This window comes from Eleutherodactylus coqui, chromosome 6, assembly GCF_035609145.1.
Source record: "Eleutherodactylus coqui strain aEleCoq1 chromosome 6, aEleCoq1.hap1, whole genome shotgun sequence".
NCBI lineage: Eukaryota > Metazoa > Chordata > Amphibia > Anura > Eleutherodactylidae > Eleutherodactylus > Eleutherodactylus coqui.
This window is the reverse complement of record NC_089842.1, coordinates 223,924,282-223,993,692: the sequence shown is the minus strand read 5'-3', so window position 1 is coordinate 223,993,692 and position 69,411 is coordinate 223,924,282. Positions and strand designations below refer to the sequence as shown.

General features: G+C 54.7%; 5 protein-coding genes across 12 annotated transcripts in view; 2 read left to right on the top strand and 3 right to left on the bottom strand.

The window, feature by feature from the left end:
- Positions 1 to 3,334, bottom strand: part of PBXIP1 (PBX homeobox interacting protein 1) — an 11,291-nt gene extending 7,957 nt beyond the window's left edge. The window contains exons 1-7 of one of the 4 annotated variants that reach the window (XM_066608965.1): positions 3,207 to 3,334; positions 1,871 to 1,961; positions 1,040 to 1,100; positions 895 to 962; positions 700 to 817; positions 492 to 584; positions 88 to 300 (exon numbers count right to left, since the gene is read on the bottom strand). In XM_066608965.1, coding sequence (XP_066465062.1) covers positions 88 to 300; positions 492 to 584; positions 700 to 817; positions 895 to 962; positions 1,040 to 1,100; positions 1,871 to 1,930 — 613 coding nt within the window. In that variant the 5' untranslated portion in view covers positions 1,931 to 1,961; positions 3,207 to 3,334. Of the gene's footprint in view, positions 1 to 87; positions 301 to 491; positions 585 to 699; positions 818 to 894; positions 963 to 1,039; positions 1,101 to 1,870; positions 1,962 to 3,106; positions 3,123 to 3,206 lie in introns of those variants that run through there. The other 3 variants (XM_066608964.1, XM_066608966.1, XM_066608967.1) reach the window with 3 other exon arrangements.
- An 8,235-nt stretch (positions 3,335 to 11,569) lies between these two features.
- PYGO2 (pygopus family PHD finger 2) lies at positions 11,570 to 20,863 on the bottom strand. Its single transcript, XM_066608963.1, has 3 exons — positions 20,385 to 20,863; positions 18,722 to 18,771; positions 11,570 to 12,993 (listed from the first exon to the last, which is right to left on the bottom strand). Exons 1-3 carry the CDS (start codon positions 20,848 to 20,850, stop codon positions 11,944 to 11,946), a joined length of 1,566 nt encoding a protein of 521 aa, XP_066465060.1. The 5' UTR covers positions 20,851 to 20,863; the 3' UTR covers positions 11,570 to 11,943.
- Positions 20,864 to 30,273: 9,410 nt separating this feature from the next.
- SHC1 (SHC adaptor protein 1) lies at positions 30,274 to 45,365 on the bottom strand. 4 transcript variants are annotated; one of them, XM_066608960.1, is made up of 14 exons: positions 45,221 to 45,344; positions 42,747 to 42,788; positions 41,172 to 41,333; positions 39,742 to 39,812; positions 39,603 to 39,666; positions 38,949 to 39,068; positions 38,812 to 38,865; positions 38,660 to 38,711; positions 37,760 to 37,886; positions 37,490 to 37,670; positions 37,347 to 37,407; positions 32,420 to 32,569; positions 32,097 to 32,329; positions 30,274 to 31,607 (listed from the first exon to the last, which is right to left on the bottom strand). In XM_066608960.1, exons 2-14 carry the CDS (start codon positions 42,756 to 42,758, stop codon positions 31,479 to 31,481), a joined length of 1,416 nt encoding a protein of 471 aa, XP_066465057.1. In that variant the 5' UTR covers positions 42,759 to 42,788; positions 45,221 to 45,344; the 3' UTR covers positions 30,274 to 31,478. The 4 variants fall into 4 exon arrangements, 3 of the variants coding, with proteins under 3 accessions (XP_066465057.1, XP_066465058.1, XP_066465056.1); XR_010793255.1 differs by lacking the exons at positions 42,747 to 42,788; positions 45,221 to 45,344 and having other exon boundaries at positions 30,274 to 30,502; positions 30,533 to 31,607; positions 41,172 to 42,739; XM_066608961.1 differs by lacking the exon at positions 42,747 to 42,788 and having other exon boundaries at positions 45,221 to 45,365.
- A 59-nt stretch (positions 45,366 to 45,424) lies between these two features.
- CKS1B (CDC28 protein kinase regulatory subunit 1B) lies at positions 45,425 to 54,333 on the top strand. The gene is made up of 3 exons (XM_066608962.1): positions 45,425 to 45,583; positions 51,326 to 51,453; positions 54,174 to 54,333. The coding sequence occupies exons 1-3, from the start codon at positions 45,525 to 45,527 to the stop codon at positions 54,221 to 54,223; spliced, it is 237 nt and encodes a 78-aa protein (XP_066465059.1). The 5' UTR covers positions 45,425 to 45,524; the 3' UTR covers positions 54,224 to 54,333.
- Positions 54,334 to 56,701: 2,368 nt separating this feature from the next.
- Positions 56,702 to 68,181, top strand: FLAD1 (flavin adenine dinucleotide synthetase 1). Of its 2 annotated transcripts, none has more exons than XM_066608958.1 (8): positions 56,702 to 56,793; positions 60,445 to 60,656; positions 62,320 to 63,079; positions 63,587 to 63,734; positions 63,819 to 63,917; positions 66,859 to 67,048; positions 67,119 to 67,192; positions 67,265 to 68,181. In XM_066608958.1, exons 2-8 carry the CDS (start codon positions 60,477 to 60,479, stop codon positions 67,398 to 67,400), a joined length of 1,587 nt encoding a protein of 528 aa, XP_066465055.1. In that variant the 5' UTR covers positions 56,702 to 56,793; positions 60,445 to 60,476; the 3' UTR covers positions 67,401 to 68,181. The 2 variants fall into 2 exon arrangements, with proteins under 2 accessions (XP_066465055.1, XP_066465054.1); XM_066608957.1 differs by lacking the exon at positions 56,702 to 56,793 and adding an exon at positions 58,840 to 60,273.
- Positions 68,182 to 69,411: the final 1,230 nt, after the last annotated feature.

Genomic DNA, 69,411 nt, shown 5'->3' with positions numbered 1-69,411 from the left:
ATTAGCCCATTAGGTCATTGACCAGTAAGACGAGGACCCTCGTTATATGTTAAACAGCCAGCTGGGGGCGTTCCAGTTACACCTCACCTGAAAAGACCAAAAGGCCAATGCAGATGAGGCCGAAGGCTGCGATGATCAACGTATTAAGGTTGAGGGATAATCCAGCATCTGCATCCTGTTGTGCGGCCTCTCTAACGCTGGGACCAGCACTGACTGGAGGAGCCGCTCGTCCCACGCGCTTCCTGAGACCCTCCACATCATCATCACTGCTGGAGCAGCTTACCTCCTCCAGGTCCCCCCCTATGGAAGCAAAATGATGGGGTGCATTAGAGACATGGAGGTGCAGCACACGAGTGGGGTCACACTGGATGATCAGCAAGTGTGGGGTGGAGGTCTCCCAGCAGAAGCCATGCAGTAGTAAGCCTAGTGTCAGGAGGAAGCTGCACAAGCCTTTCCTATTAATGACGGGCCACTAGAACACCACGCAGCACCTGTTCCGCTAGCCGAGTGCTGGCCCCAGGTCCTCAGGACACCCAGTGACAAGGGCTCAGGGATGAGTTGCGCTAGTTTCTGAAAACAACTCGCTTCAAGACAAGAAGAAGATAGAGTGGCGGAGTTAGAGGCGGATATTATAATAAGGAGTGCGCCTGTCCGTGCACGGATCCCAGAGAGGTGTGCTACGCCCCACACACTACTCACCCGCTGTGCTGGGACCTTTTGGGCTCTCCACCATAGGAGGTGGCTCCTGTTCCTCATCCAGCTTTTTGGGCTCCTCAGTGACTGGTAACTCCTGGTTGGCAGGGCCCTCACCGATCTCCTGGGAAGAGAACAACCTCTTATCACACTGTGACGAAATGACAGCTGCTGAAGGTTAGGCCGCTTAGTCAGTCTTACCCTGCTGAGCTTTCCATCTGGCGGTGGCGCAGCCTCCTCGCTGGCAGGGGGAGTCACTGGCTCGAAGCCTGCAATGACAGACACACAGGTGAGACTTCTGCGCAACAGGTGCTCTAGAGACGCCCCGCCCTCCACGCCTCCTCACCTGCAGCTGTGGCCTCTTCCGCTCCATCCTGCGTTGCTCCAACCGTCTCCACCGGGAAACTCTGCGCAGTAACAGATAACAGTCATCAATGACACCGAGAGCGCTCGTCAGCAGGGGAAGGACAGCAGACAGTAAGCACTGCTTAGTAACCACCCAATGGGGGTGAAGCTCCGCCCCCGAGTAACAGTGGGCAGGGGACGGTCCAGGGCAAGACCTAAATGGGGCAGTATCCTTCACAGCTTGGAGATTATGTCACCACTACTATAAATCATACATGGGGGCCTTGGACTGTACAATACAGGGTTTATATCAGTATGGGAGCGTTATAAGAGCAGTGGCTGAGATCAGAAGGAGCTCAGGACTGTAGATATAGGATATAAGTAATAATTGAACTAGGAGTGGGGGGGGGGGATGGGTCAGGGAATTCCATAAGCCCTATCACTCATCCCAGTCTGAATTGGCTGATAACAGGGAGCAGCAGATGGAGGAGACAGACTGCAGAGTTTAGCTATTCATCTCCTGTGCATATACTGGTTGCACCGGCAGGCATGTATTTACGGGCACATATCTCCTACAGCACTCAGCAGTCTTATCTGACTAAGGACTATATATAGCAGCACAAACCGCGTATACCAGATGGCCGGCGTGGGGGGTCCTGGGGGCCGGGCCCACCGCAGGGATCGCCAGAGCGTCCGCTGCGGGGCCACCGCAGGGATCGCCAGAGCGTCCGCTGCGGGGCCACCGCAGGGATCGCCAGAGCGTCCGCTCCGGGGCCACCGCAGGGCTCGCCAGAGCGTCAGCTGAGGGGCCTGGGGACACTGCACATCTTACCTCTGCGCTGGGGATCACCCAGTTATTCTCCGAGTCTCGGCTCTCCAGACTCTCCGCCATTCTTCACCCCAACGTGGAGGGTCGAGTCCTGCTGAAAACAAACAATGTGACACTCCAACCCCCACACCGTGTCCCACTGCGACAAACCCTCCCCTGTGAGAGCTATCAGGAGGTTGGCCATGATGGAGTGCGGTGAATGAGCTGGGCCTTCTGGCGGCTTCTTTACTCTTCGACTCACTTGCAAATTTATCCAAATGAGTAGAGAGCCGCCAGCTGACACTGAGAAGGGCAGCAGCTGCTGGCACAGCTGAAGGGGGGGCGACATGGTGGTACCGCAGGATCTGCCGTGTGACACCAGCATGAAGCCGCCAGGAACCCACATGAGTAGGAGAGGTGCCACCTACACCTCTATAAGGGGGTCCGGGACACACAGGGGCCACACTGCTGCCCTTCAGCTGTAACAGAGGGCATGTAAGCGGCTCACTCCTCACCCCCTGCGTGCAGCCACACGTGTGACGGTGACACCGAAGGGATAGCTGGCCAAGTAACAAGAAGCAGGCTGAGCCAGCGCCACCACACCACCAACCCAGCGCCGCCACCGAGCCAGCACCACCACACCACCAACCCAGTGCCGCCACCGAGCCAGCGCCACTACACCACCAACCCAGCGCCGCCACCGAGCCAGCGCCGCCACCAACCCAGCACCACCACACCACCAACCCATCGCCGCAACCAACCCAGCCCCACGAGCGAGCCAGCGCCGCCACCGAGCCAGTGCCACGAGCAAACCAGCGGCGCCACCGAGCCAGTGCCACGAGTGAGCCAACGCCACCAACAACCCAGCGCTATTAGTGAACCCGGGCCACCACTGACCCAGCACCACGAGCGAGCCAGCTGAGAGGTCATCACAGGACATGTATACAGCAGTGATGGCAGTGGGGGGCGCTCCTGCTCTTTGGCCTGCTGGTGGGTGGAGGACCTCTAGCCTCTCCGAAAACTTTGTGGCGCCCCTCCTGGCCCACGGTGGCGGGTTTGGTGCAGACCCAGCCATGACATCCAACAAGCTGAGGGGTTCACATACTTCTGGCCTCAGCAGCTTGTCATGAAGACACCATAAAAGGCATTGAACAGCACTGAGCGCACCGACTGCACAAGTACAATGCCAGGGATCTACAGTGAAGACTGACACCACAGTGATCACGGCTGCGGGGAAGTGCATGCTGGGACTTGTAGTACCTCAGGACTGCACTCACATATCTAGCTCCGCACGCTTGCACTGGGAGTTCTAAGCACTATACTGAGCAACATGCTGGGACTTGTTGTCCGACCCCCTCACCTCTCGGGCTCCGCTCCGCCTCCTCCCAGGCCACTTCTACTTCTCCTTCTTTTCAGTTCCTTGACTTTCACCAAACTTCTCCCTCAGACAGACACCACGTGACAGCGCCGACCAATCCTCGGAGCCAGAAGGCAGGATGCCGGTTGTCAGGGGGCAGATCAACCCCGCCCCTAGCAGCAGGACAAGCCGATGATTGACAGCGGCGGATTAACACTGTGCCTGCTGGAGGTCAGTGACAGAGACAGGTGGGAGATAGGACAGAAGAAGAACACTATTCCCAGCAGCCCGTGGGCCGCACCTGTCATTAACCCTGACCCCAGGAGGATGATGGGAGTGATACATTGTGTGTGATGAGATTAGATTGTGAGCTCCTGGGGTCAGGGATGATGGGGGTGATACATTGTGTGATGATGATATTAGATTGTGAGCTCCTGGGATCAGGGATGATGGGAGTGATACATTGTGTGATGTGGATATTAGATTGTGAGCTCCTGGGGTCAGGGATGACAGTAGTGATACATTGTGTGTGATGGGCAGATTAGATTGTGAGCTCCTGGGGTCAGGGATGATGGGAGTGATACATTGTGTGATGGGGAGATTAGATTGTGAGCTCCTAGGGGCAGGGATGATGGGGGTGATACATTATGTGTGATGGGGAGATTAGATTGTGAGCTCCTAGGGGCAGGGATGATGGGGGTGATACATTATGTGTGATGGGGAGATTAGCTTGTGAGCTCCTGGGTTCAGGGATGATGAGAGTGATGCATTCTGTGTAATGAGATTAGATTGTGAGCTCCTAGGGACAGGGATGATGGGGGTGATACATTGTGTGTGATGAGATTAGATTGTGAGCTTCTGGGATCAGGGATGATGGGGGTGATACATTGTGTGTGATGAGATTAGATTGTGAGCTCCTGGGGTCAGGGATGACAGTAGTGATACATTGTGTGTGATGGGCAGATTAGATTGTGAGCTCCTGGGGTCAAGGATGATGGGGGTGATACATTGTGTGATGAGATTAGATTATGAGCTCCTGGGTTCAGGGATGATGAGAGTGATGCATTCTGTGTAATGAGATTAGATTGTCAGCTCCTAGGGTCAGGGATGATGGGGGTGATACATTGTGTGATGAGATTAGATTATGAGCTCCTGGGTTCAGGGATGATGAGAGTGATGCATTCTGTGTGATGAGATTAGATTGTGAGCTCCTGGGGTCAGCGATGATGGAGTGATACATGGTGTGTGATAGGGATATTAGATTGTGAGCTCCTAGGGTCAGGGATGATGGGGGTGATGTATGTGATGGGCAGATTCGATTGTGTACTCCTGGGTTTAGGGATGATGAGTGATACATTGTGTGTGATGAGTAGATTAGATTGTGAGCTCCTGGGGTCAGGGATGATGAGGGATGATGCATTGTCTGATGATGAGATTAGATTGTGAGCTTCTGGGGTCAGCGATGATAGGGGTAATACATGGTGTGCAATGGGGAGATTAGATTGTGAGCTCCTGGGGTCAGGGATGATGGGAGTGATACATGGTGTGTGATGAGGAGACTAGATTGTAAACTGCTGGGGTCAGGGATGATGGGGGTGATGCACTATGTGATGATATTAGATTGTGAGCTTCTGGTGTCAGCTATGATAGGGGTGATACATGGTGTGCAATGGGGAGATTAGATTGTGAGCTACTGGGGTCAGGGATGATGCATTGTGTGTGAAGGAGAGTGATGGTTGTGGAGTATTCCTTATCGAGAGGAATAGGGGCCACTTTCTGCAGACCTGACACCTCACAAGAGGTGTGCCGTCTTCAAGGTGCACAAATCAAAGATGTGTCTGATAGGCTGTCAAGACTCTTCAGTCCTACAGAACATCACCCATTCCTACTAATACATGTAGGAACAAATGACACTGCAAACAAGGACCTTGTAACTATCTGAAGAGACTTTGAAGACCTTGGAAAGAAGGTGAAGGAACTAGGAGCACAGGTGGTCTTCTCATCTATTCTCCCAGTGGATGGCCATGGAATAAGAAGATGGAACAGGATTCTAGAGGTGAACAACTGGCTACATCGATGGTGCTGTCAGCAAAGATTTGGATTTCTAGACCATGGAGTGACTTACTTATACGATGGACTGCTTGCTAGAGACGGGTTGCACCTTACAAAAACAGGTAAGCATATATTTGATGGGCCCTTGCTTCACTCATTAGGAGAGCTGTAAACTAGAACAATATGGGAAGGGAGGTGAAAGGCCAGGTAAAAAAAATACAGCTAATTAATACATTTGAGAACCTCGCTAATAGAAGTGGAAAGGAAGAACAAAGACAAAAAATTCAGAAGGAAAGTAGAGGAGCAAGAGACACCGATCACAAACTAAAATGTTTCTACACAAATGCACAGAGCATGGGAAACAAACAAGGAAAACTGGAGCTCCTAACACAGGAAGAGAAATATGATGTCATAGGCATCATGGAAACCTGGTGGGATGATACACGTGATTGGAATACAAGGCTTGAAGGAGAAATAGACCTAAAAAAAAGGGGAGGATGTGTTGTGTTGCATGTTAGGAAAACATTCATCTCCACAGAGATTCAAGCTTCAGAGCATGGGAGTTCTGTAGAAACTGTTTGGGTAAGAATACAAGGAGAGAACAACAGAAGGGACACTATTGTAGGCATTTACTATAGGCCACCTGGACAAGCAGAAGATATGGATGAACTCTTTCTACATCAGATGGCCAAGCTCTCCAAAAAGCTTCACATAGTGATTATGGGAGATTTTACCCATCCAGACATTTGTTGGGAATCTCTCTCAGGTAAAAGTAATGGATCCAACAAATTCTTATACGCTGTTGCTGACAACTTTATCTTCCAGAAGGTTGACGAGAAAACACGGAGATCTGCTATCTTGGACCTAATTCTCACCAACAGAGAGGAAATGGTTGAAGAAGTAAGAGTGGCTGGGACCTTAGGAGGCAGTGATCATGATATCCTTGAATTTAGGATAAAAAGGGCAGGAAGACCTGAGAAAACTCAGACCTCAAGGTTGGATTTCAGAAAGGCAGATTTCAATGAACTCAGAAAGAGGGTAGGAAGAATCCAATGGCTGGATGTTCGTAAGGACAGAAATGTCCAAGAAGGTTGGGAAATATTGTGAAATGAGATTCTCAAAGCACAATCGTTAACAATCCCTAAAAGAAGGAAGAATGGGAAGCATTTAAAGAGACCAGGAAGGATGAACACAGAACTTGCACACATGTTAAAAACAAAGAAAATTATTATCAAATGGAAAGAGGGGGGAATATCTAAAGAAGAATATAATGCTGTCTGCAGAAACTGTAGGGCAAGTGTCAGAAAAGCTAAAGCTGATAATGAATTGAGGCTTACAACAGAGGCCAAAAGCAATAAAAAAAAAAAGGGTATGTCAAAAGCAAAAGAAAAGTCAAAGATGCTATTGGATGCTTACAAGATGAAAATGGTGAATTGGTTAAGAATGATGTTGGGAAGGCCGAACTTTTAAATTCCTATTTTGTATCTGTTTTCTCTCAGAAAGTAGATGGAACATCAACTGATCTTCTCTGTGCTATTAGAGGAATAAAACAAGGCAGGCTGTATATAAGCAGAGAGATGGTGAGGGAACACATATGTAGCGGCCTGGAAAAGGCACTACATTGCGCTGTTTAGCTATGGGGACCGATAATATAATAACCGGCCCTAGGGTTTAATCTGAGTCAGTTTACACAAGGGATGCTGGTAACCTAGCAACCAGTTAGGACGTTTTTATCCAGCTGCACAGGATAGGAAAAAAATGCCTAGTGACTCAGGTGAGGCAGGTAGCCTAGCAACCAGATAGGCTGTGATTGGCTGCAGACAAACTGGTCAGGTGACAGAGATGATAAATAGCCGGACAACGGTCACAGGAGAGTGAGGGGAGTGCCAGGCAGGGAAGCACCAGAAAGAGTAGTGACAAGGAGAGGAGTGTCAGAAAAAGTGAGGTGCCAAAAGAGAGAAGCGCCCAACAGGGGTAAAGAAAGTGCCAGGCAGGAGAGAGAAGTGAAAGGGGAAACAAGAGAAAAATCAGAGAAACTGTAACTGAGGAGGAGCGACAGCTTTGACTGTGACTAGAGGAAAAATAAAGGATGTAAATATGAAGAGAAGAAGATAAAGAAATAAAGAGCTATAAATACAAAGAAGGATAGAGAGAAGGAATGGAGTAATTAACCAGAACCAGCATGGGTTTGTAACAAACAAGTCATGTCAGACTAATCTAATTTCCTTCTATGACAGAATCACCGACTGGGTTGATCAGGGAAATGCGGTGGATATAGTATATCCTGACTTTAGTAAAGCATTTGACAAAGTATCTCATACCATACTTATTGACAAAATGACCAAATATGGGATTGACAAGGCAACTATTAGGTGGATTCACGACTGGCTGAGTGATCATACTCAATGAGTGGTCATAAATGGCCGCACATCCAAGTGGAAGAATGTATCAAGTGGGGAACCACAAGGCTCTACCCTAGGCCTAGTGCTGTTCAACATTTTTATAAATGATCTGGAGGAGGGAATTGATGGGAAACTGATCAAATGTGCCGACGACACAAAGCTAGGAGGAATAGCTAACACCAGGGAAGAGAGAGAGAGGATTCAGAAAGATCTAGAAAAGCTTGAACAGTGGGCGGCGACTAACAGAATGGTATTTAACAAGGAGAAATGCAAAGTCCTACATCTGGGCAAGAAAAATTAAAAAAGCACATACAGAATGGGAGGAATTGGGCTAAGCAGCAGCACATGTGAAAAAGACTTGGGTATACTAATATATCATAGACTGAACATGTGTCAACAATGTGATGCAGCAGCCAAAAAGGCAAACACAATTCTGGGATGTATTAAGAGAAGCATAGAGTCTGGATCACGTGAGGTCATTATCCCCCTCTACTCTTCCTTAGTCAGACCTCATCTGGAATACTGTGTCCAGTTCTGGGCACCCCCCTATAAAAAAGACATAGACAAACTGGGGCAAGTTCAAGGAGGAGTTATCAGGATGGTGAGCGGTCTGCAAATCATGTCCCATGATGAACGGTTAAAGGATCTGAGAATGTTTAGGCTGAGAAGAGACTTAATAGCTCTCTGCAAATATCTGAAGGGCTGTCACACTGCAGAGGGATCAGCCCTATTCTCATCTGCACAAGGAAAGACTAGAAGCAATGGGATGAAACTGAAAGGAGACAGATTAAATATTAGAAAAAAAACTTTCTGACAGCGAGGGTGATCAATGAGTGGAACAGGTTACCACAGGAGGTGGTGAGTTCTCCTTCAATGGAAGTGTTCAAACAAAGGCTGGACAAATATCTGTCTGGGATGATTTAGTGAATCCTGCACTGAGCAGGGGGTTGGACCCGATGACGCTGGAGGTCCCTTCCAACTCTACCATTCTATGATGGGGAGATTGTGAGCTCCTGGGGTCAGGGATGATACATTGTGTGTGATGTGGAGTTTACATTATCGACTCCTGGGTACATGGTGCTGTCATGGGGGTCCATATGTTACATCTGGGTATGTTGGTCGGGGTACAGATGTAGTTTGGGATCCCCGCAGCCATGTTGGGACCTTTAAACCATTCTCACACTTGACGCTTTTTACTGCAATGTTCCAATCGCAGTGCAATGCTCGCTGATTTCAGTAGCGCCTTGCAGAACTGCACTGTCTGCTCTATTTTTGTGCGTTCTTTACTGCACCTCATCACCCATCACAAAATAGAGCAGAAAGCGCTAGAAAATTGCATTAGAAACGCCGCGTTTGAGCGCTGGTCTGTGTGGCCCTAATGACATCAATGGTGGTGTTACAATCGCAGTAACAGCGGCCTTAGTTCTCCTGGGTGTCAGTGTGCTGCAGGGAAGCTCCCATCGTCCATGAATAGGGGGCCCGCAGGCAGCCGCAGACCCCTGCAGCATACTAAATACAAACTGGCGGTGGCTATTAATACACAGTGAGAACGCCAGCCCTATCTATAGCCCAGCGCAGCTGTCACGCCACGCACAGCTTAAAGGGCCAGCTCTCCTCCTGGAAGTCAAGACATTTCTCAGCATATCCAAGATCTTCTCTGCTTGGTGACATTTGCGGGCCAGGTGAGGATCACACAGCTGCAGCACTCGGCACAGTGTATCAGGGCTCCCGCTTTCTGTTTCAAGATCAGCACCTGACTTGGTTTCAGCTTCAGACTACGTATGAAAGCAAGCAGAGATCCTGAAGCTGGGGAGGAATCTTCAAGGATGAAGTTACATGTAGAGGACAACTGAAGATTGCTAGACTCCGGCCAGCGCGGATGATGGGAAATTCAGCACCAAAAACTGTGTATCTATGATTTATGGTGCGGCAGAGGGCGGGGCTATTCTGCCGCTGACCACACCCAGAACTAGTCTTGTGATTGGGCAAAATCCACGTGCAGCATTCCAACATATTTACATGCAGATTCGTAAGTGACAGGTCGCCGCTTATTGCGGATCCATGCAGAAACGGGTCATAAATTCGGCGCACGTTTACCTTTGGACAGTCCGGGCGTCGATCAGCGGCAGAAGAATCCTTGATTTCTACTGCGGTTTTTCAGGCAGATTACACCCCAATTGTATTTTTTAAGGTGCGCAAAAAAAAAGAAGCAACCAGGCCCCACTGACTTCCTGCCAAGTATGGTGAATAGGTACATCTCATGCGGACTTACACGGACCAGAGCGGGACGTGCTTTGGGGTCCGTGCAGGTAATACGGAGCCCTAAGGCCTCATGTTCACGGGGAAAATAAGAATTAAAATCCGCTGCGGATTTTAACTCTTCTCCCGCATGCGGATCCGCATCCCATAGGGAGGCATTGACCACCCGCGGGTAGATAAATACCCGCGGATGGTCAATAAAAGTGATTTTAAAAAAAATGGAGCATGAAAAAATCTGGACCATGCTCCATTTTCATGCGGGTCTCCCGCGGGCTTCTATTGAAGCCTATGGAAGCCGTCCGGATCCGCGGGAGACCTAAAATAGGAATTTAAAAGAATTTACTCACCCGCAGCGGGCCGGGAAAGTCTTCTCTTCCTCACGGCCGCATCTCCCTTGCTTCGGCTCGGCGGATGTGCCCGGCGCATGCGCGCGGCACGTCGACGACGTGCCGGCGACGTGAGGAATTCATCCGCCGGCCGAAAAAGAAGATCCGGCCGTGAGGAAGAGCAGAGCTTCCCCGCCCGCTACGGATAGGTAAATTCTTATAAATTCTTATTTTCAGCGCTGATGTCCGCGGGGCAGGAGGGACCCGCTACGGATTCTACATGTAGAATCCGTAGCGGGCCCGATTTTCCCCGTGGACATGAGGCCTAAACCTGCTGCTACGAATTCCTCACCAAAACGCACACGTTGCATATTCTGATGCGAAAATGCTGGCATGACTAAGCCATCTGCATTCTACATTGAGACGTATGGATTTTAGGTCTGCGTGTGGTGCGGCATGACTCCACCCATGTGGAAGCCCTTAGCAGGCAGATTTTGGTGTGGATTTCCAGAGCAGCAAATTGCGCTGTGTTGCGAAGCACTTCCATTTTGTATGTAAGGTCCCTGACGCAGTGTCCCCCGACAACTCCTAACGTGCCCCGACAACCTCCTGCAGGGCATGCTGGGAGTTGGTTTTGCAGTCTCACAGCTCCTGTCCCCAGAATTCATCTCCATGTAAGGTGCTCACCCCGCCTGTTGCAATATCCTCACCCCGAATCCGGACCACCAACATAGTCCAGACCCTCTTGTAGGCGGGAGGTGGATTAATGGCAAATACCGTAGCTTTAAAGCGACCCTGGAAAAATTGTGTCCTGAAAGCCAAGGGAGGAGGATCTTACCTGCAGCCCATCATCTTTTGGTTTCACCATTCTGGGAGTTCATTTTCAAGTGGCCATGATGGCTGCCATTCTCTAGCAATCTAACAGACGCTGATCATGTAAGCAGCACTGGCCAATCAGAGTGCAGCTACAGTGTATGAGTAGGCCCCACACCACCAACGCACTATAGATGCTCTGGTACTCTAAAGATGGCGGTGGCCACCGGAAAAATAGCAACGCTGGGACAAAGGGCAGGTAAGTCTTAAGGCAGAAATCAGAGGGTCGCTTTATAATGGGTGAGGCCTCCCTGTAGCAACTCTTCCTGTCCACTAGTCTCCGTACCCAGGAAGTACCCAACATACCCACTAGAGGGCATGTTGTGTGATTCATTGCAGTAGGCGGTTATCCTGATGCAGGGCAGCATGTTGGTGCACTACAACCCCCAGCGCTGCAGCTGCATTGCTGACTCCCCAATAGCAATGACCACTAGACCATAAAGACGAAACTGTGTCTGATACAAATCATACGACTGCGGGCGAGCAGATTTATTAAGTGCGTGTGAAAGAAGCGGTGCCCCGATGCAGGGCACAACGCGGGCACACGTGTCTTCTGTGGTGTCTTAATACAATGAGGTAGAATGACAGAAAACAGAGCAGCCCGTGCACAGGGAGCACATACATGCCGCAGCTGCTAGCTGAACCCCCACGTGCTGATCCGAGGGAGCGGGGGGGTCAGTTAGCGTGTGCACACGGCAGCTGCCCTTATGACACAACCCTACACTGTTGGATGCAGTCCTGGACCCCACCAATGTAACATACATGACGAGCGGAGTGCGTCTCGTTGACCTGTACAGATAAAGCCGAGTGAGTCTCCTCCCGGGGCTCTCAGCCATCATTGGCGGCCACCAGTTGCCCCATCGGCTCTCGTATGTACACGGACTGGATGTCCTTGGTTTTCAGACAATAGTCGCAGGCCCAGACGGCAGACGACTCGCGGGTCAGCAGGCTGTAGGCGCTCTCGGTCATCCCGGTGCATTCGCGGTGAAACCACTTCTGACAAGAAGCTTCGCACAAGATGGCGTCCTGGTCATCATTCACCTCGTTGCGGCAGGCTCCGCAGGGGTACACCAGGCCTGGGGGAGGCTGGTGGCCTGTGGGTTTACTTACTGGGGGGATGTTGTTGACTTCTGGCGTGCTGCTGTTCCCCCGGGGGGCGCTGTTTGGAGTAAAGTTTTGCTGGTTGCCGTTGATGGCGGACGGGGAGCCGACGTGCTGCTCCTGGCTGAAGGTGTTGCCGGGAGGGTTTAGGCTTTTGGTGTGCTCCTCCACGCCTGGCGGGAAGCTCTGGTCTGTCCCAGCAAAGGGGCTGCTGTTGGGCGGAAGGCTCGGTCGCTGCATGGCGGCCTGTCCAAACGGATGACCGGGAGAGCCAAAGCGCTGAGAGAACGCGGGGCCACCAGGGGAGTTTAGTACAGGGCCCGGACCAATGTCCCCCCGGGGTGGCTGTCCCATGGTGGGCGACATCATAGGGCCAAAGCCTCCAACCGGCCCCTGCATCATCTGTCCGGCGGGTGGGCTGAAGCTCTGGCCCATGGCCTGGTTGAAGGGCTGGTTGGAAAAGTTCATGTTCCCTGGCTGCACATAATTAGGGTTCTGGGGCATCCCGAAGCCGGGACCCATCTGATTGGGAGGGAAGGGGGGTGGCTGTCGCCTCATAGGCTGCGGGCCCCCTGGATACCCCGGAGGCACCTGGTGCGGCATGCCTCCCTGCATACGGAAGTTCCCGAATGGCACAGGGTTGTTCATAAACGGAGAGGCGGCGGCGCTGACCTTCGGGGCCCCAAAGTCATCTTCAAATGGATTCGATGCGACCAAGTGATCCACCATAGGAGTTGGGGGAGGGGCAAACTCCGAGAGGTGAGAGTAAGCGGGTCCCTGCGGAGAGAGGAAGAGACACTGAAGACTACATTCATCTACGGCTGACCCCACAACTGAGCGATAGCACCCTCTGCAGGACACTCCCAGAAGCGCACTTCACACAAGACAACGGCTCCAGCCATGTGCTGCTGAAAGGCTGATACTGGCCCCTGCCACACAAGTCAGGCCAATATCGCGCCCAGCGGGCAATACTCCCCCTGTGCAGGAACCGCAAGCAGTATTTCCGTACGGTAATACTTAGCGGGGCTCCTTGGGACCTAACAACATTGGACACTCTGTGGCATACTTGCTGCACTTCAGCTGGTATTTCCCTTCAGTTATCCTGCAAACATCTGGTGAGTTTTCTCAGAGACGATTCTACAATGGTGCAAGGCGCGTCGTCATTGGACAATTGAGCGATGATTCATCAGGTGGTGGTACCCGGCTGTGGGGGATCCGGGGAGGGACACTCTTTTTGCTGGATGTGTTGTGCCAACAGTTGGGGTTCACTCACACAGGCGTATTTGCCATGTGTATCGTTGCCAGACGCGCAGTACAGATTTTTTTTTTTCAAATCTCACCCCCAGCGCTTTTGATAGGCAATGACGCGGGTAACTTAGACCTATCCGGAATGTCAATTGCGGAAGGGTTGTGGGTCGGACGGCTTCCACTGACTTTAACCCCTTAACGACCAGCCCATAGTGTTTTTACGTCCTCCCGAAGTGGGCTTTAGTCTCTGAGGACGTAAAAACGTGTCCTGCAGAGAATAAAGCCTCTCTGGCTCTGGACGTGACAGCTCCATGCTGTCGGTGTCCGCAGGTGGCCGACAGCATGGAGCTGTCATCCCGGGCTGCGGGGACCGCCCCCCCCCCCCCCCCTGGCAATGCGATTGGCGCTATCCAATCGATAGCGTCGATCGCATAAAAGTTTTAAAAAGTTCAAAAAAAGTTAAAGATTCAGCTGCCCTGATGGATCGGACCATCAGGGCAGCTGAAATTACTCACCCTGGTCCGCCGCACTGCTCCCCGCTCTCCCGATGCTCCGGGCCCCAAAGCCGGTCTTCTGCGCATGCGCGCCAGGCGGCATTACGTCAGCCGCATGCGCAGAAGGCCTGGCGGCCCGGGAAATTTGAAATCTCCTGGCTCCCGGCTCCTGTAGGTAGCCGGGAGGCAGGAGATGTCAGCGGGGACCGCGGTGAGCGGTCCCCGGTACCGCGATCGCCGTTATCCAATGGATAACGGCGATCGCGGGAAAAGTGAAGAAAAAAGTAAAAAAAAGAAAAGCTTCACCTCCCCTCATGGATCGGATCCATGAGGGAAGGTGAAAATACTTACCCCCCTTCCTCCGTGTCCTCCGGCCGGTGTCGGGGCCCTCTGCTGGCTTCTGCGCATGCGCCGATGTGGCGCGCATGCGCAGAAGGCCGGCGAGCCCGGCAAATTCAAAATCTCCCTGCACCCAGCTGTCACAGATAGCCGAGTGCAGGGAGATATGACTGGGGACCGCTGTATGCGGTTTCCAGTCACATGATCAGCGTTATCCATCAGATAACGGTGATCATATAAAGTTAAAAAGTAAAAAAAAAAAAAGTTAAAAGTTAAAGTTTTATCTCCCCATACGGATTGTATCCGTAAGGGGGGATGAAATTACGTACCCAAGGTCCCAGATTTGCTCCCTGGTGGGATGTTGATCCGTGGACCTTACCGCAGCTTCTGCGCCAAAATGGCGGACGCATGCGCAAAAGCTGTGGATTGCCAGCATAATTTAAAATCTCTCCTGGCTACAAAACTTAGCCGATAGCCTGGAGATTTCACGGGGGGCCGCGGTAAGCGGTTCCTGGTCACGTGTTCGCCGTTATCCAATGGATAATGGCGATCACGTAAAAGTAAAAAAAAGGTGAAGGTTCATCTCCCCTCACTGATGCGATCGGTGAGGGGAGATGAAACTTTTTAACGGAGGCCTGCGTATTTGCACCCCGACGCGATCTTCTTCCGTGAACTTTCCCGGATTCTGCGCATGCGACTGCTGGCAAAACACCGGACACATGCGCAGGAGTCGGGGAGCCCAGGAAACTTAAAATCTCCTTGCTCCCAGCGACCAACGGTCGCCGAGTGCTTGGAGCAGTGACGGGTGGCCTCGCTGAGCGGTCCCCGGTCACGTGATAAATTAGCGATATAACATTAGGCCGGTCACACATGACCGGAGCGAAATTACGGGTTCTGCATGCGCTTGATCAGCGGTAATCCACGGATCAATCATATGCATTGGATTACACAATTCCCCCCAATTAGCGGGTCAGAATTACGGAATCCACTCGCAGAAACAGAACACGGCATGCTATAGTTTACCGCGGATATCCGCGACCTAGAGCCCATTGTGCTCTATGACCGCGGATATACTCGCAGCCCATATGCAAACACATTGTGTACGGGCTGCGGGTACCCGGGTCATCTCTAAGCGACGGCGCGGGAAATATAAACAAAAAACAGTGTACTGCGCATGACCGCCTGTGTGAGTAGACAGTTATGCGCAGTACATTACGTGGTCGTACGCAGGGCCACAGCCGGGCTCACAGCTGGAATTCGCTGCGGGCCTCCGCAAGCGGATTCTGCATACGGCCGTGTGAGCCCGGCGTTATTTGGATCGCTACCAGTAATCTGTAATTTACAAGAAGCCCCGGGAACGCTCGCCTTCATGCAGTTCCAGGAGCAGCTTGTTGAGCGCCTTCTCTGTGAGACCGCCGCACCGCAGCAAAATTACAAAGCCTCACAGTGCCACTTTTTACACCCCATACCCGCTGCTGAGGTCACGAAATACCCCCAAAAAAGCGAGAAGGGGGGGGGGGGGGGGGGGGGAATACCCGGTTTTCTTGCCCCATGTGCCCAGCCCAACCAGCCTCCGTAATTACCCGTCTTCGGACATAAAACGCAGTTTATATTATTACTTTTATCTAATATTTAGGGAATGCCAAAAAATGGGGGTGGGGGGGATTATTTTTAGGAAGTCGATTTTTATTCCGTACAAGTGGGCAATGGGGCCTGGAATTTATTCCGTTGTACCCTGCAATCCAACGGGCATTCCTTCTATTATAGGCCTAGCCATGTGTCCTGTAAGTAGATTAGGGCCACAATGGGTATGTTTCTGAACACGGAACAAACGGGGGGATCCATTTTGGGGTGAACGTCTTCATTCCTATTTACACTGTACAAAAAAACCTGTTTTTAAATTGACACAATTGCCAAAAAAAAAAATGAAAATCGCAATTTTTTCCTTCTGTTTTGCTTAGATTCATTCAAAAACTGTGGGGTCAAAATACGCAGTATACCCCTAGATGAATTCATTAAGTGGTCTAGTTTTCAAAATGGGGTCATTTGTGGGGGTTCTCTATCGTTTTGGCCGCTCAATGGCTCTACAAGTGGGCGATGGGGCCTGGAATTTATTCCATTGTACCCTGAAATCCAACGGGTGTTCCTTCCATTATAGGCCCAGCCATGTGTCCTATAAGTAGATTAGGGCCACAAGAGGTATGGTTCTGGACACGGGACAAACAGGGGTATCCATTTTGGGGTGAAAGTCTTCATTCCTATTAGATTCATTCAAAAACTGTGAAGTCAAAAAAGTCATTGTACCCCTAGATAAATTCGTTAAGGGGTCTACTTTTCAAAATGGGGTCACTTGTGGGGGTTCTCCATAGTTTTGGTCACTCAATGGCTCTACAAGTGGGCAATGGGGACTAAATCTCCTTCAAGCAAAATTTCTGTTCCAAAAGCCACCGGTTGCTCCTTTCATTTTGGGCCCCATTGTGCATACAGACGTAATAAAAGGGCCACAATGGGTATGTTTCTGAGTACGGGACAAACAGGGGTATTCATTCTGGGGTGCAAATCCTCATTTTCATGTGTACTATAGAAAAAAGTCCTGTCTTTAAAATGCCATATTTGCAAAAATATGAAATTTTTGTTTTTCTCTTCTAAATTGCATTGACTCCTGAAAAACAACTGTGGGGTTAAAATCCTCCTGACACCCCTCAGTGAATACGTTAAGGGGTGTAGTTTTCAAAAAGGGGTCACTTGTGGGGGTAGCTATTATTTTGACTCCTATGAACCTTTCCAATCTTGGCTTGGTGCAGGAAAACAAAGTGTTCCTCAAAATGCTGTAAAGTAATGTTAAATTTGTAGGTCTCCTAAATGGTTAAAGGGGTTGTCCCGCGGCAGCAAGTGGGTCTATACACTTCTGTATGGCCATATTAATGCACTTTGTAATATACATTGTGCATTAAATATTGGCCATACAGAAGTTATACACTTACCCCCACCGATGCTGGCTCCCCGTCTCCATGGCGCTGCCTTCTCCCTGGATTAGACGCGCTTGCGCTGAAGGGGCCGCTCTGGCGTGCATGCGCAGAAGACCTCTGCGGCCGGAGCCAGAAAGAAGAGGGCAGACTGCGCAAGCGCGTCTAATCCAGGGAGAAGGCGGCTTTGGTCGGCGCCATGGAGACGGGGACGCCAACACCGGGGGGGTAAGTGAATAACTTCTGTATGGCTCATAATTAATGCACGATGTATATTACAAAGTGCATTAATATGGCCATACAGAAGTGTGTAACACCACTTGCTATCGCGGGACAACCCCTTTAAAAAAAAAAAACAAAAAAAAACCGAAAGTTTTTCCAATGTGCGCCCAAAATAAAGTAACGGATGGAAATATATATCTTAGCAAAAATTTCTATATTATGTTTGCACATATTTGAGATATCGCAGTTGGAAATGTGAAAAAAAATGACGATTTTTTTAAAGGTTTCCCAATTTTGGTGCTTTTAATAAATAAACACAAATTCTATCGGTCTATTTTTCCGCCTAGATGAAGTACAACATGTGGCGAAAAAACTATGTCAGAATCGCTTGGATATGCAAAACCTTTCTGGTGTTTTTCCATGTTAAAGTGACACGTGTCAGATTTGCAAAATTTGGCCTGGTCATTAAGGCGCAAACAGTCTTGGTCACTAAGGGGTTAATAAAAGCCGTCCCTGCGCAATCCGCACACAATTAGAACATGCTGCGAATTTTCTTCTCCATCTTCTCCTAAAGAAGTCGGAATACGTTTGCAGGATAACTAAGAGAAATACCAGCTGAAGTGTATCAGACATTAGTAGCAACTATTCCACAGAGAGGACCTGATGTCATTAGGGCCAACGGGGCCCCACTAAGCATTACCATATGGAGATACTTGGGATTCCTGCTCAGGGGGCCTTCTGGGAGGAGAGCGTCTCCTGTAGTATCACACATACTATGAGCCCAAGCCCCCGTTATAGAGCGTGATGCCAGTAATACATGTCATGTGTGTAGAGTGGGGGAGGGTCAGTGCTGAGGGACAGATGGACTAGCCTACGGACAGCGAAGGGTCCCAACCTTCAGTAAGGGGCCACTCACTGCTCCCTTTACACCATTCTCACACAGGCGGTTATTTAAACACAGCATTTTACAGCATTTTTAATGCATCCCATCTTTGCAATGTGTGCAGAGCGTTAAAAATGCGCTCAACGCGCAAAAACAGAGCATACAGCGTTCCATTTAGCAACATTAGAAAAGATTCGCTAAAACGTTCGTCTGAGAAACCCCACTGTAATGAATGGGGGCCCATAGAGCGCTGTCATCAGGTGTTTGTAACGCCTGCTAAATGCTGTGAAAAAACGCCTGAGAGAGAGCGGCCTCACTTACCGCTGATTCTTCCAACCCCCAGCTCTCCGTACCTGAGTGTTTGACTTGCGACGTTTCTTCTCTGGGCTCTTCATTTGCATGCCTGGAAAACACAGGAAACCAATCAGGTCATCAACAAATAATCATGTGACTTCCCCTCAACGAACCGGCGACGCCACCCCGGGGGAAGCTGGGGGGGTTCCCCGGACCGGCCAACGCCACCCCGGGGGGGAATGGGACGGGGAGGCTGGCCTCCCAGGACCGGCCGACGCCACCCCGGGGGGGGGGGGGGGGGGGGGGGGGAATGGAACGGGGAGGCTGGTCTCCGAGGATCGGCCGACGCCACGGACCGGCCGACGCCACCCCGGGGGGGGACGCGATGGGGCTCCCCGGACCGGCCGATGCCACCCCGGGGGGGGGGGGGGGACGCGATGGGGCTCTCCGGACCGGCCGACGCCACCCCGGGGGGGGGACGCGATGGGGCTCCCCGGACCGGCCGACGCCACCCCGGGGGGGCGCGATGGGGCTCCCCGGACCGGCCGACGCCAACCCGGGGGGGACGCGATGGGGCTCCCCGGACCGGCCGACGCCAACCCGGGGGGGACGCGATGGGGCTCCCCGGACCGGCCGACGCCAACCCGGGGGGGACGCGATGGGGCTCCCCGGACCGGCCGACGCCAACCCGGGGGGGGGACGCGATGGGGCTCCCCGGACCGGCCGACGCCAACCCGGGGGGGGACGCGATGGGGCTCCCCGGACCGGCCGACGCCAACCCGGGGGGGGACGCGATGGGGCTCCCCGGACCGGCCGACGCCAACCCGGGGGGACGACACGCGATGGGGCTCCCCGGACCGGCCGACGCCAACCCGGGGGGGGGGGGGACACGCGATGGGGCTCCCCGGACCGGCCGACGCCAACCGGGGGGGGACGCGATGGGGCTCCCCGGACCGGCCGACGCCAACCCGGGGGGGACGCGATGGGGCTCCCCGGACCGACCGACGCCAACCCGGGGGGGACGCGATGGGGCTCCCCGGACCGGCCGACGCCAACCCGGGGGGGACGCGATGGGGCTCCCCGGACCGGCCGACGCCAACCCGGGGGGGACGCGATGGGGCTCCCCGGACCGGCCGACGCCAACCCGGGGGGGACGCGATGGGGCTCCCCGGACCGGCCGACGCCAACCCGGGGGGGACGCGATGGGGCTCCCCGGACCGGCCGACGCCAACCCGGGGGGGACGCGATGGGGCTCCCCGGACCGGCCGACGCCAACCCGGGGGGGACGCGATGGGGCTCCCCGGACCGGCCGACGCCAACCCGGGGGGGACGCGATGGGGCTCCCCGGACCGGCCGACGCCAACCCGGGGGGGACGCGATGGGGCTCCCCGGACCGGCCGACGCCAACCCGGGGGGGACGCGATGGGGCTCCCCGGACCGGCCGACGCCAACCCGGGGGGGACGCGATGGGGCTCCCCGGACCGGCCGACGCCAACCCGGGGGGGATGTGATGGGACCGACGCCACCCCGGGGGATGGAATAAGGGGGCTCACCAGACTGGCCAACGCACAACAGCAGGAGATGGGATGGGGAAGAACAGCCAACGCAACGTGGAAAGGGGGTTCTTAACTGCTCCCTCATTGAGGTGTGAGGCCGTGTGTCACTATCCATGTACCGCTGACTGTAGGACCCGCACCCCCCCATTCGCTTCCCCCGTCTCACCGGCTTTGGCTCTGCGGCCCGGGAGCGTTAGACCTTCCAGCTTGTCCTGGTCGGCGGCCATCAGAGAGAGCACGGCAGGAGGTCTAGAGGGCTGACATGTCCTCCGGGCTGCACTGCGCTCCCCGCAGGTTCCGGCCGCTGACGAGGCGCTCCCACAGATTCTCAGGCCGCTCACCCGCACAAAAACCGGAAACGCCGAGATCGCAGCGGAAGCTGCCCGGGCGATACCACAGCAGAAACAGGGAGAGGACAAAACAGTGCGCTCGTCCCCTTCTCCGCCGCCTCTGTATACATTACATAATTTACTGCCTAATCCCCCTACCATTGAATGGTACCGGCCGCGCTTCCCCCAACTTCTATATGGCGGACTGCTCCATACGGAACGCGCCGGGGGAGAACGTCGGAGTGACGTCAGGCACATTGATCGGTAGCTCCGGAGACCTACTAATCGCCTCACAGTGTGCATGAGGCTTGAGGAGCGGGCAGGCGTTTTTTTTTACAACCCAGTGTGGTATCATAATGAGCAAAAAACTGCAAACCTCACAAAGCTTGTTTTTCTAACGTTATTTTTTGGACATATAAACTGCCTTGTGTGACGTCACTCAAATACCGCGTCTAATGGCGTCCATATAACCATAATACCCCCATCTGCCCCCCACTAGAGTACAGAGACGTAATACCCCCATCTGCCGCCCCCTAGAGTACAGAGACGTAATACCCCCATCTGCCGCCCCCTAGAGTACAGAGACGTAATACCCCCATCTGCCGCCCCCTAGAGTACAGAGACGTAATACCCCCATCTGCTCGCCACTAGTTAAAAAGGCCGTAAAACCCTCATTTGCCCACCGCTAAAATACAGAGCTGTAATACCCCCCATTAGCCGGCCACTAGAGTACAAAGCTGTAATATCCCTGTCTGCCCACAACTGGAGTACAGAGCCATGATACCCGTCTGCCCAGCAGTAGAGTACAGAGCCGTAATATCCCCCACTGCCCGCGGCTACAGTGCAGAGCCGTATTTCCCACCTCGAATGCCCACCAATAAACTACAGAGCCTTAACACAACTGCCCGCCACTAGAGTAAAGAGCCGTAATACCCCCGACTGCCCACAACTAGAGTACAAAGCCGTAATACCCCCATCTGCCCTCCACTAGACTACAGAGCTGTAGGCTATTCTGCCCCCACTAGAGTACAGAGCCTTAACACCCCCATCTGCTGACCACAGCCACACCTGGACACACATCCTTATGTGTACTGACCTGGAGTCACACACACACCGCCAGCACAATCCCCACCACCTGAGCAGATCATCTGTAGTACCACAGATCTCAGGAGACAGAGGTGACAAGTACAGAGCCGTAAGCCCCTGTCTGCCCACCACCAGACTACAGAGCTGTAATACCCCCATCTGCCCGCTACTAGACCATAGAGCCGTAATACACCCGCCTGCCCGTCACTAGACTACAGAGTTGTAATACTACTGTTGGCCTGTGACTAGAGTACAGAGCCGTAATACACCCTGTCAGAGAGACGGGAGACCCCGACCGATCCTGTCTTGATCGCCGATTTGTCACAGATCGACTACTCCGAGCGCTCTTGCTGTTATGACCACTTGTCATAGCAGAGCCTTGATCGATCACTCTAGTGGAGGTTGCAGATTTTTACCCAGCTTTCCCAGGGTTCTGCACGCATGCAGAGCCCAAGCTTAAATCACCCCCTAATCCGGTCTAAACGCCTCCAGCACTTTATAATACCTCCACACACTAGCTGCCACCACCAGCTTATATCACAGGCAAGCTGGAACACAGACTATGGATTTTGAACAAAATTTTCGGAGTTATGGTCCGTTTTAAAACAGACAAGGTTTGACTAAGAAAATGCAAATTTAGGGTGCATTCACACGACCGTATTCACGCCCAGCCGATATACGGCGTCTCTCTCTGCAGGGGGAGGAGGCTGGAAGAGTCGGGAGCAGTGCTCTGAGCTCCCGCCCCCTCTCCACTATTTGCAATGAGAGGAGCCTGAACGGGGGCGGGGCTAAGTTACGCGAATTGGCTCCGCCCCCGTTCCGCCTCTCCTTATTGAAAATAGTGCAGGGGGGGCAGGAGCTCAGTGTACTGCTCCCGGCTCTTCCAGCCTCCTCCCCCTGCATACATAACAGACAGTACTTAAAATAAACGAGGAAGAAAATTACGGAAAGATACCAGATTTGGGCTGCTCAACCCAAGGTTCTGAATTGTGCGTGGTCACAAGGAGAACCGGGAAAGTCCTTACGCTACAGCATATCTCCGAAGGTCTGACAACTGGGTGTGTCTGACCGCCCAGTTTTTAAGGTTTCCCCAGAACACACCTTTCCCCGCCCCCTGTGATGTCATTCTGAGAGGGGTGCAGTGAATGCGTTCGTACCTGTGGAAAAAACATAATTCCCCATTTCGGCCATATCTCCACGGGAGATCCTCTGACCGAGAATATATGCCTGGTATATTTCGGGTCATGATTTTATCTACTCAGCAGTACCAAGCATGACCCTGAAATTATACCCAGGAACACAGATATGCCATTTGGGGGGTGTTCTGGGGCTCACACCTCCATGACTTTATATGCGTTTTAATCGGCCGTTCTGTCCAATTCCGAAAACATAATTCATATCGGCCTTTACACAAAAAGACATTTTCCCCTTAATCTGACATTCAAAGCCAGCGTGTCCGAGAAATGCCAGAGGTGTCAATCCGTGCTGGCAGGGGTGTAATTAGCATCCCCATGTCACTGGCTAACTTTATTGCAATCTAGACAAAGGACTTCAAGAGACCAAATGCATATCAGAGACCTCTGCAGCTGTGAGTAAGGAAAGAGTAATCAAAATGTTCCCAGTATCCAGAGCGGCACGTCGCTCCGGACAGTTGGGTGACACTTTATTGATATCATTATACCACAGCAGTGATTTCACATCCCGTATAATAAAACTGATATCTGGAGTGCAGTGATGTCACTGCTGTATAATGTAACTGATATCTATAGAGCGGTGATGTCACTGTAGTATAATATAACTGATATCTGGAGGGTGGTGATGTCACCTCCTATATAACTGATATCTGGAGAGTAGTGATGTAACTGCTGTCTACAATAACAGATATCTAGTGGGGCAGTGATGTCATCTGTACAAGTTAGCTGATATCTGGAGAGCGGTGATGTCACTGCTGTATAATGTAACTGATATCTATAGAGCGGTGATGTCACTGCACTATAACTGATATCTGGAGGGTGGTGATGTCACTGTGGTATAACATAACTGATACCTGGAGAGCGGTGAAGTCACCTCCTGTATAATATAATTGATGTCTAGAGATTGGAGATTTCACTGCTGTATAATATAACTGATATCTGGAGAGCAGTAATGTCACCTCCTGTATAATAAAACTGATATCTGGAGAGCAGTGATGTCACTGCTGTATAATATAACTGATATCTAGAGAGTGGGGATGTCTCTGCTGTTTAATATGGCTGATATTTGGACAGCAGTGATGTCACTTCCTGCATAATATAACTGAGTTATTGGAGAGCGGTGATGTGACCTCCTGTATAATATAACTGGAGAGGGGTGATGTCACTACAGTAAAATATAACGAATATCTGGAAAGCGGTGATGTCACTGCTGTATAATATAACTGACAACTGCAGAGCGGTGATGTCACCTTCTGTATAATAAAACTGATATCTGGAGAGCAGTGTTGTCACTGTTCTAGAATACAACTGATAGCTGGAGAGCAGTGATGTCACTTCCTGTATAATATAATTAATAGCTGAAGAGCAGTGATGTCACTGCTGTATAATTTAACCCATAGCTGTAGAGCGGTGATGTCACATCCTGTATAACTGATATGTGCGGAGCGGTGATGTCACTGATGTATAATATAACTGATAGCTGCAGAGCAGTCATATCACTGCTGTATAACTGATAGCTGGAGACAAGTGATGTCACCTCCTGTATATTATAACTGATATTTAAAGAGTGATGTCACTGCTGTATAATATAACGGATATCTGGAAAGCGGTGATGTCACTGATGTATGATATAACTGATAACTGGAGAGCGGTCATGTCACTGCTGTCCAACTAACAGCTGAAGAGCAGTGATGTCACTGCTGTATAATATATCTTATAGCTGTAGAGCGGTGATGTCACCTCCTGTATAACTGATATGTGCAGAGCGGTGATGTCACTGCTGTATAATATAGCTGATATTTGGAAAGTGGTGATGTCACCTGCTGTATAACGGATATCTGCAGAGCAGTGATGTCACTGCTGTATAATATAACTGATAGCTGGAGAGCATTGATTACACTGCTGTATAATATAACTGATAGCTGCAGAGAGGTAATGTCACTGCTCTATAATATACCTGATAGTTGGAGAGCAGTGATGTCACCTTCTGTATAACTGATATCTGCAGAGTGGTGATGTCACTGCTATATAATATAACAGATGGTGGCAGAGCGGGCATGTCACTGCTCTATAACTGATAGCTGGAGAGCAGTGATGTCAGCTCCTGTTTAAAATGATATCTGCAGAGTGGTGATGTCAATACTGTATAATATAACTGATAGCTGGAGAGCAGTAATATAACTGCTCTATAATATAGCTGAAGAGTGATGATGTCACTGCTGTATAACATAACTGATAGTGGTGGTCACCTCCTCTATAACGGATATCTGCAGAGTGGTGATGTCACTGCTATATTACAGATGGTGGCAGAGCGCGCATGTCACTGCTCTATAATTGATAGCTGGAGAGCAGTGATGTCACCTCCTGTATAAACTGATATCTGCAGAATGGTGATGTCAATACTGTATAATATAACTGATAGCTGGAGAGCAGTAATGTAACTGCTCTATAATATAGCTGAAGAGTGATGATGTCACTGCTGTGTAATATAACTGATAGTGGTGGTCACCTCCTGTATAACTGATATCTGCAGAGTGGTGATGTCACTGCTTTATAATCCAATTGATAGCTGGAGAGCGGTGATGTCACTGCTATATGCTATAACTGAAATCTGGAGAGCGATGATGTCACTGCTCTGTAATATAACTGATAGCTGGAGAGCGTTGATGTCACTGCTGCATAATATAACTGAAAGCTGAAGAGCAGTGATGTTACTGCTGTATAACTGATAACTTGAGCGGTGATGTCACCGTCTGTATAACTGATATCTGCAGAGTGGTGATGTCACTGCTGTATAATATAACTGATAGCTGCAGAGCGGTCATGTCACTGCAGTATAATGTAACTCATAGCTGGAGAGTGCTCATGTCACTGTTCTATAATATAACTGATAGCTGGAGAGTGATATCACCTCCTGTATAACGGATGTCTGCAGAGTGGTGATGTCAATACTGTATAATATAACTGATAGCTGGAGAGCAATAGTGTAACTGCTCTATAAAATAGCTGAAGAGCAGTGATGTCACTGCTGTATAACTGACAGCGGTGATGTCACCTGCTGTATAACCGATATCTGCAGAGCAGAGATATGTCACTGCTGTATAATATAACTGATAGGTGGAGAGCAGTGATGTCACTTCCTGTATAACTGATATCTGCAGAGCGGTGATGTCACCTTCTGTATAATATAACTGATATCTGGAGAGCAGTGATGTCACCTCCTGCATAATTTAACTGGTATCTGGAGATCTGTGATGTCACCTTCTTTAGAATATAACAGATGCCAGGAGAGCGGTGATGTCACTCCTGTATAATAAAAATATCTGGGGAGCAATGATTTCACTGCTGTATAATATAACTGATAGTGGTGATGTCACCTTTTGTATAATATAACTGATAGCTGCAAAGCAATCATGCCACTGCTGCATAATATAACTGATAGCTAGAGAGCAGTGGTGTCACAGTTCTATAATATAACAAAGCTGGAGAGCGGTGATGTCACCTCCTATATAACTGATATTTGCAGAACGGTCATGTCACTGCTGTATAATATAACTGATAGCTGAAGAGCGGTCATGTCATTGCTGCATAATGACCAATACCTGGGAAGCGATTAGGTCACCTCCTGTATAGTATAACTGATATATTATACAGCAGTGACATCACTGCTCTCCAGCTAATGGATGGCTGGAGACTGGCAATGTCACTTCCTGTATAATATAAATAACATCTAGAGACCGGTGAAGTCAGCTCCTGTATAATATAAATGACATATGGAGAGCGGTGCTGTCACCCCCTGTAAAATATAACCGATAGCTGGTGAGCGGATGATTTCACTGCTGTATAATTTAAGCGCTGCGGAATATATTTGGCGCTATATAAATAAAGATTATCATTATATCCCTGATATCCATTATATTCTATAGCAGTGACATCAGAAGAGCGATGAGATCACTGCTGTGTAATATAACCGATAGCTGGAGCGTGGTGAGGTCACCTCCTGTATAATATAACCCATAGCTAGAGCGCAGTGAGATCACCTCCTGTATAATATAACCCATAGCTGGAGCGCGGTGAGGTCACCTCCTGTATAATATAACCCATAGCTGGCGCGCGGTGAGGTCACCTCCTGTATAATATAACCCATAGCTGGCGCGCGGTGAGGTCACCTCCTGTATAATATAACCCATAGCTAGAGCGCGGTGAGGTCACCTCCTGTATAATATAACCCATAGCTAGAGCGCGGTGAGGTCACCTCCTGTATAATATAACCCATAGCTAGAGCGCAGTGAGATCACCTCCTGTATAATATAACCCATAGCTGGAGCGCGGTGAGGTCACCTCCTGTATAATATAACCCATAGCTAGAGCGCGGTGAGGTCACCTCCTGCATAATATTACCCATAGCTGGAGCGCGGTGAGGTCACCTCCTGCATAATATAACCCATAGCTGGAGCGCGGTGAGGTCACCTCCTGCATAATATAACCCATAGCTAGAGCGCGGTGAGGTCACCTCCTGCATAATATAACCCATAGCTAGAGCGCGGTGAGGTCACATCCTGTATAATATAACCCATAGCTAGAGCGCGGTGAGGTCACCTCCTGTATAATATAACCCATAGCTGAAGCGGTGAGGTCACCTCCTGTATAATATAACCCATAGCTGGAGCGCAGTGAGGTCACCTCCTGTATAATATAACCCATAGCTGAAGCGGTGAGGTCACCTCCTGTATAATATAACCCATAGCTGGAGCGCAGTGAGGTCACCTCCTGTATAATATAACCCATAGCTGGAGCGCGCTGAGGTCACCTCCTGTATAATATAACCCATAGCTAGAGCACGGTGAGGTCACCTCCTGTATAATATAACCCATGGCTGGAGCGCGGTGAGGTCACCTCCTGTATAATATAACCCATAGCTGGAGCGCGCTGAGGTCACCTCCTGTATAATATAACCCATAGCTGGAGCGCGCTGAGGTCACCTCCTGTATAATATAACCCATAGCTGGAGCGTGCTGAGGTCACCTCCTGCATAATATAACCCATAGCTAGAGCGCGGTGAGGTCACCTCCTGTATAATATAACCCATAGCTGGAGCGCGGTGAGGTCACCTCCTGTATAATATAACCCATAGCTGGAGCGGTGAGGTCACCTCCTGTATAATATAACCCATAGCTAGAGCGCGCTGAGGTCACCTCCTGTATAATATAACCCATAGCTGGAGCGCGGTGAGGTCACCTCCTGTATAATATAACCCATAGCTGGAGCACGGTGAGGTCACCTCCTGTATAATATAACCCATAGCTGGAGCGCGCTGAGGTCACCTCCTGTATAATATAACCCATAGCTGGAGCGCGCTGAGGTCACCTCCTGTATAATATAACCCATAGCTGGAGCGCGCTGAGGTCACCTACTGTATAATATAACCCATAGCTAGAGCGCAGTGAGGTCACCTCCTGTATAATATAACCCATAGCTAGAGCGCGGTGAGGTCACCTCCTGTATAATATAACCCATAGCTGGAGCGCGCTGAGGTCACCTCCTGTATAATATAACCCATAGCTGGAGCGCGCTGAGGTCACCTCCTGTATAATATAACCCATAGCTGGAGCGTGCTGAGGTCACCTCCTGTATAATATAACCCATAGCTGGAGCGGTGAGGTCACCTCCTGTATAATATAACCCATAGCTGGAGCGCGCTGAGGTCACCTCCTGTATAATATAACCCATAGCTGGAGCGGTGAGGTCACCTCCTGTATAATATAACCCATAGCTGGCGCGGTGAGGTCACCTCCTGTATAATATAACCCATAGCTAGAGCGCGGTGAGGTCACCTCCTGTATAATATAACCCATAGCTGGAGCGGTGAGGTCACCTCCTGTATAATATAACCCATAGCTAGAGCACGCTGAGGTCACCTCCTGTATAATATAACCCATAGCTAGAGCGCGCTGAGGTCACCTCCTGTATAATATAACCCATAGCTGGAGCGCGGTGAGGTCACCTCCTGTATAATATAACCCATAGCTGGAGCGCGGTGAGGTCACCTCCTGTATAATATAACCCATAGCTGGAGCGCGGTGAGGTCACCTCCTGTATAATATAACCCATAGCTGGAGTGCGGTGAGGTCACCTCCTGTATAATATAACCCATAGCTGGAGCGGTGAGGTCACCTCCTGTATAATATAACCCATAGCTGGAGCGCGCTGAGGTCACCTCCTGTATAATATAACCCATAGCTGGAGCGCGCTGAGGTCACCTCCTGTATAATATAACCCATAGCTAGAGCGCAGTGAGGTCACCTCCTGTATAATATAACCCATAGCTAGAGCGCGGTGAGGTCACCTCCTGTATAATATAACCCATAGCTGGAGCGCGCTGAGGTCACCTCCTGTATAATATAACCCATAGCTAGAGCGCGCTGAGGTCACCTCCTGTATAATATAACCCATAGCTGGAGCGCGGTGAGGTCACCTCCTGTATAATATAACCCATAGCTAGAGCGCGCTGAGGTCACCTCCTGTATAATATAACCCATAGCTGGAGCGCGCTGAGGTCACCTCCTGTATAATATAACCCATAGCTGGAGCGCGCTGAGGTCACCTCCTGTATAATATAACCCATAGCTGGAGCGCGGTGAGGTCACCTCCTGTATAATATAACCCATAGCTAGAGCGCACTGAGGTCACCTCCTGTATAATATAACCCATAGCTGGAGCGCAGTGAGGTCACCTCCTGTATAATATAACCCATAGCTAGAGCGCGGTGAGGTCACCTCCTGTATAATATAACCCATAGCTGGAGCGCGCTGAGGTCACCTCCTGTATAATATAACCCATAGCTAGAGCGCGCTGAGGTCACCTCCTGTATAATATAACCCATAGCTGGAGCGCGGTGAGGTCACCTCCTGTATAATATAACCCATAGCTAGAGCGCGCTGAGGTCACCTCCTGTATAATATAACCCATAGCTGGAGCGCGCTGAGGTCACCTCCTGTATAATATAACCCATAGCTGGAGCGCGCTGAGGTCACCTCCTGTATAATATAACCCATAGCTGGAGCGCGCTGAGGTCACCTCCCGTATGATTGATATCTGCAGAACGGTGATGTCACTGCTGTATAATACAACTGCTGATGTCACAGTCCTGACCGTCTGCTGCGGATGTCCGGGCTGCGGGTCCCTCCGTCACCCCTCCTGTCTGGAGCTTCGGGGAACCAGTGACAGCAGATCGTTATAGAGTGCCGTGTTCTTGTCGGGTGGCGTCTGCTCGCTCTGCAGTGACGAGTCTTTGCCGAGGGGAAGGTCAGCGGACACGACACAGCGGATACACAAATACTACTTTAATCATGAGATTCCTTTGGTATATTCAAGGCAATTTGAAAAATAATATGAAAAACAAAAAACATGTACAAGAAAGTGAGAGCGCGCGGGGGGGGGGGGGGGGGGGGGGGGGGGGGGAGATATGCCGCAGGGCGGTGGCGACTTTGGTATCAGAATATAAATGTACATGCATCGGGGGATGGGCGGTTGTATATGTCAAATGATTGTTGTGCATTTCTTGCTAGTGCGCCCAGTTCATAAAGGATCAGGCCTGGCATAGCGATGCCAGAATACAGTTCTGTCTATCATTAGAACCCTGCGGGCAGACACCAGATCCCAAGGGCCAGATCCAGCTCGGTCCATCCTCCCGATCCCAGATCCACCTCTGTCCATCCTCCCGATCCCAGGGGCCGGATCCAGCTCTGTCCATCCTCCCGATCCCAGGGGCCGGATCCAGCTCTGTCCATCCTCCCGATCTCAGGGGCCGGATCCAGCTCTGTCCATCCTCCCGATCCCAGGGGCCGGATCCAGCTCTGTCCATCCTCCCGATCCCAGGGGCCGGATCCAGCTCGGTCCGTCATCCTCGGGGAAGGGGATGGAATCCCTTATCTTGCAGGATGTGTAGCGGGTACAGTCCGTAACGACAGCAGAGTGTCTCTTCCGTCTCGCCGCGGCTAGGGAGGTTACTCAGTCCACGGGGAAGGGGCGCTATATAGTCTGGGAGGCGGGAGCCGCTTTATCCGTAGGTGAGGGGCCGACACATCTGCAGTTGTCCCTTTCTTAAGGCAAAAGGTTGATGGGGAGGTCAGAAAAGGTGCATATTCCATCGGGGGCACCAATGGGTTGCAGATGAAGGCATAGAAGCAGCAGAAATAAATAGGCACAGGGCCTGTGAGGAGGGCATCCAGCATGCACGGGGTGTGGGTCCACTCATTATTGCCTTTGGATGGGCACAGGAGGCTGGGGGCCACAGCCAGACAGAAGGGGGAGGAGCTGTTCCAGGACAGCCCGCCGCCCAAAGTATCAACCATACAAATTAAAAAAAGGCACAGTAGACTGGTAGAGGTGGGCGCACGCCGCAGGCCGCCATGTGCTTGTAAGAGCCATCTTGTGCTCAGAAGTCCTCATCACCCCTGCCCCGTCTGGAAGGGCAGCTGGTGGCAGCATTGACTACAGCTGTGTGCGCCCAGTGACCCTACAAATTCCCTGATAGGTGAGGAGTACGGCGCCCAGCGACACAGCGGAGGGAGAGGCCGCTCTGCCCTCTAAGTAGAAGGATCATTGGTCGGAGGTGGAGGAAGGGGGCCTGCAGCAGCTAAGGCGAGAGGGTCACTGTCTCCGCTCCACGGGCTGCTGGAGGCACAGCTCGCTGCCCGCAGATATGATGGGTAAGTGATTGTCCATGTGGTAGCTGATCAGATGACTCACACTCTCAAAGCGGTGATCCTTGGTCCGGACCTGGCAGAAAAACGCTAGGGTCAGCACAGGGTCAAAATGGGACACGGGAGGGCACAGGCGGTGATGAAGGAGGGGCACAGGCAGTGATGGAGGGGCACAGGCAGTGATGAAGGAGGGGCACAGGCAGTGATGAAGGAGGGGCACAGGCAGTGATGAAGGAGGGGCACAGGCAGTGATGAAGGAGGGCGCATGTGTCAATAGACAAAGATTAAGGGTTCACATGTGGCGATAGGTCATGCGGCCTGAGGGGTGCACATGCAATGACAAGCACCATGGAAAAGGGTCATGCAGCAATAGGCACCAGGCAGAGGTGGTGCAGAAGCGGGCATCAGGGATAAGGAGCGCTCCTACAGAGATGAGCAAACAGCAAGCATGAGGGGTGCAGCATGTGCCAATACCCCTACTGCCTATGAAGTGATTAGGGATGAGAGGGCGCCAGTAGCTTAGTGCCACACTGTCCTCCACAACCACCACACAAGCTCAACTTACCACGCCTTCAGGGTCCACCAGCAGCAGGTGCTTGGGCTGTCCGTTCTGCAGACCCGTCAGGACATATTGCCCAGGGGTGGTGGTACTCTCTCTCACCAGGAAGTCCCCGTTGACCCTCAGCAGACGTTCAGCTTCTTTCCTGGTCATCTTTCCGTGGTACCACGGCTCCTGCTTCAGCTGCTCTTCCATACTCACACTAGACTCCCCCGGCGGTATGGCCTCCTCAAATGGCTCTGGAGGAGACAAGGCAGGTAGGTGAACACGTATGAGGTGGGACGCCTTTAATCCAGTCAGCTCACAGGTATAACCACTACTAGACTCACTCATATCAAAGATGTCTCTCTGGCCATTGGTGGCGCCACGTGCAGGCTGGCGAGACTTGTCCAGGTTTTGCACATTTACATAGGAAGGGTCATCAAAAAGATCAGGTCGATTCAGGGGCTTGGCACCAGGCACTGGGAACCGATCCTTACCTGGAGGGATGGAGAGTCAATGAATCCTGAGATGGCAGGACCACAGGCAGCAATCACCTGCCCAACATTACCAGGGAGGGGGATGGGCGTAGTGAAAACCATGGCACACACCAATCAAAAAAAACCTGTTACACAAGGAGGCAGCAGGGGGCAGGATGAACTAATCATAACGAGTCCAAACCAATTGCCAGCATGATGGAGGAGCAGCAATAGGGAAAGGAAGACATGGCTCAACAGGGATGTCTGAAACAACTTCACATTACTCCAGACCGCCAGGGATGTCTCCGACACACACAGCTCCCCTAGACCGCCAGGGATGTCTCCGACACACACAGCTCCCCTAGACCGCCAGGGATGTCTCCGACACACACAGCTCCCCTAGACCGCCAGGAATGTCTCCGACACACACAGCTCCCCTACACTGCCAGGAATGTCTCCAACACACAGCTCCCCTAGACCGCCAGCAATGTCTCCAAAACACACAGCTCCCCTAGACCGCCAGGAATGTCTCCAAAACACACAGCTCCCCTAGACCGCCAGGAATGTCTCCAAAACACACAGCTCCCCTAGACCGCCAGGAATGTCTCCAAAACACACAGCTCCCCTAGACCGCCAGGAATGTCTCCAAAACACACAGCTCCCCTAGACCGCCAGGAATGTCTCCAAAACACACAGCTCCCCTAGACCGCCAGGAATGTCTCCAAAACACACAGCTCCCCTAGACCGCCAGGAATGTCTCCAAAACACACAGCTCCCCTAGACCGCCAGGAATGTCTCCAAAACACACAGCTCCCCTAGACCGCCAGGAATGTCTCCAAAACACACAGCTCCCCTAGACCACCAGGGATGTTTCCCACAACTCCCCTGGATCACCAGTGATTTCTCTAAACACACACAGTTTCTTCAGTCTGCCAGGGATGCCTCGCACACGGCGCTCCCCTAGACCGCCAGGGATGCCTCGCACACGGCGCTCCCCTAGACCGCCAGGGATGCCTCGCACACGGCGCTCCCCTAGACCGCCAGGGATGCCTCGCACACGGCGCTCCCCTAGACCGCCAGGGATGCCTCGCACACGGCGCTCCCCTAGACCGCCAGGGATGCCTCGCACACGGCGCTCCCCTAGACCGCCAGGGATGCCTCGCACACGGCGCTCCCCTAGACCGCCAGGGATGCCTCGCACACGGCGCTCCCCTAGACCGCCAGGGATGCCTCGCACACGGCGCTCCCCTAGACCGCCAGGGATGCCTCGCACACGGCGCTCCCCTAGACCGCCAGGGATGCCTCGCACACGGCGCTCCCCTAGACCGCCAGGGATGCCTCGCACACGGCGCTCCCCTAGACCGCCAGGGATGCCTCGCACACGGCGCTCCCCTAGACCGCCAGGGATGCCTCCCGCACACGGCGCTCCCCTAGACCGCCAGGGATGCCTCCCGCACACGGCGCTCCCCTAGACCGCCAGGGATGCCTCCCGCACACGGCGCTCCCCTAGACCGCCAGGGATGCCTCCCGCACACGGCGCTCCCCTAGACCGCCAGGGATGCCTCCCGCACACGGCGCTCCCCTAGACCGCCAGGGATGCCTCCCGCACACGGCGCTCCCCTAGACCGCCAGGGATGCCTCCCGCACACGGCGCTCCCCTAGACCGCCAGGGATGCCTCCCGCACACGGCGCTCCCCTAGACCGCCAGGGATGCCTCCCGCACACGGCGCTCCCCTAGACCGCCAGGGATGCCTCCCGCACACGGCGCTCCCCTAGACCGCCAGGGATGCCTCCCGCACACGGCGCTCCCCTAGACCGCCAGGGATGCCTCCCGCACACGGCGCTCCCCTAGACCGCCAGGGATGCCTCCCGCACACGGCGCTCCCCTAGACCGCCAGGGATGCCTCCCGCACACGGCGCTCCCCTAGACCGCCAGGGATGCCTCCCGCACACGGCGCTCCCCTAGACCGCCAGGGATGCCTCCCGCACACGGCGCTCCCCTAGACCGCCAGGGATTTCTCCCACACACGGCGCTCCCCTAGACCGCCAGGGATTTCTCCCACACACGGCGCTCCCCTAGACCGCCAGGGATTTCTCCCACACACGGCGCTCCCCTAGACCGCCAGGGATTTCTCCCACACACAGCTCCCCTAGACCGCCAGGGATTTCTCCCACACACAGCTCTCCACAGCGCTCCCCTAGACCGCCAGTGATGCCCCCCCCCACACAAACAGCTCTCCCCTAGACCGCCAGGGATGCCCCCCCCCACACAAAGCGCTCCCCTAGACCGCCAGGAATGCCTCACACAAACAGCGCTCCCCTAGACCGCCAGGGATTTCTCCAACACACACAGCGCTCCCCTAGACCGCCAGGGATGCCTCACACACACAGCGCTCCCCTAGACCGCCAGGGATGTCTCCAACACACACAGCGCTCCCCTAGACCGCCAGGGATGTCTCCAACACACACAGCGCTCCCCTAGACCGCCAGGGATGTCTCCAACACACACAGCTCCCCTAGACCGCCAGGGATGTCTCCAACACACACAGCTCCCCTAGACCGCCAGGGATACCACACACCCACACTAGACCACCAGGGATGTCTCCCACAACTCCTCTGGATCACCAGTGCCTCACACACACAGCGCTCCCCTAGACCGCCAGGGATGCCACACACACACTCACACACACAGCGCTCCCCTAGAACGCCAGGGATGCGCCACACACACAGCGCTCCCCTTGACCGCCAGGGATGCCACACTCACACTCACAGCGCTCCCCTAGACCGCCAGGGATGTCTCCAACACACACAGCTCCCCTAGACCGCCAGGGATGTCTCCAACACACACAGCTCCCCTAGACCGCCAGGGATGTCTCCAACACACACAGCTCCCCTAGACCGCCAGGGATGTCTCCAACACACACAGCTCCCCTAGACCGCCAGGGATGTCTCCAACACACACAGCTCCCCTAGACCGCCAGGGATGTCTCCAACACACACAGCTCCCCTAGACCGCCAGGGATGTCTCCAACACACACAGCTCCCCTAGACCGCCAGGGATGTCTCCAACACACACAGCTCCCCTAGACCGCCAGGGATGTCTCCAACACACACAGCTCCCCTAGACCGCCAGGGATGTCTCCAACACACACAGCTCCCCTAGACCGCCAGGGATGTCTCCAACACACACAGCTCCCCTAGACCGCCAGGGATGTCTCCAACACACACAGCTCCCCTAGACCGCCAGGGATGTCACACACACAGCTCCCCTAGACCGCCAGGGATGTCACACACACAGCTCCCCTAGACCGCCAGGGATGTCACACACACAGCTCCCCTAGACCGCCAGGGATGTCACACACACAGCTCCCCTAGACCGCCAGGGATGTCACACACACAGCTCCCCTAGACCGCCAGGGATGTCACACACACAGCTCCCCTAGACCGCCAGGGATGTCACACACACAGCTCCCCTAGACCGCCAGGGATGTCACACACACAGCTCCCCTAGACCGCCAGGGATGTCACACACACAGCTCCCCTAGACCGCCAGGGATGTCACACACACAGCTCCCCTAGACCGCCAGGGATGTCACACACACAGCTCCCCTAGACCGCCAGGGATGACTGACACACACACACACACACACACACACACCTCCCCTAGACCGCCAGGGATGTCTCACACAGACACAGCTCCCCTAGACCGCCAGGGATGTCTCACACACAGCTCCCCTAGACCGCCTATGCTAAATCACCAGCAACCTCTCCAATACACTCTCCACCACCAGTTATGTTTTCAGTAACCCCATCTCTAGCATAGACCATCAAGGATGTCTCCAACACACACTCTGCTCCCCTAAACAGCCTGGAATGTCTGCTATAAGCCCTACCTCTGCCGTAGACCACCAAAAAAGTCTGTAATAACCCAATCTCTAGCGTAGACCATCAAGGATGTCTCCACAACACACACACTCTGCTCCCCTAAACTGCCAGGGATGTCTGCAATAACCCCATCTCTATCGCAGCCCACCAAGGGTGTCTCTAATGCACACACTCCATATCCCTTGACTGCCAGCGATGTCTGCAATAAACTTATTTCTAGTGTAGACCATCAAGGATGTCCAACACACACTCACTGCTCCCCTAAACAGCCAGGGATGTCTCCAATACCCCATCTCTAGCGTAGACCACCAAGGATGTCCCCAATACATAACCACTATCTTAGTCCATGCTAGAGATCCCTAGTGGTCTAAGATAGTGGTTACGTATTGGAGACATCCTTGGTGGTCTATGCTAGAGATGGGATTATTGCAGAGATCCCTGGTGGTCTATCAGGGATGTCTGCAATAACCTCATCTCTAGTGTATGCCTCCAGAGAGGTCTCTCCAATAACCTCTTTGCCATCGCAGACCACCAACCTCTTCACTACCCTAGACCACTGGGAATAACTCCCAACACACTCTCCATTGGCATAGACCAAGGCAGTCTCCAATGCACTCCACTACCCTAGACCACCAGGATCATCTCCAACATAATCTTCACTACTCTACAGCACCATGAAAATCTCCAATACTCTCCTCACTATTTTATATCACCAGGAATCTCTCCAATAACCTCTTCACCATCCTAAACTAATATGGATGTCTACATTAACCTCTTCACAAGATGGAGGGGCGGGGAAGTTACTGCTGAGAAATAATTAATGGTAGGAGCTGGAAAGCTATAGTTCAGGTGATAGGCGTGTGAAGGGCTGGACAGGCCATGAGATGATATGGTGGACAGGTACGGCATGTACCTTGCACTGTGAGATGCGGTTTTCGTGGATCTTGTTCTGTGCCAGTTAACTGTCCTACAGGCTGTGGAAGAAGAGGACAGGTGAGACACTTGAGTGGGCTACAAGGGCGGACGGTCACCTCTCTTGCGTTTTCCTGCACTCACCAATGTGGCCCCCATATGATTTGGGCTCTGTCTTGGCAGCGAAGGAGCAGTTCCATCTCGTAATCTCATATCCACGACCCCACCAATTGGTGGCTCCTTCCCTGGGAAGTCATTGTAGTATGCATGGTCTGGAATCTCCTCTTCCTCCTCATCCCATGCTGAGCCATCAAAGCCGGCCATCCTGGAGAAACACCAGTCATCCGTGAGAAAAGGTTACAGGTATCAGAAAAGTCCTGCTGACACTAAAGTCTGGAGAGGAGGACAACAAACCTGTCGTGTGGAGTCACTAGTTTGGGAGGATTCTTGAGGTATTGTTTGAATCGTAGTTCAAAGGCCTGTCCTATAGTGCTGATCACATCCTGAGCGAGACCCTCGGGACACTCCAGGATATGGCAAGCTGCAAGAAAGGATGCAGAAACCAAAAGGTTCAACGTAGATGGCTGAAGAGCATGTCTACCCACCCAACACTCAGTGCGGAGACCACACAAATCATTCTTCCAGCCCAACCCTCAAAGTGTGCAACAGTTAATAGAAGTCTATATGGTGTACAGAGGGGAAGCCGTGGTTTGTATGTGTGTGTGGCAGCGACAGCAGTGTATATGGTAAACAGAAGGGGAGCCCTGGTTTGGGGGTGCGACAGCAGTGTACATGGTGTACAGAGGTGGAGCCCTGGTTTGGGGAGGGGAGGGGGGGCAGCGACACCAGTGCATATGGTGTACAGAGGAGGAGCAGTGACACCAGTGCATATGGTGTACAGAGGAAAGCCCTGGTTTGGGGGTGCGACAGCAGTGTATTCGGCGTACAGAGGGGGAGCCCTAGTTTGAGGAGTGCAGTGACAGAAGTGAACATGGTGTACAGAGGGGAAGCCCTGGTTTGGAGGGGGGGGGGGTGCGACAGCAGTGGATATGGTGTACAGAGGGGGAGACCTGGTTTAGGGGGTGCAGTGACAGCAATGTAGATGGTGTACAAAGGGGAGCCCTGGTTTAGGGTGTGCAGTGACAGTAGTGCAGTAGGTGTACAGAGGGGGAGCCCTGGTTTGGGGTGTGCAGTGACAGCAGTGTATAATGTTATTTAGAGGGGAGCCCTGCTTTGGGGGTGCAGTCACAGGTTAAAGGTGCAGAATGCACTCCAGCCTGGTGCCTCCGTCAATCCCAACACCTTGATAAGTACCTCTTTGATTTACTGGATCTTTGGCAACGTAAGCGACATATTCTGCTGTGTCCTGAAATCCAATGTGAAGAGTTGGTCATGCAGAATCATACTAGGTGTACATAACGCACTCGGCGCACGGCTTCTGCTACATCTCCGCACGCGATACTCACCGGATCTCCTCCAGATGCAAATGAAATGGACTGCATGTGGTGGTTGGCGATGATCTGCAACAGATTCAATGCAACAAGGTCAGTACTATTAGTGCAGCGGTATTTGCTCGGCCCCCTGGTCTTCCCACCCCTCTCACCTGCCTGCAGTCGGATGCCATGAGATTCAGGCTGCTGGTGGAGATTGTCAGCGTGATGGGCATGCCTGCAAACTTCAGGTTACACTTCCCCAGGATGGAGTTGAGGGAGCGCCCGCCGGTCTGAAGACACAAAGTGCGGTCAATCCAGACTGCTCAATAATCCCACGTCCAACCCTCCGTTTCCAGCCCGTGGTCACCCATCATCCTCCTCACTGATCAGTGAGATAGTCACAGGAAGAGCAGCTGATAACAGGGAGCAATAGACTGTACCTCGCTGTCCACTGTCTGGAGATGACTTATAACCGTTTGCATTATGGCCCTCTTCCACGGGATGAGTGTCGTCTAAACGACTGCACGAGCGCTGATGTCACCACTAAGGTCATTAGCGCTCGTAGGGAGCTTTTACACGCACAGACAGCACGGTGGGCTTCTTGCTCAGCGCTTCACCTTCCATGTGTGGAGCATTAACACGGAACGAGAAGCCGCAGTCCAGCAATGGTTGACTGAAAGTCACCGTTAATGAGAAGTGAGCAATTTTTTTCTACATTTACACTGAATGATTATCACTCAATTTTGTTCTTTTAACTCATTTTGAGCAATCCTCTTCCCGTGTAAATGGCCCATCAGCAGATGCATTAGCTGTGCGAGTCTCACCTTTCGTCTTCGGAGCGCCCCCTTAGCTCCAGGAACAGCGTCAGACACCAGGCTGATGGCTTCCCTGTATGGACAGACAAGACGTCATTCATCAAGAACATGTTGGGGTTCCTCATCAAGTGACCCGCGGGGTCCTTACCGTGTAACTTGGGTGCGAGTACTAAAGTCCAAAGCCCGCATAGACTGCAGGACCTCCACACAGCCCATGTACTGCAAAAAGGAAGGGAGATCGTCAGCCTGCAGTCAGCTCTGGTTTGGGGGTGCAGCGACAGCAGTGTATATGGTATACAGAGGGGAGCTCTGGCTTGGGGGTGCAGCGACAGCAGTGTATATGGTATACAGAGGGGAGCTCTGGCTTGGGGGTGCAGCGACAGCAGTGTATATGGTATACAGAGGGGAGCTCTGGCTTGGGGGTGCAGCAACAGCAGTTTATATGGTATACAGAGGGGAGCTCTGGTTTGGGGGTGCAGCAACAGCAGTGTATATGGTATACAGAGGGGAGCTCTGGCTTGGGGGTGCAGCGACAGCAGTGTATATGGTATACAGAGGGGAGCTCTGGCTTGGGGGTGCAGCGACAGCAGTGTATATGGTATACAGAGGGGAGCTCTGGTTTGGGGGTGCAGCAACAGCAGTGTATATGGTATACAGAGTGGAGCTCTGGCTTGGGGGTGCAGCAACAGCAGTTTATATGGTATATAGAGGGGAGCTCTGGTTTGGGGGTGCAGCGACAGCAGTGTATATGGTATATAGAGGGGAGCTCTGGTTTGGGGGTGCAGCGACAGAAGTTTATATGGTATACAGAGGGGAGCTCTGATTTGGGCGTGCAGCAACAGCAGTGTATATGGTATACAGAGGGGAGCTCTGGTTTGGGGGTGCAGCGACAGAAGTTTATATGGTATACAGAGGGGAGCTCTGGCTTGGGGGTGCAGCGACAGCAGTGTATATGGTATACAGAGGGGAGCTCTGGTTTGGGGGTGCAGCGACAGCAGTGTATATGGTATACAGAGGGGAGCTCTGGCTTGGGGGTGCAGCGACAGCAATGTATATGATATATAGAGGTGCCCTTTGGTTCGGGCGTGCACCGACAGCAGTGATATGGTATACAGAGGGGAGCTCTGGCTTGGGGGTGCAGCGACAGCAGTGTATATGGTATACAGAGGGGAGCTCTGGCTTGGGGGTACAGCGACAGCAGTGTATATGGTATACAGAGGGGAGCTCTGGTTTGGGGGTGCAGCGACAGCAGTGTATATGGTATACAGAGGGGAGCTCTGGCTTGGGGGTGCAGCGACAGCAATGTATATGATATATAGAGGTGCCCTTTGGTTCGGGCGTGCACCGACAGCAGTGATATGGTATACAGAGGGGAGCTCTGGCTTGGGGGTGCAGCGACAGCAGTGTATATGGTATACAGAGGGGAGCTCTGGTTTGGGGGTGCAGCGACAGCAGTGTATATGGTATACAGAGGGGAGCTCTGGTTTGGGCGTGCAGCGACAGCAGTGTATATGGTATACAGAGGGGAGCTCTGGCTTTGGGAGGGTAGAATCAGGCAGGACACCGTTGTACACTTACCCTGACGAGATAGGAGACCCCGGGCCCCATCACCTTGTCGTCGGGGTGCAGCCATCCACGGGTGGGCTTATTGACGAAGCTGCCGTGTCGGGTCCATTCGTCTCCCGCCAGCTGTCCTCCTTCCACTCGGGCTTTCCTCCCGCAGCTGAGCTTGTTCATGTCCTGGGAGAAAACAGTAAAAGTCCTCCCTGAGTCGGGGCTACTGGTGGAGTCCGTCTGCTCCCCGGGGCTGCAGGCCTCTTTCACCGGCCCCCCGGACGAGAAGCCGCGAATACTCAGCAGATTGGCGGGATTCGAGAGCTTGAGATTGGCCATTTTGGGGAAGAAGGAGCAGAGGGTGGTGGGGCTGTCCTCCGACTCCGAGGACAGCTCAGCCAGGTTTAGCATGGGGGCCAGGGAAGAGGAAGAGGAGGAGCTGGCCAGCGACTCGGCCACCATCATGCCCACCGAGGGAGTGGGTGGCCCAGTGTCCAGGGCATCTTCCACGGAGCTAACAGACTCGTTACGAAGGTGATTGTACTTAGCTTTGGGCAGGAGATCCATGATGCCCGCTGGCAGCTTGTACTCTGCAGACACAGGGGGAAGAGAGTCTCATAGTCCAGCGCCAACGCACGCACAAGCGGAGCCCCCCTGACCCCCGGGTGGTTACATAGGAGTCCACGCCCCGCAGCATCCATCAGCAGCAGTCCTCTCAGGGAGCGCGGGCATGGCAGCGTGTGACAGATCCTTCCTATCCCACCCAGCGGAAGGAAGCAGCGGAGGAGGGGAGGTCAGCACGGATCCATCTCTGCGCAGCGCTCCCTGGAGGCGGCCGTCCAATGGCAGGACTGTGCTGACTCACAGGAAGACACGGGCCGCACGCTTCCTGCACCCCCATCCCATAATTACATTGTGACCCCGCCCGCCGCGCTGCCGTCCAACAAGGTCACTTGTGTCCCTGCGACTGCTCACAAGATGCCGCCTCGTCACAATGTCATTAAGGCACAGCTTTCACCAACTGTTGTCATGGGAACAATTAACCCTCATCAGTCTGCTCTAGACAGCATATGCCTGGACATCGCACCCCCCCTAGTGGTGGTGCCAGTGAACTACAACACAGAGCATCGCAGGTTAATGATTAATTCATGCCCCCATTGTCTGACAGCCCCCCTAGGTTATCCATGGGGCTGCAGCCCCCCAGCTGCCACGTGTGCATCCACTTCCTGCAGTCCCCGGCCCGAACAAGGCGAGGTTAACCCCATCTGTGCCGGGATGTCTATATACAGAGCTAGTACAGAGGACTGGGCATGAAGCGGCTGGAGGACAACAAGTCACAGCGGACAAGGCCCATACAGCTCCAGTAATGCATCTAAAGCTACAGACTCCGGAGGGCCAAGACCCCACAGAGCCCGACACATCCTGCGAACAAGGGCTTTGGTCACCCCTCACCAATGGGGGGCGCTGTGGGGGGAGGACTGCAGGCAGCGCAGAACACGTTCTCACTGCAACGGCCGTTGTGTTCATTAGTACGGGGACAGCCCTCCACCAAGATCACCGCTCAGAGACCACCACCACAAGACGGGGACCTCCGCTTACCACGTACTCCATCCCAGCGACTCCAGCCCGGTCTTCAGCTACCTGCATGTCAGCGACAAGAAGGGGTTAACGGGTTGTAGGTAGAGCGCGGAGATAAGCCCAGGTGTGGCCGACGCTCCCTGCCCTCCGGCAAGAGGCGAACCTACGGCGGTGGCAGTCAGAGCCTCTCTACTGAGACGCATCCGACACATCACTCGTCATGTAACGGGAAGACAAACGCCGCCGAGCACACCCCCCAACCCGACGCCGAGCACACCCCCCAACCCGACGCCGAGCGCACCCCCCAACCCGACGCCGAGCGCACCCCCCAACACTGACAACCCGCCATCTACACCACCGCCAAATGTCAGTACACTCCCACCGCTAGAACCTGCAGTGCCACAACATATCCGTGCAACCCCACTGCCAGAACCCTCTCCGCCGCAGGTCCGTACACCCCCACCGCTGCCATCTACACCACCACCAAATATCCATACACCCCCACAGCTAGAACCAGTACCGCCGCAATCTACACCTGTACACCACTACCATCGACACCACCAAATGTCTATAAGCCCCCACAGCCGCCATCAACACCAACCCCAAAATTTCCATACACCCCCACCGCTAGAACCCCCACCTCCATGTACACCCCTACTGCTAGAACCACCGCCGCCATCTACACCACCCCCAAAGTGTCCGTACACCCCCACCGCTGCCATCTACACCACCGCCCAATTTCCGTACACCCCCACCGCTGCCATCGACACCAAATGTCCATAAGCCCCCCACCGCCAAATATCCATTCACCCCCACTACTAGAACCAGCACTGCTATCTACACCACCAAATGTCCATAAGCCCCCTCCGCGAAAGGGTCCGTACACCCCCACCATCACGTTCATACACCCCCCACCGCTGCCATCACACCACTGCCGAGTGTCCGCCACTGCTGCAATCGACACCACCAAATGTCCATAAGCCACCCATCTACACCGCCGCCAAAACGTCCGTGCGCCCAGCCGCCTACACCGCTGCCGAAACGTCCGTGCGCCCCCGCCGCCTACACCGCCTCCAAAACGTCCGTGCGCCCCCGCCGCCTCCAAAACGTCCATGCGCCCCCGCCGCCTACACCGCCACCAAAACGTCCGTGCGCCCCCGCCGCCTACACCGCCTCCAAAACGTCCGTGCGCCCCCGCCGCCTACACCGCCACCAAAACGTCCGTGCGCCCCCGCCGCCTACACCGCCTCCAAAACGTCCGTGCGCCCCCGCCGCCTCCAAAACGTCCATGCGCCCCCGCCGCCTACACCGCCACCAAAACGTCCGTGCGCCCCCGCCGCCTACACCGCCTCCAAAACGTCCGTGCGCCCCCGCCGCCTACACCGCCACCAAAACGTCCGTGCGCCCCCGCCGCCTACACCGCCTCCAAAACGTCCGTGCGCCCCCGCCGCCTCCAAAACGTCCGTGCGCCCCCGCCGCCTACACCGCCACCAAAACGTCCGTGCGCCCCCGCCGCCTACACCGCCTCCAAAACGTCCGTGCGCCCCCGCCGCCTACACCGCCACCAAAACGTCCGTGCGCCCCCGCCGCCTACACCGCCTCCAAAACGTCCGTGCGCCCCCGCCGCCTCCAAAACGTCCGTGCGCCCCCGCCGCCTCCAAAACGTCCGTGCGCCCCCGCCGCCTCCAAAACGTCCGTGCGCCCCCGCCGCCTCCAAAACGTCCGTGCGCCCCCGCCGCCTCCAAAACGTCCGTGCGCCCCCGCCGCCTCCAAAACGTCCGTGCGCCCCCGCCGCCTCCAAAACGTCCGTGCGCCCCCGCCGCCTCCAAAACGTCCGTGCGCCCCCGCCGCCTCCAAAACGTCCGTGCGCCCCCGCCGCCTCCAAAACGTCCGTGCGCCCCCGCCGCCTCCAAAACGTCCGTGCGCCCCCGCCGCCTCCAAAACGTCCGTGCGCCCCCGCCGCCTCCAAAACGTTCGTGCGCCCCCGCCGCCTCCATCTACACCCCCACCAAATGTCCGTACACCCCCACTGCTAGAACCCCCACCGGTGCCATCACACCACCGCCCAATTTCTGTACACCCCCACTGCTAGAGCCCCACCGCCATCTACACCACCGCCAAACGTCCATACACCCACACTGCCACCAACTACACCACCGCCAAAATGTTTGTACACCCCCACTGCTAGAACCCCCACCTCAACCCAATTTCCGTACACCCCCACCACTGCCAAGTTTCCGTACACCCCCACCACTGCCAAGTTTCCGTACACCCCCGCTAGAACCACACCGCCGCCATCTATACCCCCACCAAATATTGGTACACCCCACACTGCTAGAACCAGCACCATCTACACCACCAAATGTCCATAAGCCCCAATCGCCGCCATCTACACCCCCCACCACCCATGAGGGGCCTGACGGGCATCGTGACGGGGGTGCAGCCGGTTCCTCCTCCGCGCTAGTACACGCACGGTGTCGGGCTGCCGTACTCACCGGGGCCGCATGAAGCAGGGCTCGGGGCGGTGGCGCTCCGGACTCTTCCGTGATAAACTTTCCTTCTTTCCCAATACGAAACTTTCGGCCACTTCCGGCTCCGTCCGCGCGTCACGGGGAGGAGCGGCTGCGCGGCCGCCATTTTGGTTAGGAGTGCATCTCACGCCTCGTTGTGAAGAAGCTCCGCCCACCGAGCGCGCAGAGGGGAGCGGATGAAGGGTGATTGGCTGTGCGCGTCGGCCAATAGCAGGACAGCTGCTGAGGTTTGAACGTGAAGCGCGTAAAGCTGCCGGGAGAGGAGACCATGTCTGCCAAACACATCTACTACTCGGACAAGTACGACGACGAGAGCTACGAGTACCGGTAACCGACCGCGGGTCTCTGGTGGATAACACCTCGTATACTCTGATGAGACCCCTCCCCCCCTGTATCCTCCACTCCTTATAGATTAGACCCCTCCTGTATCCCCCGGTCCTTGCAGATAATAGCCCTCCCCCTATATCTTCCGATCCTTGCAGATAACACCCCCTGTATCCTCCACTCCTTATAGATAACACCCCCCCCTGTATTCTATGCTCCTTCAAGATAATACCCCCCCCCCCCTGTATTCTCCACTTCTTATAGATAAGACCCCCCCCCCCCCCCCTGTATCCCCTGGTCCTTACAAATTAGCCCCCTCTCCCGTGTATCCTCCACTCCTTACAGATAAGACCCCTCCCCCCTGTAACCTTCCTTCCTTATAGATAAGAGCACCCCCCTGTATCCCCCAGTCCTTAAATACCCCTCCCCCTGTATCCTCCACTTCTTATAGATAAGACCCCTCCCCCCCTGTATTCCCTAGTCCTTACAGATAAGACCCCTTTCCCCTGTATCCTCCACTACTTATTAATAAGACCCCTCCCCCCTGTATTCCCTGGTCCTTACAGATAATACCCCTCCCCCCTGTATCCCCCGGTCCTTACTGATAAGACCCCCCCTGTATCCCCTGGTCCTTACAGATAAGACCCCCCCCCCTTCCCCCTGTATCCCTCAGTCGTTACAGATAAGACCCCCCCCCCCCTGTATCCCCCAGTCCTTACAGATAAGACCCCCCCTGTATCCCTCAGTCGTTACAGATAAGACCCCCCCCTGTATCCCCCAGTCCTTACAGATAAGACCCCCCCTGTATCCCCCAGTCCTTACAGATAAGACCCCCCCTGTATCCCCCAGTCCTTACAGATAAGACCCCCCCTGTATCCCCCAGTCCTTACAGATAAGACCCCTCCCCCCTGTATCCCCCGGTCCTTACAGATAAGACCCCCCCCCTGTATCCCCCGGTCCTTACAGATCAGTAATATAATGTGTATGGCTGTGTCCCAGCTGTCTGGGAGGTTGGAGCTCTGACCTGACGATCCTCCATAAAAGGCATAAAGGAAAAGGATCCAAAACCCGGTCGGCTTCTCCAACCAAATCGTCCTCTTTATTCTCCCAAGGTTACAGCCGGGCGGACGTCACGCTGACCTCCAGCCTAGTGCCCACATACAGATAGATCTGCTAAAAGCCTATGACCCGTACCCACACGCATTAAATCGCTGTGATTGGTTCTCTGGATGTCCTTCGGAGCTTGTTGTATACCGTACACCCTTTGTACGCCTGCAGATTATTAGGCTGGGGAAACCTATAGAAGGAAACACTACAGTAACAGCACGGCCTTATGGGGTCCGGGAATACCTGTATCCCGGGACATAGAAGGGCTTCTGGACGGGACCCTGAGGTTGGTGAATACCTGTATCCCGGGACGTAAAAGGGCTTATGGACGGGGCTCTGAGGTTGGTGAATACCTGTATCCCGGGACATAGAAGGGCTTATGGACGGGACTCTGAGGTTGGGGAATACCTGTAACCCGGGACGTAGAACGGCTTATGGACGGGACTCTGAGGTTGGTGAATACCTGTATCCCGGGACATAGAAGAGCTTCTGGACGGGACTCTGAGGTTGGTGAATACCTGTATCCCGGGACATAGAAGAGCTTCTGGACGGGACTCTGAGGTTGGTGAATACCTGTATCCCGGGACACAGAAGGGCTTATGGACGGGACTCTGAGGTTGGTGAATACCTGTATCCCGGGACATAGAAGAGCTTCTGGACGGGACTCTGAGGTTGGTGAATACCTGTAACCCGGGACGTAGAAGGGCTTCTGGACGGGACCCTGAGGTTGGTGAATACCTGTATCCCGGGACGTAAAAGGGCTTATGGACGGGGCTCTGAGGTTGGTGAATACCTGTATCCCGGGACATAGAAGGGCTTATGGACGGGACTCTGAGGTTGGGGAATACCTGTAACCCGGGACGTAGAACGGCTTATGGACGGGACTCTGAGGTTGGTGAATACCTGTATCCCGGGACATAGAAGAGCTTCTGGACGGGACTCTGAGGTTGGTGAATACCTGTATCCCGGGACATAGAAGAGCTTCTGGACGGGACTCTGAGGTTGGTGAATACCTGTATCCCGGGACACAGAAGGGCTTATGGACGGGACTCTGAGGTTGGTGAATACCTGTATCCCGGGACATAGAAGAGCTTCTGGACGGGACTCTGAGGTTGGGGAATACCTGTAACCCGGGACGTAGAACGGCTTATGGACGGGACTCTGAGGTTGGTGAATACCTGTATCCCGGGACCCAGAAGGGCTTATGGACGGGACTCTTAGGTTGGTGAATACCTGTATCCCGGGACATAGAAGGGCTTATGGACGGGACTCTTAGGTTGGTGAATACCTGTATCCCGGGACACAGAAGAGCTTATGCACGGGACTCTGAGGTTGGGGAATACCTGTATCCCGGGACACAGAAGGGCTTATGGACGGGACTCTGAGGTTGGGGAATACCTGTATCCCGGGACACAGAAGGGCTTATGGACGGGACTCTGAGGTTGGGGAATACCTGTAACCCGGGACGTAGAACGGCTTATGGACGGGACTCTGAGGTTGGTGAATACCTGTATCCCGGGACATAGAAGAGCTTCTGGACGGGACTCTGAGGTTGGTGAATACCTGTATCCCGGGACATAGAAGAGCTTCTGGACGGGACTCTGAGGTTGGTGAATACCTGTATCCCGGGACATAGAAGGGCTTCTGGACGGGACTCTGAGGTTGGGGAATACCTGTATCCCGGGACACAGAAGGGCTTATGGACGGGACTCTGAGGTTGGGGAATACCTGTAACCCGGGACGTAGAACGGCTTATGGACGGGACTCTGAGGTTGGTGAATACCTGTATCCCGGGACCCAGAAGGGCTTATGGACGGGACTCTTAGGTTGGTGAATACCTGTATCCCGGGACATAGAAGGGCTTCTGGACGGAACTCTGAGGTTGGTGAATACCTGTATCCCGGGACACAGAAGGGCGTTTGGACGGGACTCTGAGGTTGGGGAATACCTGTATCCCGGGACATAGAAGGGATTACGGACGGGACTCTGAGGATGGTGAATACGTGTATCCTGGGACATAGAAGGGCTTCTGGACGGGACTCTGAGGTTGGGGAATACCTGTATCCCGGGACACAGAAGGGCGTTTGGACGGGACTCTGAGGTTGGGGAATACCTGTATCCCGGGACATAGAAGGGCTTCTGGACGGGACCCTGAGGTTGGTGAATACCTGTATCCCGGGAAATAGAAGGGCTTATGGACGGGACTCTGAGGTTGGTGAATACCTGTATCCCGGGACACAGAAGGGCTTCTGGACGGGACTCTGAGGTTGGTGAATACCTGTATCCTGGGACATAGAAGGGCTTCTGGACGGGACTCTGAGGTTGGTGAATACCTGTATCCTGGGACACAGAAGGGCTTATGGACGGGACTCTGAGGTTGGTGAAGACCTGTATCCCGGGACGTAGAAGGACTTATGGACGGGAGTCTGAGGCTGGAGAATACCTGTATCCCGGCACCTAGAAGGGCTTATGGACGGGGCTCTGAGGTTGGGGAATACCTGTATCCCGGGACACAAAAGGGCTTATGGACGGGACTCTGAGGTTGGTGAATACCTGTATCCCGGGACATAGAAGGGCTTATGGACGGGACTCTGAGGTTGGTGAATACCTGTATCCTGGGACATAGAAGGGCTTATGGACGGGGCTCTGAGGTTGGTGAATACCTGTATCCCGGGACATAGAAGGGCTTATGGACGGGACCCTGAGGTTGGTGAATACCTGTATCCCGGGACACAGAAGGGCTTCTGGACGGGACTCTGAGGTTGGTGAATACCTGTATCCTGGGACATAGAAGGGCTTATGGACGGGACTCTGAGGTTGGTGAATACCTGTATCCCAGGACATAGAAGGGCTTATGGACGGGACCCTGAGGTTGGTGAATACCTGTATCCCGGGACATAGAAGGGCTTACGGACGGGACTCTGAGGTTGGTGAATACCTGTATCCCAGGACATAGAAGGGCTTATGGACGGGACCCTGAGGTTGGTGAATACCTGTATCCCGTGACACAGAAGGGCTTCTGGACGGGACTCTGAGGTTGGGGAATACCTGTATCCTGGGACACAGAAGGGCTTATGGACGGGACTCTGAGGTTGGTGAATACCTGTATCCCGGGACACAGAAGGGCTTATGGACGGGACTCTGAGGTTGGTGAATACCTGTATCCCGGGACACAGAAGGGCTTATGGACGGGACTCTGAGGTTGGTGAATACCTGTATCCCAGGACATAGAAGGGCTTATGGACGGGGCTCTGAGGTTGGTGAATACCTGTATCCTGGGACATAGAAGGGCTTATGGACGGGGCTCTGAGGTTGGTGAATACCTGTATCCTGGGACATAGAAGGGCTTCTAGACGGGACTCTGAGGTCGGGGAATACCTGTATCCCGGGACACAGAAGGGCTTATGGACGGGACTCTGAGGTTGGGGAATACCTGTATCCCGGGACATAGAAGGGCTTATGGACGGGACTCTGAGGTCGGGGAATACCTGTATCCCGGGATGTAGAAGGGCTTCTGGACGGGACCCTGAGGTTGGTGAATACCTGTATCCCGGGACATAGAAGGGCTTATGGACGGGACCCTGAGGTCGGGGAATACCTGTATCCCGGGACGTAGAAGGGCTTATGGACGGGACTCTGAGGTTGGTGAATACCTGTATCCCGGGACATAGAAGGGCTTACGGACGGGACTCTGAGGTTGGTGAATACCTGTATCCCAGGACGTAGAAGGGCTTATGGTCGGGACTCGTTATTTTAAACTACAAATTCTTTTCTCCCCCATACCAATTCCTTCCCTCTTGTTCATTCCCAGTTACACTGCCCATACGGAAGAGAGAAGGGGAAATGTCAGTTTATGCAAGACCCTCATGAGGAGACACATAGCACATATATAGTATATTGTCCTATAGTACTTAGGGCTGCCTGTCCACGGGCGATAAGCTCTGTAAATCTTTCCATAGGTTTACTATGGAAAGCGCAGCGCCGGCGTCCACGAGCAGAGAAAAAAAAGTGGCATGCTGCGATAGTGTGGACACGAGGCTGGAGCTGTTGGAGAAGGCTACTTGTTTAGCCGAAACGCGTTCAGCGTGATGTCCGCCCGGCTGTATCCTTGGAAGAATAAAGAGGACGATTTGGTTGAAAAGGCCGACCTGGTTTTGGATCCTTTTTCTTTATGCCACTACAGATAAGACCGCTCTCCCCTGTATCCTCTGGTCCTTACAGATAAGACCACTCCCCCCTGCCCTGTATCCTCCATTTTTTATCAAATACTCCTCTCACCCCTGTATGCCCCACATATAAGAACACTCTCCCCTGTATGCCCCGATCGCCTCCAATCCTTATCAAATAGTTCTTCCCCCTCCCCGTATCTCCCGGTCCTTAAAGATAAGAACACTGTATCATCCCCCCCTTCCTTACAGATAACACCCTGTATGCCCCTGTCGTTACAGAGAAGACTCCTGTGGTCTTTGCATTTAAGACCCCTCCTGTATCCTCCAGTTATTATATATAAGACCCCTGTATCCTCCGCCCTGGCAGATAACCTCTGCCACCTGTCAGCAGGACCTGTATCTTTGGATGTGTGGCGAGTCGGTTTCGACGCGGTTCTTGCAGGCGCACTTACCTGTTTGTCTCTTGCAGTCACGTCATGTTACCAAAAGACATCGCCAAAATGGTACCGAAAACACATTTGATGTCCGAGACGGAATGGAGGAACCTGGGGGTCCAGCAGAGCCAAGGCTGGATGCACTACATGATCCACGAGCCTGGTGAGTGCCAGGGTAGAACTAGTAGAAGGATTCCCGCATCGCCAGGCGCGCTCGTGCTGAGAGGAGCCTCCTGCATCGCCAGGCGCGCTCGTGCTAAGAGGAGCCTCCCCCCCCATCACCAGGCGCGCTCGTGCTAAGAGGAGCCTCCCCCCATCACCAGGCGCGCTCGTGCTAAGAGGAGCCTCCCGCATCGCCAGGCGCGCTCGTGCTGAGAGGAGCCTCCCGCATCGCCAGGCGCGCTCGTGCTGAGAGGAGCCTCCCGCATCGCCAGGCGCGCTCGTGCTGAGAGGAGCCTCCCGCATCGCCAGGCGCGCTCGTGCTGAGAGGAGCCTCCCGCATCGCCAGGCGCGCTCGTGCTGAGAGGAGCCTCCCGCATCGCCAGGCGCGCTCGTGCTGAGAGGAGCCTCCCCCCATCGCCAGGCGCGCTCGTGCTGAGAGGAGCCTCCCCCCATCGCCAGGCGCGCTCGTGCTGAGAGGAGCCTCCCCCCATCGCCAGGCGCGCTCGTGCTGAGAGGAGCCCCCCCCCCATCGCCAGGCGCGCTCGTGCTGAGGAGCCCCCCCCCCCCCCATCGCCAGGCGCGCTCGTGCTGAGAGGAGCCTCCCCCCCCCCATCGCCAGGCGCGCTCGTGCTGAGAGGAGCCTCCCCCCCCATCGCCAGGCGCGCTCGTGCTGAGAGGAGCCTCCCCCCCCCATCGCCAGGCGCGCTCGTGCTGAGAGGAGCCTCCCCCCCCCATCGCCAGGCGCGCTCGTGCTGAGAGGAGCCTCCCCCCATCGCCAGGCGCGCTCGTGCTGAGAGGAGCCTCCCCCCATCGCCAGGCGCGCTCGTGCTGAGAGGAGCCTCCCCCCATCACCAGGCGCGCTCGTGCTGAGAGGAGCCTCCCCCCATCACCAGGCGCGCTCGTGCTGAGAGGAGCCTCCCCCCATCACCAGGCGCGCTCGTGCTGAGAGGAGCCTCCCCCCATCACCAGGCGCGCTCGTGCTGAGAGGAGCCTCCCCCCATCACCAGGCGCGTTCGTGCTAAGAGGAGCCTCCCCCCATCACCAGGCGCGCTCGTGCTAAGAGGAGCCTCCCCCCATCACCAGGCGCGCTCGTGCTGAGAGGAGCCTCCCCCCATCACCAGGCGCGCTCGTGCTGAGAGGAGCCTCCCCCCATCACCAGGCGCGCTCGTGCTGAGAGGAGCCTCCCCCCATCACCAGGCGCGCTCGTGCTGAGAGGAGCCTCCCCCCATCACCAGGCGCGCTCGTGCTGAGAGGAGCCTCCCCCCATCACCAGGCGCGCTCGTGCTGAGAGGAGCCTCCCCCCATCACCAGGCGCGCTCGTGCTGAGAGGAGCCTCCCCCCATCACCAGGCGCGCTCGTGCTGAGAGGAGCCTCCCCCCATCACCAGGCGCGCTCGTGCTGAGAGGAGCCTCCCCCCATCACCAGGCGCGCTCGTGCTGAGAGGAGCCTCCCCCCATCACCAGGCGCGCTCGTGCTGAGAGGAGCCTCCCCCCATCACCAGGCGCGCTCGTGCTGAGAGGAGCCTCCCCCCATCACCAGGCGCGCTCGTGCTGAGAGGAGCCTCCCCCCATCACCAGGCGCGTTCGTGCTGAGAGGAGCCTCCCCCCATCACCAGGCGCGCTCGTGCTGAGAGGAGCCTCCCCCCATCACCAGGCGCGCTCGTGCTGAGAGGAGCCTCCCCCCATCACCAGGCGCGCTCGTGCTGAGAGGAGCCTCCCCCCATCACCAGGCGCGCTCGTGCTGAGAGGAGCCTCCCCCCATCACCAGGCGCGCTCGTGCTGAGAGGAGCCTCCCCCCATCACCAGGCGCGCTCGTGCTAAGAGGAGCCTCCCCCCATCACCAGGCGCGCTCGTGCTAAGAGGAGCCTCCCCCCATCACCAGGCGCGCTCGTGCTAAGAGGAGCCTCCCCCCATCACCAGGCGCGCTCGTGCTAAGAGGAGCCTCCCCCCTCACCAGGCGCGCTCGTGCTAAGAGGAGCCTCCCGCCTCACCAGGCGCGCTCGTGCTAAGAGGAGCCTCCCGCCTCACCAGGCGCGCTCGTGCTAAGAGGAGCCTCCCGCCTCACCAGGCGCGCTCGTGCTAAGAGGAGCCTCCCGCCTCACCAGGCGCGCTCGTGCTAAGAGGAGCCTCCCGCCTCACCAGGCGCGCTCGTGCTAAGAGGAGCCTCCCGCCTCACCAGGCGCGCTCGTGCTAAGAGGAGCCTCCCGCCTCACCAGGCGCGCTCGTGCTAAGAGGAGCCTCCCGCCTCACCAGGCGCGCTCGTGCTAAGAGGAGCCTCCCGCCTCACCAGGCGCGCTCGTGCTAAGAGGAGCCTCCCGCCTCACCAGGCGCGCTCGTGCTAAGAGGAGCCTCCCGCCTCACCAGGCGCGCTCGTGCTAAGAGGAGCCTCCCGCCTCACCAGGCGCGCTCGTGCTAAGAGGAGCCTCCCGCCTCACCAGGCGCGCTCGTGCTAAGAGGAGCCTCCCGCCTCACCAGGCGCGCTCGTGCTAAGAGGAGCCTCCCGCCTCACCAGGCGCGCTCGTGCTAAGAGGAGCCTCCCCCATCATTAGCACTCTTCCTTTTGACAGTTGTGTGCGGTGACATTGGGACAGCAGTAGATATCGCTTCCATATGCAGGAGCAGAGCAGGGTGAACAGTAGATTGGGCTGCTGCCCCTCAGGGGTCTGGGGAGGGAGGAGGGGTCTTCTTCTCCTTGCACTGAGGTCTCTCTCTTCTTTTGTAGAGCCGCACATCTTGCTCTTCCGGCGCCCGCTGCCTATGAAGAAGCTGTAGCCGCCCGCTGCCTGACGCCACTATTTATCAGCTGTCTGTATGTCCTGTCTGTATGTCCGTCTTGTCCGCCGCTCTGTAATATACCGCACTGCAATAAACGCTGTCCTTTACCTCGGCTCCTTCATTGGGCGGCGCAGACACGGTTCATACAGGTCATGGAAAACCTGGAATTTGGTGAAAGTCACAGAATTTTCTGATTTGTCGTGGAGTCCTGTTTTTTGGCCTGGTGTCTGAGATTCTGGAGTGTTTTTGGTTCGGTTTATCCAAAACACTTTATTTTCTTTTGGATAAAAGTCCTATTGACGTTCGCACTAAAAATATGTGGCAAAACTGAGAAAATCGCAAGCGGCGGCCATGTTGGTGTGAGATATCTGATGCTCAAAAATTGCAGGGAAAAAGGTCACAGTTTCCAGGTGACGCAGTCCCGATCGCCGGGGTGAAGGACACCTCTGATTCCGTGTATTTCGAGTTCCGCGAGTGTCATGGAAAATCAAGATTTTGTCATGGAAAAGTCATGGAAATTTTAAAAAAAAACCCTATGAACCCGGACGTTATCAGTAGTCAGAGCTGCGCTAGAGCCCGTCACCTGACCTCACACCTGGAACCAGGTCACATGACCAGTCCTCACACCAGTACACAGGGCAGCTGCCCCCCCTGGAGTCACATGACCAGCCCTGACACTAGTACACAGGGCAGCTTATCCCCCCTGGAGTCACATGACCAGCCCTGACACTAGTACACAGGGCAGCTTATCCCCCCTGGAGTCACATGACCAGCCCTGACACTAGTACACAGGGCAGCTTATCCCCCCTGGAGTCACATGACCAGCCCTGACACTAGTACACAGGGCAGCTTATCCCCCCTGGAGTCACATGACCAGCCCTGACACTAGTACACAGGGCAGCTTATCCCCCCTGGAGTCACATGACCAGCCCTGACACCAGTACACAGGGCAGCTTATCCCCCCTGGAGTCACATGACCAATCCTGACACAAGTACACAGGGCAGCTTATCCCCCCTGGAGTCACATGAGCAGTCCTCACACCAGTACACAGGGCAGCTTATCCCCCCCCCCCCCCCCTGGAGTCACATGACCAGTCCTCACACCAGTACACAGGGCAGCTTATCTCCCCCCCCCCCCCCGAGTCACATGACCAGCCCTGACATCAGTACACAGGGCAGCTTATCTCCCCCCCCCCCCCCTGGAGTCACATGATCAATCCTGACATCAGTACACAGGGCAGTTACCCCCCCCCCCCCCCTGTAGTCACATGACCAGTACACAGGGCAGCTGCCCCCTTCCCCCCCCCCCCTGTAGTCACATGACCAGTACACAGGGCAGCTGTCCCCTCCCCCCCCCCCTGTAGTCACATGACCAGTACACAGGGCAGCTGCCCCCTTCCCCCCCCCCCCCCCCCTGTAGTCACATGACCAGTACACAGGGCAGCTGCCCCCTTCCCCCCCCCCTGTAGTCACATGACCAGTACACAGGGCAGCTGCCCCCTTCCCCCCCCCCTGTAGTCACATGACCAGTACACAGGGCAGCTGCCCCCTTTCCCCCCACCTGTAGTCACATGACCAGTACACAGGGCAGCTGCCCCCTTTCCCCCCACCTGTAGTCACATGACCAGTACACAGGGCAGCTGCCCCCTTCCCCCCCACCTGTAGTCACATGACCAGTACACAGGGCAGCTGCCCCCTTCCCCCCCACCTGTAGTCACATGACCAGTACACAGGGCAGCTGCCCCCTTCCCCCCCACCTGTAGTCACATGACCAGTACACAGGGCAGCTGCCCCCTCCCCCCCTGTAGTCACATGACCAGTACACAGGGCAGCTGCCCCCTTCCCCCCCCCCCCTGTAGTCACATGACCAGTACACAGGGCAGCTGCCCCCTTCCCCCCCCCCCTGTAGTCACATGACCAGTACACAGGGCAGCTGCCCCCTCCCCCCCCCTGTAGTCACATGACCAGTACACAGGGCAGCTGCCCCCTTTCCCCCCCCCTGTAGTCACATGACCAGTACACAGGGCAGCTGCCCCCTTTCCCCCCCCCTGTAGTCACATGACCAGTACACAGGGCAGCTGCCCCCTTCCCCCCCACCTGTAGTCACATGACCAGTACACAGGGCAGCTGCCCCCTTCCCCCCCACCTGTAGTCACATGACCAGTACACAGCACAGCTTCTAGGACTGTCTGGGCGGTCCTGCCGTTATACAGGACATGTGTATCTAATCAGGTAACATCGGAACCTTCTACAAGCGCCGCAGTTTCCACATAAACGCTCTGACCCCCCGGTACAGGCCTGTCACTAGCCACGCCGGAAACCTGCTGCCTAATGAGGGGCGAACACCCCGGGGCAGCTGACGGCGGATGGGTTCTGGCTCGGCTTGCAATAGGTTTGTACAGCTGTACATTGCCTTGCAGGAATGCTGCCTTCCAATAGGTGGCGCTGTGCCATCTCCCTTATATTTATCCTTCGAGTCATATGTTACTGAACCAATGAGAGAGCAGCGGGGCGTGGCCTCGGGGAATAACCGGAAGTAGCTGCTCTCACACGAGACCCGGAAGCAGGTAAGGTTACGTGTCAGACCTGCGTGCACCGGGCCGTGAGGAGGGATAAGGCGGCAGCCCGACACGGCCGGAGAGTACATATACCTTTCTGGTACACCCTGCTTCCTGTACAGTACATTATACCTTTCTATTACACCCCTCTGCCCGGAGAGTATATTATAAACTTGTGGTACACCCCTCCTCCTGGAGAGTACATTATACCCTTGTATTATACTTTTATTACACCCTCTTATTACACCCTCTTCCCAGAGTATATTATATACTTGTATTACACCCCTCTTCCTGGAGCGTACATTATACTGTTGCAATACACCCCTCCTGTATATTACATTATACCCTTGTATTACACCCCTCTTGGTGTAGATTACATTATACCCTTGTATGACCCCCGTATTCCTGTTGAGCACATCCTATACAGTTGATATATACCGCCTCCCCTCCCCCTGTCCCAGGTCTCCCCTCCCCCTCCATGTGACCCTTCTCTGTTCTACTGGAAAAGAAACTGAAATCTTTGAGGGTGGAAAAATAAAGCCCAAACAGCTAAAATAATGTGTTTGCAGAAGTTTTCACATCCTCTTATGTTTGGCGATGGGGTTGTATTCAGGATTAGCCAATCGCATGCTACCTCCTGATAGATAGTAGTCGGCACGCCGCTGCCATTATTTACAGGGATTCATATTTCCCTCATATAACGTTCGGCTCTTCTAGGAGGATTTTCCTGACATTTTCTTAGTTGGTCGGTAAAAATCTTACAAGACACCAAAAGGGGTCTGATTGTTGGAGGGTGTCAGTCAGGAGAAGGGGGGCAAAATATCTCCAAGGCATGACATATACCATGGGGCACAGGGGAGACCGTCAGCAAGAAGGAGACCACAACATGTCCAATGCATTACATATACCATGGGGCACAGGGGAGACCGTCAGCAAGAAGGGGACCACAACATGTCCAAGGCATGACATATACCATGGGGCACAGGGGAGACCGTCAGCAAGAAGGGGACCACAACATGTCCAAGGCATTACATATACCATGGGGCACAGGGAAGACCGTCAGCAAGAAGGGGACCACAACATGTCCAAGGCATTACATATACCATGGGGCACAGGGGAGACCGTCAGCAAGAAGGGGACCACAACATGTCCAAGGCATTACATATACCATGGGGCACAGGGGAGACCGTCAGCAAGAAGGGGACCACAACATGTCCAAGGCATTACATATACCATGGGGCACAGGGGAGACCGTCAGCAAGAAGGGGACCACAACATGTCCAAGGCATGACATATACCATGGGGCACAGGGGCAACCGTCAGCAAGAAGGGGACCACAACATGTCCAAGGCATGACATATACCATGGGGCACAGGGGAGACCGTCAGCAAGAAGGGGACCACAACATGTCCAAGGCATTACATATACCATGGGGCACAGGGGAGACCGTCAGCAAGAAGGGGACCACAACATGTCCAAGGCATTACATATACCATGGGGCACAGGGGAGACCGTCAGCAAGAAGGGGACCACAACATGTCCAAGGCATGACATATACCATGGGGCACAGGGGAGACCGTCAGCAAGAAGGGGACCACAACATGTCCAAGGCATGACATATACCATGGGGCACAGGGGCAACCGTCAGCAAGAAGGGGACCACAACATGTCCAAGGCATGACATATACCATGGGGCACAGGGGAGACCGTCAGCAAGAAGGGGACCACGATATGTCCAAGGCATTACATATACCATGGGGCACAGGGGAGACCATCAGCAAGAAGGGGACCACAACATGTCCAAGGCATTACATATACCTTAGGGCACAGGGGAGACCGTCAGCAAAAAGGGGACCACAACATGACCAAGGCATTACATATACCTTGGGGCACAGGGAAGACCGTCAGCAAGAAGGGGACCACAACATGTCCAAGGCATTACATATACCATGGGGCACATGGAAGACCGTCAGCAAAAAGGGGACCAAAACATGTCCAAGGCATGACATATACCATGGGGCACAGGGGAGACAGTCAGCAAAAAGGGGGACCAAAACATGTCCAAGGCATTACATATACCATGGGGCACAGGGGAGACCATCAGCAAGAAGGGGACCACAACATGTCCAAGGCATTACATATACCGTGGGGCACAGGGAAGACCGTCAGCAAAAAGGGGACCACAACATGTCCAAGGCATTACATATTCCATGGGGCACAGGGGAGACCGTCAGCAAGAAGGGGACCACAATATGTCCAAGGCATTACATATACCTTGGGACACAGGGGAGACCGTCAGCAAGAAGGGGACCACACCATGTCCAAGGCATGACATATACCATGGGGCACAGGGAAGACAGTCAGCAAGAAGGGGACCACAACATGTCCAATGCATTACATATACCATGGGGCACAGGGAAGACCGTCAGCAAAAAGGGGACCAAAACATGTCCAAGGCATTACATATACCATGGGGCACAGGGGAGACCGTCAGCAAGAAGGGGACCACAACATGTCCAAGGCATTACATATACCGTGGGGCACAGGGAAGACCGTCAGCAAAAAGGGGACCACAACATGTCCAAGGCATTACATATTCCATGGGGCACAGGGGAGACCGTCAGCAAGAAGGGGACCACAATATGTCCAAGGCATTACATATACCTTGGGACACAGGGGAGACCGTCAGCAAGAAGGGGACCACACCATGTCCAAGGCATGACATATACCATGGGGCACAGGGAAGACAGTCAGCAAGAAGGGGACCACAACATGTCCAATGCATTACATATACCTTGGGGCACAGGGGAGACCATCAGCAAGGAGGGGACCACAACATGTCCAATGCATTACATATACCTTGGGGCACAGGAGAGACCGTCAGCAAGAAGGGGACCACAACATGTCCAAGGCATGACATATACCATGGGGCACAGGGAAGACCGTCAGCAAGAAGGGGACCACAACATGTACAATGCATTACATATACCTTGGGGCACAGGGGAGACCATCAGCAAGAAGGGGACCACAACATGTCCAAGGCATTACATATACCTTGGGGCACAGGGGAGACGGTCAGCAAGAAGGGGACCACAACATGTCCAAGGCATGACATATACCATGTGGCACAGGGGAGACCGTCAGCAAGAAGGGGACCACAACATGTTCAAGGCATTACATATACCGTGGGGCACAGGGGAGACCGTCAGCAAGAAGGGGACCACAACATGTCCAAGGCATTACATATACCTTGGGGCACAGGAAAGACCGTCAGCAAGAAGGGGACCACAACATGTCCCCTTAAGATTGCAGGCGGAAAGTCCGCACAGAAATTCCGCAGCGATTCCGCCCCGTGTGAACCCGGTCCTATGGAAACACATTATCTTAGTTCTGTTATTTCCCCCCTAAATGATGTCAGTTTGTTTCCAGTAGGACAGATAACGGGGGGCTGGAGGGGTCTGTTCACAGCAAACCTGCATTCTACCAGGGGTAAGTAGACTTCTTACAGCAAACCTCTCTTTCTGTAGAGTGCATTATACACTTATTACACCCCTCTATATATTATATGGCCCACTCTGTGTATACTGTGTGCTTGGTGATGAAGGGGTTACAGCCCCGCCCCCTGGACCTTTGTTCTCTATGTCTCTGTTCCCATGGCAGGGTCTCTTTGTGGTGGGTGCAGCCGGCGGCTTATGTGGAGCGGCAGCGGCCGGCGGCTCAGCAGAGAGGTCTGCCGGTTGGGGAGGCTGCAGGCTCATCTCATCATGTCTTCCAATAACCTCTGCCGCACGTCCTCCTCCGCGGAGGGCAGAGCGCCTGACAGCGGGTCGGTCACCGCCGGTATCATCATCATCGGGGATGAAATCCTGAAGGTGAGGCCACCTTTATATACTCTGCACAGATTGTGTACTGGGCTTCCAGCTGTCACGGCCACATGACCCCAGTCTCATGTGTCAGTCTACACTGCAGTCCTGGTATTTTATTTGTATCCAGTATTCATGATTTAAAGGGGTTTTCCAGGACATTAAAAACATTTCCCAGGTTGAAAAATGTGTTTAAAAAAGAAAAAAAAGCGCGCCCCTCCTAGAGACGTCCAGCACTGGAGCCCCGATGCCAGCCGCTTGGAACCTGGAAGAAGCTGGCGGGTGGTCACATGCCACATATCATGTGACCACTAAGCCAATTGCAGGCTTGACTGGATGCTCTCATGCCCACTAAGGCTGCATTCCCACGAACGTATATCGGCTCGGTTTTCACGCCGAGCCGATATACGTTGTCCTCATGTGCGGGGGGGGAGGATGAAAGAGCCAGGAGCAGGAACTCAGATCCCGCCCCCTCTCCGCCTCCTCCGCCCCTCTGCACTATTTGCAATGGGAAGAGGCGGGACAGGGTGGGGCTAATTCTCGCTACTTAGCCCCACCCCGCCTCCTTTCATTGCAAATAGTGCAGAGGGGCGGAGAGGGGGCGGGATCTGAGTTCCTGCTCCTGGCTCTTCCATCCTCCCCCCCCCCCCCTGCACACGAGGACAACGTATATCGGCTCGGCGTGAAAACAGAGCCAATATACGTTCGTGGGAATGCAGACTAAAGCTGTAATTGCCGGAGCGGCGGGTGGTTTCCCTAATTCTATTCACCTTTAAGCCATGAAATTTCTTCTAGAAGTCCCAGAAAGCAGCTTCTGATTAGCAGAGGAGCAGCGGCCATGAAAACCTGTAGCATACAAAAAAAACCGCCCCATCTGCCAGACTTACCCTGCTGCACCCACACCCCACCTGCTCCCTCATCCCCCTGCCGCCCCTGTGCTCCACCTCCCTGGCTCCTACATCCCCCTGGCAGGCTCCCTCATCCCCCTGCCATCTGCCGGGCTCCCTCATCCCCCTGCCACGCTCCCCCATCCCCTTGCCGCCCCCGCGTCCCACCTGCCGAGCTCCCCCATCTTCCTGCCGCCCCAACTGCCAGGGTCCCCCGTCCCCATACCGCCGCACCTTACCTGCTGGTCTTCCCCATCCCCATGCCGCTTCCATGCCCCACCAGCTTGGCTCCCCTTGCTGGGCTCCCCCATCCCCCTGCTGCCCCCGTGCCCCACCTGCCGGGTTCCCCCATCCCCTTGCCGTCCCACCTGTTGGGCTCCACCATTTCCCTTCCACCACCACACCCTACCTGCCGCCATTTCCCTGCCATCCCTGTGCCCCACCTGCCAGGTTCCACCATTTCCCTGCCGCTCTTTACCAATTCCCTGCCGCCCCCGCGTCACCCCTACCAGGCTCCGCCATTTCCCTGCCGCCCCCGCGCCACACCTACCAGGCTCAGCCATTTCCCTGCCGCCCCCGCGTCACCCCTACCAGGCTTCCCCATCCGCCTGCTGCCCCACCTGCCATGCCTAGCCCTTCCGCCTGCTTAGCCCCACCTGCCTGACGCCTCCACCTGCGCAGCTGTGCTTTCTGAGGGTGTTGGGGTGATCTTTCTTCCTGTGCTCTTGTTACGGATATCTAATAGCCCCCCTCCTTTTGTCCTCTTTTGGGCTCCTTGCACTTAGGGCCACACTCAGGACACGAACTCGTACTTCATGTGTAAGAAGCTGCGCTCCGTTGGGGTGAAGGTCAGCAGGATTTCCGTCATCCCAGATGACGTGGACATGATTGCTGGGGAGATTGCAGCCTTCTCCTCCCGCTACACCTACGTTCTGACCTCCGGAGGAATCGGCCCCACGCACGATGATGTCACCTTCGAGGCAGTGGCCAAGGCCTTTGGAGAGGGCGTCTTCCCCCACCCGGAGCTGGTCTCCCTGGTACAGAAGTTCTTTGGGAAGTCTGATGCTTGGTGCCCCGAGATGAAGCTGGCACGCATCCCCATCTCCTCCAAGCTGAACTATGGGACGGACAAGCGGACCGGCGACTGCTTCAAGTACCCGCTGATCAGCGTGCACAACGTCTATGTGTTCCCCGGCATACCGTCTCTGATGGAGCGCGCTCTGGAGGGCCTGGACCACCTCTTCCGGAACGACAAGACGCGCTTTTACTGCCGCGAGATCTTTGTCAATGCCGATGAGATGTCCATCACCCCCGTCCTGGAGGAAGCCAATGCCTGTTACCGCCGACATGTCAGCCTTGGCTCCTACCCCGACTGGGGCAATAACTACTACCGGGTGCAGCTGACCCTGGACTCGGACTCTGAGCAGCGTCTGGAGGAGGCCTACAACTTCTTAATCCAGCGCCTCCCTCCAGGAGTGGTTGTACCTTTTGTTAGGGACCCCGTGTCCAAGGCCGCAGCGGAGGTCTACCAGCTGGCGCAGTCAGGTACAAACGGGGTGTCTACAGCTTGCTGCAATCTTACTGGGGGCGGCCCTACTGAAGGGGGGTTGCTGGGGGCGGCCCTACTAAAGGGGGGTTGCCGGGGGTGGCACTTCTAAAGGAGAATGTACTTCTAAAGGGTGAGCTGGAAGTGGTCCTTCTATTGGAGCGTAGCTGGGGGCGATCCTTCTGAAGGGGGTGCTGGGGATGGTCCATCTGGGGGGGCTGTCCTTCTGTTGGGGATGCTGGGGCGGTCCATCTGTAGGGGATAGTGGGTGCGGTCCTTCTGAAGGGGGTGTCCGGGGCGGTCCTTCTGAAGGGGGTGTCGGGGGCGGTCCTTCTGAAGGGGGTGTCGGGGGCGGTCCTTCTGAAGGGGGTGCCGGGGGCGGTCCTTTTGTGGGGGGGGGATGTTGGGAGCGGTCCTTCTGTCGGGATGCAGTTCTTCTGGGGAAGGGGCGGTCCTTCCCCTGTGGGGATGCCCTCTGTCTTTGTTAACCCTTTCTGTCTGCACAGGCTCTCCTCTTGGAGAGAAGGTCCGGGCGGCGCTGCAGACGGTGGAGGACGCTCTGGATCGGTACAGCTTGGAGAGGGTGTGTGTGGCGTTCAATGGTGGGAAGGACTGCACAGCTCTGTTGCACCTGTACCACGCTGCTGTGCAGAGGTGAGCGGCTTCCCATGGGGGTAAGGAATGGGGAGGAGATACTTAACAGAAACTCACCTGGCTCTGCTTCATCTCCACACCCAGGCGATACCCAGAGCGGGAAGAGAAGCTGCAGGCGCTCTACATCCGCATCGTCTCGCCCTTCCCAGAGATGGAGCAGTTCATGCAGGACACAACCAAACGGTAAGGGGGACGGGGCTGCTCCCAGTACAACCATCCTCCTCTCACTGTGAGTGCAGCTCTGGAGGTGACAGGAGTATAACAATGTAGTAGTAGAAGTGAGTGAAGCTCTGGAGGTGAGACGAGTATAACATAATATAGAAGTAGTAGTAGAGCTGTGAGTACAGCTCTGGTATGTCGCCATCTTTCGGTGGGGCTGTGTGGTACGTCCCCGTTCCGTGTTCTGGCTGGTGGCGGGTGTTCGCTGTCTGTCAGTGGGGCTGTGTGGTGCGTCCCCGTTCTGTGTGTTGGCGGGTGTTGGCTGTCTATCGGTGGGGCTGTGTGGTGCGTCCCCGTTCTGTGTGTTGGCGGGTGTTCGCTGTCTATCGGTGGGGCTGTGTGGTGCGTCCCTGTTCTGTGTGTTGGCGGGTGTTCGCTGTCTATTGGTGGGGCTGTGTGGTGCGTCCCCGTTCTGTGTGTTGGCGGGTGTTGGCTGTCTATCGGTGGGGCTGTGTGGTGCGTCCCCGTTCTGTGTGTTGGCGGGTGTTCGCTGTCTATCGGTGGGGCTATGTGGTGCGTCCCCGTTCCGTGTTCTGGCTGGTGGCGGGTGTTCGCTGTCTATCGGTGGGGCTGTGTGGTGTGTCCCTGTTCTGTGTGTTGGCTGTCTATCGGTGGGACTATGTGGTGCGTCCCCGTTCTGTGTGTTGGCGGGTGTCGGCTGTCTATTGGTGGGGCTGTGTGGTGCGTCCCCGTTCTGTGTGTTGGCGGGTGTCGGCTGTCTATCGGTGGGGCTGTGTGGTGCGTCCCCGTTCTGTGTGTCGGCTGTCTATCGGTGGGGCTTTGTGGTGCGTCCCCGTTCTGTGTGTTGGCGGGTGTCGGCTGTCTATCGGTGGGGCTTTGTGGTGCGTCCCCGTTCTGTGTGTTGGCGGGTGTCGGCTGTCTATCGGTGGGGCTTTGTGGTGCGTCCCCGTTCTGTGTGTTGGCGGGTGTCGGCTGTCTATCGGTGGGGCTGTGTGGTGCGTCCCCGTTCTGTGTGTTGGCGGGTGTTCGCTGTCTATCGGTGGGGCTGTGTGGTGCGTCCCCGTTCTGTGTTTTAGCGGGTGTTCGCTGTCTATCGGTGGGGCTGTGTGGTGTGTCCCCGTTCTGTGTTTTAGCGGGTGTTCGCCGTCTGTCAGTGGGGCTGTGTGGTGTGTCCCCGTTCTGTGTGTTGGCGGGTGTTCGCTGTCTATCGGTGGGGCTGTGTGATGTGTCCCCGTTCTGTGTTTTAGCGGGTGTTCGCCGTCTGTCAGTGGGGCTGTGTGGTGTGTCCCCGTTCTGTGTGTTGGCGGGTGTTCGCTGTCTATCGGTGGGGCTTTGTGGTGCGTCCCCGGTCTGTGTGTTGGCGGGTGTTCGCTGTCTATCGGTGGGGCTGTGTGCTGTGTCCCCGTTCTGTGTGTTGGCGGGTGTTCGCTGTCTATCGGTGGGGCTGTGTGCTGTGTCCCCGTTCTGTGTTTTAGCGGGTGTTCGCCGTCTGTCAGTGGGGCTGTGTGGTGCGTCCCCGTTCCGTGTTCTGGACTCACAGAAAATAGCAGCATCAATGGTGTATTGCACAAAAGTAGACTTTTATTGCTCCATGTTCTTAAAAATTGCAGGCAACGTTTCGACTAATGAAGTCTTTCTCAAGCCCTCTATGTTCTGGCTGTTGGCGGGTGTTCACCGTCTATCGGTGGGGCTGTAGTATGTCTCTGTTCTGTGTTCTGAGTATTGGCTGGTGTTCGCTGTCTATTGGTGGGGCTGTAGTGTGTCCCTGTTCCGTGTGTTGGTGGGTGTTCGCCGTCTGTCGGTGGGGCTGTATGGTGCATCCCTGTTCCGTGTTCTGGCTGTTGGCAGGTTTTCGCCATCTGTCGGTGGGGCTGTGTGGTGTGTCTCCGTTCCGTGTTCTGAGTGTTGGCGGGTGTTCGCCGTCTGTCAGTGGGGCTGTGTATTGTGTCCCCGTTCTGGGTGTCTATCGGTGGGGCTGTAGTGTGTCTCCGTTCTGTGTTCTGAGTATTGGCTGGTGTTCGCTATCAGTGGGGCTGTGTAGTGTGTCCCTGTTCCGTGTTCTGAGTGTTGGCGGGTGTACGCCATCTATCGGTGGGGCTGTGTAGTGTGTCCCCGTTCCGTGTTCTGGGTGTTCGCCGTCAATCGGTGGGGCTGTGTAGTGTGTCCCCGTTCTGTGTTCTGAGTGTTGGCGGGTGTACGCCATCTGTCGGTGGGGCTGTGTAGTGTGTCCCTGTTCTGTGTTCTGAGTGTTGGCGGGTGTACGCCATCTGTCGGTGGGGCTGTGTGGTGTGTCCCCGTTCCGTGTTCTGGGTGTTGGAGGGTATACGCCATCTATCGGTGGGGCTGTGTAGTGTGTCCCCGTTCCGTGTTCTGGGTGTTCGCCGTCAATCGGTGGGGCTGTGTAGTGTGTCCCCGTTCAGTGTTCTGGGAGTTGGCGAGTGTACGCCGTCTGTCGGTGGGGCTGTGTAGTGTGTCCCTGTTCCGTGTTCTGAGTGTTGGCGGGTGTACGCCATCTATCGGTGGGGCTGTCTGGTGTGTCCCCGTTCCGTGTTCTGGGTGTTGGAGGGTATACGCCATCTATCGGTGGGGCTGTGTAGTGTGTCCCCGTTCCGTGTTCTGGGTGTTGGAGGGTATACGCCGTCTATCGGTGGGGCTGTGTAGTGTGTCCCCGTTCCGTGTTCTGGGTGTTCGCCGTCAATCGGTGGGGCTGTGTAGTGTGTCCTCGTTCCGTGTTCTGGGTGTTCGCTGTCAATCGGTGGGGCTGTGTAGTGTGTCCCCGTTCCGTGTTCTCGGTGTTCGCCGGCAATCGATGGGGCTGTGTAGTGTGTCCCCATTCCGTGTTCTGGGTGTTCGCCGTCAATCGGTGGGGCTGTGTAGTGTGTCCCCACTCCGTGTTCTCGGTGTTCGCCGTCTGCCGCTGCTCTCACTCTCTCTCGCCCTCCAGGTACAGTCTGCAGATCTTCACCATCCAGGGTGACATCAAACAGGCGCTGCTGGACCTGAAGGCAGAGCAGCCGCAGCTGGAGGCCATATTGATGGGGACCCGCCGGACCGATCCCTACTCCCGCACACTGACGCCCATGTGTCTGACAGACCCTGACTGGCCCCGATACATGAGGGTGAACCCCATGTTGGTACGTGCGCTGCTGATGGCCGTTTACATGGGCGTGTCACATGTAACTGACGTGTGGGTCTCTTCTGCAGGACTGGTCCTACCGCGACATCTGGGAGTTCCTACGGACGCTCTACATCCCTTACTGTATCCTGTATGATAAAGGGTGAGGAGCGCCCCCTGTGGCCGTGGCGCTGCACCACATGTGAGGTCCTCACGTCTCTTCCCTCTCTTGCAGTTACACGTCTCTGGGGAGCACGGAGAACACCATGAAAAACCCGGCGCTGCGCTACATGACGGCGGCGGGCGTGGAGAGCTTCCACCCGGCCTACATGCTGGAGAACGAGGAAGAGGAGCGCACGTCCAGGAAGTAACGTGTCTGACCGCTGTGCCGCCATTACTGAAGCTCACCTGGCTGACAGTCTGTGGCTGTCAAGTGGGGGAGGGGAGCATATTTACTAGTGCGCACATGACAGGGGACCTGCCTGCTGACCCGGGGTAAAGGTGGCACTGTGCGCCGTCAGCATTCAGCTCTGCTGTGTCAGCAGCTGTCACGCATCATGAGACCCCAGCCCGCTGATGGGGCTCCTCCCCTGCCCAGGGGCCCCGCCACCTCCTACTTCTGGAGTTTTCCGTCTCTTCTCTAGCCGATAAATTGCCCCCACTCTGCCCTGCTGCGTATGATGGTCCCACTAAGGAGACAGCACCCAGCTGTGCCCTCACTGTGCCACGCTGAGCCGCACCGGCCCATGCTCCCCCTCGCTCCGTTTTCCATGGGACAGGCGCTCCGGAACATGACGCTGCCGCTCCCCCGCTACAAGAATGTCCTGGGGGCCAACATGGGCTACTCCTTCCTGCAGAGCCTGAAGGAGTGCCTGTACTTCCTGCTGTGCTGCTGGTGTGTGAAGGAGCTGCTGGACTAGCTGCCACCAGTGTGCCACCAGTACTGCGCCCCCAGGGGGGCGCCGACACTACACCCCAGGGGCACACCGGCACTACACCCCCGGAGAGACACCAGCACTGCGCCCTCGGAAGACACCAGCACTGCACCCCTGGGGGGGACGCTGGCACTGCACCCCTGGGGGGGACGCTGGCACTGCACCCCTGGGGGGGACGCTGGCACTGCACCCAACTAATAAAGAACTATCCTCAGCATCACGTGTCCTGTGTCTGTGTGTGCGCGCCGCGTCCGCCCGCAGCAGTGAGTGCCCAGCACCGTGCGCTACTGCTCCCTGTTATCAGCCACATGGGGAAGACTCTAGGAGAGGTGGGTGCAGTTTGTTAGTCTCTGTTATCAGCCATGTCGGGCTAGGGGAGAGGTGACTGTGGGAGAGGTGGGTACAGCCTATTACCTTCCTATTAACAGCCATGTCAGGCTGGGGAGGTGACTGTATGACAGGTAAGTACAGTCAATTACTCCCTGTTATCAGCCATGTCAGGCTGGGGAGGTGACTGTGTGACAAGTAAGTACAGTCTATTACTCCCTGTTATCAGCCATGTCAGGCTGGGGAAAGGTGACTGTAGGAGAGGTAGGCATAGTCTATTACCCCCTATTATCAGCCATGTCATGACTGTAGGAGAAGTGAGTACAGTATATTACTTTCTGTTATCAGCCATGTCAGGTTTGGAGAGTTGACTGTGGGAGAGGTGACTACAGTCTATTATTCCCTGTTATCAACCATGTCACGCTGGGGCAGGTAAGTACAGTCTATTACTGCCTGTTATCAGCCATGTCAGGCTGGGGAGGTGACTGTCTGACAAGTAAGTACAGTCTATTACTCCCTGTTATCAGCCATGTCAGACGGGGGGAAGGTGACTGTAGGAGAGGTAAGCATAGTCTATTACCCCCTATTATCAGCCATGTCATGACTAGGAGAAGTGAGTACAGTGTATTACTTTCTGTTATCAGCCATGTCAGGCTTGGAGAGTTGACTGTGGGAGAGGTGACTACAGTCTACTATTCCCTGTTATCAGCCATGTCAGGCTAGGTCGGTGACTGTAGGACATGTGACTACAGTCTATTACTCCCTCTTATCAGCCATATTAGGCTGGGGGAGGGGACTGTAGAAGAGGTGGGTACAGTCTATTGCCTTCCTGTTAACAGCCCTGTCAGACTGGGGTGGTGACTGTGTGACAAGTAAGTACAGTCTATTACTCCCTGTTATCAGCCATGTCAGGCTGGGGGATGGTGACTGTAGGAGAGGTAAGCATAGTCTATTACCCCCTGTTATCAGCCATGTCATGACTGCCATGACTGTAGGAGAAGTGAGTACAGTATATGACTTTCTGTTATCAGCCATGTCAGGCTTGGAGAGGTGACTACAGTCTATTATTCCCTGTTATTAACCATGTCGCGCTGGGGCAGGTGAGTGCAGTCTATTACTC

Coding starts and splice junctions, on each gene's coding strand:
- PYGO2 (XM_066608963.1), bottom strand. CDS start 20,850: ATGCACACTGTGAGGCGATTAGTAGGTCTCCGGAGCTACCGATCAATG. Junction 18,772..20,384: donor GGGCCGCAGAGCCAAAGCCG/GTGAGACGGGGG, acceptor TGTGTTTTCCAG/GCATGCAAATGAAGAGCCCA. Junction 12,994..18,721: donor GTCGCAAGTCAAACACTCAG/GTACGGAGAGCT, acceptor CTCTCTCCGCAG/GGACCCGCTTACTCTCACCT.
- SHC1 (XM_066608959.1), bottom strand. CDS start 41,714: ATGGATCTCCTGCCCAAAGCTAAGTACAATCACCTTCGTAACGAGTCT. Junction 37,887..38,659: donor AGATCCAGTAAATCAAAGAG/GTACTTATCAAG, acceptor CCTTTCTTGCAG/CTTGCCATATCCTGGAGTGT. Junction 31,608..32,096: donor TGGTGGACCCTGAAGGCGTG/GTAAGTTGAGCT, acceptor TTTTTCTGCCAG/GTCCGGACCAAGGATCACCG.
- CKS1B (XM_066608962.1), top strand. CDS start 45,525: ATGTCTGCCAAACACATCTACTACTCGGACAAGTACGACGACGAGAGC. Junction 45,584..51,325: donor GACGAGAGCTACGAGTACCG/GTAACCGACCGC, acceptor TGTCTCTTGCAG/TCACGTCATGTTACCAAAAG. Junction 51,454..54,173: donor CTACATGATCCACGAGCCTG/GTGAGTGCCAGG, acceptor CTTCTTTTGTAG/AGCCGCACATCTTGCTCTTC.
- FLAD1 (XM_066608957.1), top strand. CDS start 58,842: ATGTCCAAGGCATTACATATACCATGGGGCACAGGGGAGACCATCAGC. Junction 60,274..60,444: donor AAACCTGCATTCTACCAGGG/GTAAGTAGACTT, acceptor TTCCCATGGCAG/GGTCTCTTTGTGGTGGGTGC. Junction 67,049..67,118: donor TGAGGGTGAACCCCATGTTG/GTACGTGCGCTG, acceptor TCTCTTCTGCAG/GACTGGTCCTACCGCGACAT.